Below are 72,089 nucleotides of genomic sequence, written 5' to 3' on the forward strand. Positions count from 1 at the left end.
GAAGCTCCATGACTTTTGCACATTCTTTGGCTCACAACCCCCTTCCATCTTCAATGCCAGTGATGGCTGGTCGAGTCTTTCCAACGATACCATTTCCCCACTTCTGGCTATTCTGCTTCTCTCTCAGACATTTAAAGGATCCTTGTGATCACACTGGGCCAACATAGATAATCCAGGATAACCTTATTTTAAAGCCAAATCATTAGCAATCTTAATTTCACCTGCAACCTTACTCCTCCCCTTGCTGTATAAACTAACAGACTCACAGGTCAGGGAATTAGGGACATGAATATACTTGGGCACCATTATTCTGCCATTATAAAGAGGCAAGGCCAAGGGGTAGTTACTGGAACCTAAATGAGGTAGCTGTATGGAAAGAAAGGGTCACCTGACAGGAAAGTGACCTTTGGTGAGAATAGATCCCCAAATCAGAAGTGGTAGATATCTTCTGGCCACTTTTCTCCATGACCGCAGTGGACCAGGAAGCCAAGGAAGGGCTTATTGTGTTAGTTGGGTGATCAATGAGGAACTAGGGTTGCTTCTATGCAGCGAAGAGAATTTGGGTGTCCCTTAGTATTCTTGTGTCCTGTAATAACCTTGGAAATCACAACTACAATCCACCAAGGGTGAGAAAAACAGGAGTCTGAAGGTTTGGATTACACCACCCAGCAATCAACCTTGACCAGGTTAAATGTAGTCAGGAGATGAGGACATTTAGAACGGATGGCGGAGGAGAGAGGATGATTATCAGTTAGGACCTGGGACCAGCTGCAACAGCAACAGCTCTTGTTTCTGACTCTTGTGTCTGAACTGCAGCTGGCTGCCAACTTTAAGGGACTCTGACTGATTGGACCCCATACCTCCCTATTGGGGAAGGGGTTAGAGCATCTTGTACTCACAAGAAATGGAGTCCCTACAATGTAGTGTGGGAGTCAACAATGGAAACTGGTGAATCCGAGTGGTGCGAGGAGTGGGTTATATTTAACTCAAATCTATGTTCATCCTCAGATTTCCCCGGCCCCGAGAGCCTCCTGGTCTCTACCGACACTACCAGGCGCTGACCACACTTTCTCCGGAAATGTTAAGTCCTTCACCTTGACTGCCCCCAGGTAGCCAGGCTGAATACCCAAGAACCCAGAGTTTCTGGCTCCTCCTACCACATCCAGACTTGGATGAAACGTCACACTGATTCTTACTGCCAAAAGGGCCACCTGACGACACCTAGTGCTGTTGGGGAGTTAGCTTCCTGTGGACTGAATCTTCACTAATGGAAAACGGGAGATGAGAGGGAGATTGGCAGATGAATCCCCCTTCCTCCTCCCTGCCATGGCTATCATGTCTCTCTGCAGCCCTTTCAGAGACGAACCATATGCCAGCCAGACATGCTTGCTGAGTACCCTGCTGTGATCTCTGAGGCTTGGCATAAAGTGTCAGCCAGAAGGACAATGCACCATTTCACACATCCTCATATTTCTTTGCTTTGCTTTTCCTTGTCTCAGCCTTGCTGCCTTTGTTTGCACTTCCTAAATGTAATAGTTAATTTTATGTTTCAACCTGTTTGGGCCGTGGTGCCCAGGCATGGTATCAAACATTTTTCTGTGAAGAGATAAATTTATATATTTGGGAGGCTATTTTGGGGGTGAGATTAACATTTAAATCAATGGACTTTGAGGAAAGCAGACTCCTTCCCATAATATGGGTGGGCTTCATTCAACCAGCTGAAGGTCTGAACAGAATAAAGGGCCGACTTCTTTTGAGCAGGAGAGGGAGGTTTCTGCAGCAGACAGCCTTCAGAGGGAAAGACAGCATCAAGCCTGCCCTGGGCCTCCACCCTGCTGGCCTGCTCTGCGGATTTTGGACTTGTCAGCCCATAATTGCAATCGTCAATTCCTTAGAATAAATCACTTTCTATATAAATCTGGTTCTGTCTCTTTGGAGAACCTCGGCTAATACATTAAGTAAGACTTGAGCTCTCCCCTCCCTGCTTTAGCCTCTGTGTTAGAGGGAATCAGATCAAAATAAAGTCCCTGCTTCTCATGGATCTGAGGCCTTACTTCCCTCCCCACGTGGATATTAAAGCCTCAGACCCTGGACCCTACGGGTCTGTCTGCAGGTCCAACATTCCACAGATAGCCCTAGTTTCTCCTTCCTTACCTGCTAGCTTTGGTTTCCATCTTTCTTTCTGAGAGTTGAAAATTTCCTACTATTTATTTTTATTATTATTTATTTTTTTTAATTTAAAAAACATTTATTTGGTTGAGCCGGGTCTTAGTTGTGACATGTGGGATCTTTAGCTGTGGCTTGTGAACTCTTGTAGCGTATGGGATCTAGTTCCCTGACCAGAGATCAAACCTGTGCTCCATGCATTGGGAGTGCAGATTCTTAACCACTGGACCACCAAGGAAGTCCCTCCTATATTTATTATATTCTTATTGTTTTACCATAAAATTCCTTTTTATTCATTTCCTTCCTCAACTACGTATTTCTAATATTACTATATGTTATTCAATATCCCTCTGTATTTGTCCATAGGAGGGTCACCCTGGCTCTGTCCAGCACATCAATTAGAATTCCTTGTGTAATTTGCAGGTTGTCTTTTACACAGGTATAACAATATAACGTATGTTATTTAATGAAAACAAGCTCCTCATACATGTATGTGTATGTATATGAGCCTCATACTTTCTTTCACATGGGGATTTAATTTTCCTGACCATTACACTAGTGTTAGATATTTAGATTGACTTTTCTTTTTACTATTATGACTCATTTTATGATGAATATATTTATGGGTAAAGCTCTTTTAAGTAGTTAGTATTATGCCCCTAGTATAGATTCCAAAAAGGAGAATCACTGCATCAAAGAATATAAACATTTAAAAATCCAAATCGTTCTCATCAATTATGCCTTCATGTAACTTCACTCTAGACATCTTGATTGAAGTTTGCATCCACTTGTCTTTTCTAACTTTGATCTGTTCTCTAAAGTGAATTCTTTAGCTAGCTACTCTCATCCATTAAAGATTTCTTTTTACTGGTGTAAGTCTCAGAGGGCAGGCATCTACAAGTTTTATCTTTCTGGGTCTAAGGACAGAGTCATGTTAATGAACAAATATCTCACATGCTCTTCTGTAGCTATTGCTTTGGATTATATCTTAATGCCAAGATAATTGTGTGGACATTTACTTCAGCTTGTTAGATAATCACATTGCAGCAAAATGGTTAGGAGTCTGGGGTTGGACATGCCTGGATACAAATTATAGTTCCACTGCTCACTTGCTTTGTCACTTTGACAAATTATTTACACTCACTGAGCTTTAGGTTTTTCATCTGTCAAATGGGAATAAAAATAACACCTAACTCAAAAGGCTGCCATGAGAATTAAATGAGATAATGAACCCAAAACCTTGGATAAGGCACACAACCAGTTCTCACAAGTGTAGCTGTAATTAATAAGCAGACATCAGGTTCTGATGGCCTTTGTCTATGGCCCTCGTGTCCTGACAGCACATCCGAACTCCACCAGGGCACCTTTTGTCATGCCCTCTTTTTTGCTCCTAACAGCGCTTTATAGATTAGCTAAGTGTAACATTATTACCTGTTTTCTTCTATTTTCATTTTAGTCTTTTAAAAATTGTTTGTTTTTTTAAAAAATTAAAATATTACAGATACTGCTAAAGTCCTTAAAAAATTTTTTTTAAATGTTGTTCAATACACATAAAATTTACCATCTTAATCATTTTGAGTATACAATTCGTTGGGATTAAATGCATTCATAATGTGGGACCATTACCACCATCCATGTTCATAGCTCTTTTCATCTTGTAAAACTGAAACTCTATACCTGCTAAACAATTAATCTCCATTTCTCCCTGCCCTCAGCTCCAGGCAACCGCACTTCTACTTTCAGTCTCTATGAATTTGACTCCTCTAAGAACCTCACATAAGCAGAATCTACAGTATTGGTCTTTTTGTGACTGGCTTATTTCACTTAGCATAATGTCCAGAAGGTCTGTCCATATTGTCACATACGTCAGAATTTCCTGCCTTTTTTAGGCTGAATAATATTCCACTGTATGTGTAGACCACATTTTGCCCATCTGTTCACACTAAATTCCCTTTGGCAACACTCCCACCTTTAACCCTTCTTCACACCTGAATTATCCAAACTCAAGAACTTAGTATTTTTTTCTTCCAGACATAAACCTTTTTTTACCCAAATATTTGTATTTGCAGAAAATGCATAGTATTATAACTGTATGACAGTTTGTATAATTAATATCAGACTGCATATAATGTTTTGCATCTTGTACTTTTCACTTAATTTTTAAAAAATTTACTCATGTTGATCTATACAAATCTAGTTCCTCTATTTTAATACTCCATAATTTTTCCATATTACAGGTATATTTCAAATTATATTACCTATTCTCCTATAGATCCCCAGGATTTGAGCCCAGTAACTTTGATAGCTTTCTACTACCTTAAAATACATTAAAAATATTTTGTCTAGTTTTCTTAGTCCTGAGAGAGAGAGCTGATCTTGGCTTTGTTTGCAGCTTTTTATTCTGCAAACCAAATACACAACAATATGCTCCTGGAATTCTTTACAATAAATGTCACAGAAAAGTAAATAAATAAATGCCACCAAAAAATGTCAAAAAATTTTCCACCCAACAGATAGAGAGATTTGAAAGAGAGAGAAAGAGTGAGAGAGATCCAGTTACATTTTTTTCCTTCAATTCAGCAAAATTAGCATGAAAATAGCTAACTCTATTAAGCATTTAATAAGTGCTAGCCATAAATCTTGATGCTTTAAACATTGTTGTTGTTCAGTCACTAGGTTGTGCCCAACTCTTTGTGACCCCATGGACTGCAGCACCCCAGGCTTCTCTGTCCTTCACCATCTCCTGGAGTTTGCTCAAACTCATGTCCATTGAGTCCGTGATACCATCCAACCATCTCATCCTCTGTCATCCCCTTTTCCTCCTGCCTTCAATCTTTCCCAGATTTAGGGTCTTTTCCAGCGAGTCGGCTCTTTGCATCAGGTAGCCAAAGTATTGGAGCTTCAGCTTCAGCATCAGTCCTTCCAATGATTGTTCAGGGTTGATTTCCTTTAGGATGGACTGGTTGGATCTCCTTGCAGAGAGTCTCTTGGACGGCTTTAAACATAGTAAGCCATTAAGTTTCATTTAATCAGCACAATAATCCCTTGAAGTAGGAATACTGTATTATCATATACAAATGAGGAAACTGATGTGAAAATGACAGGAGCAGAGTAAAGGGAGAAAATAGCTGATTAAACAGTTAATACAACTAGGGGATTGTAAGTAAATAAAGAAGGATGGGAGAGACCCCTGTAAGTTAATAATAAGTCAAGAAAGCAGGCCTGCTTAGCAATGAAACCATGCAACAGAAGCATGAACTATGCCCCCAAATAATAAAGCAATAGTAAAGCAGGATGTGACCTGAGACCCACATCCTGCCCAGTAAGCTTAATAAGTTAATGACCCGTAGGACATGCTCTCTGCACCCATAAAAAACAATCATTTATGGAAATGATGATATTTTATTTATTTTTTCTTTTTCCTTTGTCTTTTTTTTAAATTTTATTTTTTAACTTTACAATATTGTATTGGTTTTGCCATATATCAAAATGAATCTGCCACAGGTATACATGTGTTCCCCATCCTGAACCCTGTATAATATCATATATGAAACGAGTCGCCAGTCCAGGTTCGATGCATGTTACTGGATGCTTGGGGCTGGTGCACTGGGATGACCCAGAGGGATGGTATGGAGAGGGAGGAGGGAGGAGGGTTCAGGAAATGATTATATTTTAAAGTGAAAGACCCTCAACATACTGAGACCTGAGATAATTTTTCCATAGTGCATGACAGTCCCAACTTGACCATGTAGGGACAAGAAAACTCCCTTGTCCAACCTGGAGGAGGCACTGGTGATGAAAGTGTGACATCTAATCAAGAATGAAGAAGGTGGTCTTTTCCCCCTCTCCACTTTTCCTTTGATTATAAAACTGTAGCCCACTGAGTTCTTGGGGCCCTGTATCCTCTTGCCCACACACTTGTAAGCCTCACAATAAATCACTATCGTTTTGCCTCTTCTGAATTCTTTCTGTGCTGAGACTTAAAGGACTGGAGTTTCTCAAAGCCCCTCAAAATGGCACCTAGCGATTTCAAAATAACTTGCCCCACTTCTGACAGGGTGTCGTAGGTAGGACAAGGATTCAAAAACAATAGCAATCTGGTTCCATAGCATTTAATCATTTCATTACACTGCCATATTGAAAGTAGAATTAGAAAGCAAGAATGAACACTTGCAAATTAAAAGTCAAAGAGAGACAGTAAAGATGATCCTATGGCGTGTGTGCACGCGCGCACACACACACACACACACACACACACACAGGAAAAAGAAAAGCCTGGAAGGCTCAAAGTATGTTTACTGGAAAACCAGAAGACTGATTACTAAATGAAGGCAAATGGAGAGGGAAGGTATAGGAAGCAAGAAGCAGTGGTAATTATTGAATTCTGTAAAATGTTTTGGTAAATGTATTTTGAATGGACAGTAAATTTCTTGTTAATATACTTATGTTATTTTGAAGGTGAAATAAAATCTCTAAGCAAATGGTATCCAACATGGGGTGCTTGCACACCAGAGGGTTAGCAAAATGATCTCTTGGTGTTCAGAAAAAAAATATTAGAATTTTTACCTTTATATTTTTTTTTATATTTTTAATATTTTATAGTTTGTGTAATATGTTGATGTGATACATGTATATAAACTAAAAATAAATGAAAACACAAACACTACAGCTGTATTCTCAAAGTTTTCTGATTGGGTGTTTGGAATTTTTGAAGACCATTATTCTAGACAAAATAACAAAGAGGATTGGGTAGAGGGTTATTCAGTGATAAATGAAAGTATGCTAATTTGGGGGTCTACTCTGTGGAATGTAAATACTGAAAAATTAGATTTCATTAGAAAATTTTTTGGCTATTTATATGTTAAAATTTAAGGACATTTACCAAAATTAATGTAAAAAGCCATAGCTTCTGAACAGAGGTAAAAAGATGAACCTTTGTCAATATGACATTAGTCAAGAAAGAAGCCAAAAATTTGAAAAGCAAAGAATAAAGAATAAGAATGGGCCTGAATGATAGTCCCCAAAGATGTACCCACATCCTAATCCCTGGAATTTGTGAATGTGACTTATTTGGGAAAAATGTCCTCGAACATGTAATGAAATTAAGGATCCCAGGACTTTCCCTGTGGTCCAGTGATTAAGAATATGCCTTCCAATGCAGGGGGCACAGGTTCAATCCCTGGTCAGGGAAGTAAGATCCCACCTGCTACAGAGCAACTAAGCCCCTGTACCTGCGAGTGCTGAGCCTGTGCTCTCTAGAGCCTGCATGCCACAGCTAGAGAGAAGCCTGCTTACTGCAGCTAAGACCCAATGCAGCCAAAACCCAATGCAGCCAAATAAATGAACAATTATCTAAAAACAATTAAGGATTCCTAAATGAGATCATTCTCAATTGTCTGGGTGTGACCTAAGTCCATTGATAACTGTTCAGCAACACATGGAATAAGGAGTTGATGGTTATATCTACTGAAGACAGAGGCAGGATGGAAGTGATGCAGTGAGAAGCCTATGGATGCCCCTAGCCACCAGAAGCTGGAGGAGGCAAGGGATGGAATCTCCCTGAGAGTTCCTGGAGGGAACTCAGCCATGCCAACTTCCGATTTCAAACTCTGGCCTCCAGAACTGTAAGAAAATAAATGTCTGTTTTTTGAAGTTTGTGGTAATTTGTTAGAGCAGCCCTAAGTAAACATATAGTTGATAAACGGAAAGCACAATAAAATATGGTAAAAGTCCAAGTTTATTGCTAATCACATGTGAGAAGTAGATAAATTGATCTGTTAAACGACTAGCAGATTGGACTTAAAAAGGAATGTAAAATCCAGTTATATGCCGATTACAAGAGGCTGAGTGGAAAAAGTGAGTATAGAGGTTGTAAATATAAGGATGAAAAAGATATACTGGGCCATTACTAATCAAGAGAAAGCTGGAGCAGCAATATTAAATCAGACCATATGAAATTCAAGACAATAAAGAATTAATGAGAATAAAAAAGGATAGCACGTAATTATATAAGGAAGAGTCCATCAAGAGAACTTTATTTATTTGCAAGAAAAGTTAAAATACAAATAACAAGCTAGAGGAAATTATTTGCAGCTCATATTGTAGACGAAGGCCTGAATTTCCTAATGCATAAAGAATCATTAAGAATCAGTAAGAAAAAGACAAGAACTCTTAGAAAAAATGGTCAAGGAAAATGAATGAATGTTCACAGAAAATGTTCAATTTCACTAGTAAATGTTCAATTTCACTAGTATAGAAACAAATGCAGTTTTGTTTTTTAAAAATTTTATTATTATTATTTTGGCTGTGCTACATGGCTTGTGGGATCTTAGTTCCCCAAGCAGGGATTGAACCCATGCTCTTAGCAGTGAAAGCATGGAGTCCTAACCCCTAGATTGCCAGGAAGTCCCAGAAATGCAGTTTTACACTGCAATACCATTTTAAAATGATCAAGTTGGTAATGATTCAATAGATTGATTAAACACCGGGTTAGCCAGTGCTTAGGGGGTGTGAGGTTTGTCTCACACATTGCAAGCAGCAGTGCAAACTGGTATAACATCTATGGAGAATTTGGCAATATCTAATAAAATTACAAAAACATATACCTTTTGACCTGCCAATTTTATTTCTCCTAATTTTGTCTATAGATACAGCAAAATGTTATACGAAAAATGCTATTAATTGCCCTATTTATAAAAGCAAAAGATTTATTACATTATAGCAAACATCCATAAAATACAAATATTATTTGTAAGTATTAGAAAGAATGAGTAATCTCATTTTGTAGTGATTCATCATCTCCAAAATATATTAAGTGAAAACCATAATGGGACAGACAGTGTGCACAATATGCTGCTCTTTTATAAGAAGGAGTTAAAACTACATAAGTGTGATTCATAAATGTATGTAGCTGCTCATACAAGCACAAAATCTTTCTGGAAGGGTACATTAAAAACTGGTGATGTTGGTTGCCACTGGTGAGGGAAATTGAGAGGCTGGTGGAACGGAATGGGAGGGAAAGTGAAAACCAACCATCCAACAAGCCAAACAATTATAACACCAAACCAAACTTCCACCAGCATCCTCCAGTCTTTATAGAAAGAAAAAATTGTAGGGATGATCAGTAAAACTAGGAGTTGATCCTTTAAAAATGACTAATAAAATGGACAAACCTCAGGGGAAACCTGAGGAAGGAAAGAAGAGAAGGGACAAATAATATTTGGTGAGGTGTGTCTGTCCTCGGTACCCGCTTGTCATGTGTGAAGGTTGCAGATGAATTCCGTATCATCTAGAACAGCAGTCTCCAAACCTTTTTGACACCAGGGACTGGTCTTGTGAAAGACAATTTTTCCACAGACTGGTCGGGGGGTTGGAGGGTGGTGATGCTGGGGACAAGGAGTGGTAGATGAAGCTTCCAGCATCACCTGCCACTCACGTCCTGCTGTGTGGCCAGGTTACTAACAGGCTGAGGAGTGGGGTTTGGGGACTCCTGATGTAGACCAGGTTACAGAGTAGACTTCATTGGGAAAGGGATCACTTACAGAGCCAAGTTGTCCAGAAAAGGCGGAAGTCCCCAGCTCCTCTACCATCCTGCAGAGGCTAGTCACGGGTTGCTGCACCCAGAGTGGTCTGCACTGCAGTGAAGGTTTTCTTCCCCATGATACACTCTCAAAGTGCAAGCAAAGAAGCCACCTTATCAGTGGCAGAACAAATAGATTGTTTGGCATCAAGAAAACTTGAAAAGAATTAAAAAATTAGAGAAAAAGAATCAACAGTCAAATTCTATCTCCCTGCTTCCTCTCAGTAAAAACACTACAACAAGATGGTTTTATAGAAGATCAATAGTTAGCCAACTAGAAGTGGATCATTTTTTTTTATATACAAGCTGTTTGGCAGGGTTGAGCTAACATGCATGAGAGAACAATGACACGTGTTTGCATCTCCCAAAGTTTGGTATATTGTGTTTTCATTTTCATTCTACTAAAACATTTCCTAACCTCTCTGGTGATTTTTTGTTGTTGTTCTTGGCCATGTGGCTTGTGAGATCTTCCCTGACCAGGAGTTGAACCCTGGCCCCCTGTGCATAGAATCCTAACCTTCCCTGGGTCTCCAGGGAAGTCCTGCTGATGATTTCTTTTTTTATGTAAGAGTACTTAGCAGTGCATTGTTTAATGTCCAGAAGTTTAAGGGTTTTCTAGGTAGATTTTCTAGATATCTAGAGATTTTCTAGATATCTTTGCTGGTTACTTCCAGTTCAATCCTCTTGAGGCCACAAAATGTACTTGTATGACTTCAATTCTGTTAAATTTATTGGTATTTGTTTCATGGTCCAGAATACAATCTATCAGGATGAGTGCTCCATGTGTGCCTGGAGGGAAAAGCCATGTATTCTGCTCTTGTGTAAGGAGAAGGTTCTATACATGTTAGTGAGGACATATTGGTTAATAGCATTGTTTGGGTCTTCCATTCCTCTTTGATTTTCCATTTACTTGCTTTAGCAGTCACTGAAAGAGGACTGTTGAAGTCTAGAACTATAAATGCAGATTTTCCTATTTCTCCTAATTCTATCAGTTTCTATTTTATTTCGAAGCTCTTTTTAGATGCATACACATCTAGGATAGTTATATCTTCTTGATAATTTGACCCCTTTTAAATAATGTAACATTTATTATTAAATATTAGGTAATACTTATTCAATATTGTCTTTTTTTCCCCCCAGAAAAGTTCAAGGGAAGAAGAGAGGAGAAACTACACATACAGAGAAGTGACTATAATGACAGAATGTGTATTCTAAGCCAGATGAGGTAGGAGGTGAGGACATGAAGGAGTGGGGATGTGAAAATTGGTGGATCGATGGGTAGCAGGTTCCATTAAGGTTGCAGAATTATTGAAGTCGGGCTGTTGGAGAGAGTGCACTGAAAGACAAATAGCGACAGACTAGGATGCTTGTCATCAAGATAATGGAGGGAATGCTAATGGCAAGGTCTGGGGCATGACTGTGGAACAGGCAGCTCGGGGGAGGTGATGAGAAACAAAGAAGATCATCCTTGTGAATTTTGAAATCCCTAATAATTAGGACAAGGCTAGTGCTGGAAAGAGAGACAAGAACCAGATGATAACATTTTCAAGGAATGAGGAGTGATAACCTGATGTCAGATGATTGCAGAAAGTAAGGGGAAAAGAGGATAATCTATCAAAAAGGATGAACATTCAGAATATGCAAATAGCCCTTCAATCAATAAAATACAGACATACAATTCAATAAACGGTGGACAGAGAATGAGCAGGCAATTTACAGAAGAGGAACCCTGAATGGCCATCAAACAAGTAGAGACCCAGCTGCATTGGTAATTAGGAAAACGAGATTCTATTTCACATTTATCTGAATGAACGATGTGGGGGGAACAGGAGCTCTCATATGGCTTCAGAGAACAAATTTAGTAATATATACTAAAGGTCAAGATGTGCGTGCCCTTTGACTCAGCTTCCCTCTTCCAATATAAACTTTACAGAGCGCTCACATGCATATGGTGCAAGGAGATGGCAGCATTATATAAAATACACAAAAATCAAAACAACCCCATGTCTATTGACAGGAAAACAAATAAGTAAACAGTGTCTATTCAAGCAACAAGAATTCTCATTCTATGCAGTGAACATGAATGGACTAGAGATGTATGTCCTGTGCTTGGATTCCCCAAAATACAAAGCTGATGAAAATCGGAAAATGATGAGTACAGTGTGGCAGTATCACTTTTGGTAAAGCATAAAAATAAGCAAAACAATGTATATATTACATAATGAACATATATATACTAAAAATGTAAAAACATGTGCCAGAAAGATGCACATAACTTTAGGACAGTGGCCACCTCTGGGGAGGGGGGTGGAGAGAGGGAGTGGGATCTTGGAGAAGCACAAAAGGGGGTGTCTATTCAATTTGGAATGTTTTAATTTTGAAAAACAGATGAAGCAAAGAGGGCAAAGTGTTGGTATTTGTGAAACGTGGGTGTTGGCTATATTACGCTGTTCTTTTCATTCATTTGAAATATTTCACAACATAAAAACTTCATGGCATATGTAGGATGACAGCAATTTCCCACATCAGATAAACACATTTTTAAAACTCAAGGAAGCCCAGCATTCAGTGTCCGTCTGTCAATTTGCAAGCGTTTCTGGAGCACCTGAAAATCGCCTAACAGTGCTCTCCGTGTCCAAACACCTGCAGAGAATGAGCACAATTTCCAAACAGATGTCAGATATCTGAACTGGCCACTTGTAGAAATATATAATTCATCACAACAAGTGCACATCAAGAGGAGATGGTGCTGGTGACTTGGCCCAGAATGGGTTGAATTTCTCCATGGCCATTGCTCTCCAATTCAATATGTGACTGCGTTCCCCCAGGCTCTCTTTGGGCCATTAAGGGACATTTGGATACATGTCTCTCCTTTTTCTGTGTAATGTGTATATACACAGACATAGGCACATGCACACCCATGACTCATGTATGGTCCACTCCCTTTCCTAGGTCCTCTCCCTCTTATGGTAGCAGTCACCCCATGCCCCTCTGCCTGCCCTCTCCTGGAGATTGAACCCCTGTCTTCCTCCAGAATGTTTTGTTACTAGAAGCCTCACTGGGACAATTTTGGAGGCAGGATGTTGCCTTACAAGGGGTTGTTGTTGTTGTTGTTGTTCAGTCACCCAGGCATGTCTAACTTTTTGCGACCCCATGGACTGCAGCCTGCCAGGCCTCCCTGACCTTCACCGTCTCCTGGAGTTTGCTCAAAGGAAAGTGAAGTCGCTCAGTCATGTCTGACTCTTTGTGACCCCATGGACTGTAGCCTACCAGTCTCCTCTGTCCATGGGATTTTCCAGGCAAGGGTACTGGAGTGGGTTGCCGTTTCCTTCTCCAGAGGATCTTCCTGACCCAGGGATCGAACCCAGGTCTCCCATATTGCAGGCAGACGCTTTACCACCTGAGCCAGCAGGGAAGCCAGGAAGTTTGCTCAAACTCATGTCCATTGCATTGGACAGGAACTGAGTTGTGTTACATATTACATACGGGTTACTCGGTGATACTACAGGTGACTCGAAGGAAATCACATTTTGCTTAGATGTTTTCATGACTCAACAAAGGGCTTGGGAGTGTAGAGGGCAGGGACCAGGTGAACTTCAGGGCAGTGTCCCGAGAGATAAGAGGAAAGGGGACGACTCTCTTATACAGCAGAATACTCTCAGGGTGATCAGCAGAGCTCCACGTCTGCTGCAGCCCAGGCTTCTGTTCCAGGAGCAGACAGAAGAAGTCCATCACTCCCAGGTAGGCATATTTATGTCCTTCAGGAGACCTCCTGGGGACAGAGGACTGTAGACACTGGAGACGCCAGAGTCCTCCAGTGACCCATGCCTCTTCTCAGCAAACTTCCTGCTCTGCAAGGCTTAAGGTTGGCTTTGGGGGCATGGGGGCAGTGGCCAGTGACCTGCACTGGCCACCACCAGAAGGACAAGAGTACGGAGAGGGAAAGTCTTAAGGTGGGGAGCCAAGTTCTCATCAGAGAAGAGTTTACCTCATTTCCTTTGTACCCAGAGAGATCAGGTGAAATCCGCAGTCCTTGCTGTGGTTAAAAGTATCAGCCACTGCTAGAGGACCACCAGCCTCACTGTCCCTACCCTTAGAGACCCAGGCCAGGAGGGCTCCTGCCAGACTAGGCACCGGGGTGGTGAGGGGGCTCCATCTGAGCCTTCTGTTTATTCTGCTGCCCTGGAGGTGTGTCTGGATGTTTCCACAGTGAGACTGGAATGTATTCTTTCAGAAAATTTAAAAACAGCTCAATTCTCACATTACCTAAAACCTTAAATGCACAAAATTCTGAAATTTTAGTAACAGATTTAACTATTCACAACTTTAAGAATTATTGCCAAATTGACATTCAAAATGTAAGAAACAGTCTCTCAAAATCTGCTGAGCTACGTAGAAAAATTAGCCTTTTATTTTGGATTAATTTTAGATTTACTAAAAAGTTGCAAAGATAATACACAGAGTTCCTGTATACTCTTTACCTAGGCTCCCCTAATGTTAACATCTTACATTAAACAATGGCACATTTATCAAAACTAAGAAATTAACACTGGAACAATATTACAGCTAAGCTATCTACTTTATTCCTATCTCATCAAGTTTGGGTTTTTTTTCTTTCCCGTACAAATTTTGGGATCTCAGTTCCCTGACTAGGGATTGAACCTGGGCCTTTGGCAGTGAAAACTCAGAGTACTAATCATCAGAATGCCAGGGAATTCCCCATAAATCACTTTTTATATGTAAAATGTTTTAGGTGGAGGTCAAGATTTGCATAGATTCCCATCAAACAGATTGGGTCATTCCATATCTACTAACATATAACACACAAACACGTCTTATATATAATTCATGTATATTTATGTAAAAAACAATGTGCGTAGCATGGATTAAATATAACACATATTCTCAGAACATGCAAGTCTCTCATTGTTATTATGGTTCTTTTGGATTATATGTCTTTGAAAAGTGATAGTAAATCAACTCCAAAACAGGCATAGTCCAAAACTGGGAATGTATTGCACACTATAGAAATACAATCTATTTCATCTACATCACCATAGGAACGTTTGTTTTCTTCAGATTTGTGAATCTGAAGCTCCTGGCTTCCATTCCATTCTCTTTTTCCTGGGGTTCTTTTTGCCGGTGAGAAACCCTTAGGCATCTTCTCTAGCTAAAGGAAAATTGAGGGAGATTAACTCATTGGAAATGGAGAGGGCAATGGCACCCCACTCCAGTACTCTTGCCTGGAAAATCCCACGGATGGAGGAGCCTGGTGGGCTGCAGTCCATAGGGTCGCTAAGAGTCGGACACGACTGAGCGACTTCACTTTCACTTTTCACTTTCATGCATTGGAGAAGGAAATGGCAACCCACTCCAGTGTTCTTGCCTGGAGAATCCCGGGGACAGGGGAGGCTGGTGGGCTGCCGTCCATGGGGTCGCATAGAGTCAGACACGACTGAAGTGACTTAGCAGCAGCAACAGCAGCAGCAGCAACTCATTGGAAAAGACTCTGATGCTGGGAGGGATTGGGGGCAGGAGGAGACGGGGACGACAGAGGATGAGATGGCTGGATGGCATCACCGACTTGATGGACATGAGTTTGGATGAACTCCGGGAGCTGGTGATGGACAGGGAGGCCTGGTGTGCTGCAATTCATGGGGTTGCAAAGAGGCGGACACGACTGAGCGGCTAAACTGAACTGAACTGAACAGGTAATAATATAAGAGGCTATTTACACATATGACATTAAAAGAATATTATTGAGGTCTTTTCTTTTATTAGTTTGCCAGGCTGCCATAACAAAACACCACTGACTAGGTGGCTTAAATGACAGAAGTTTGTTTCTCACAGTCCTGGATGCTGTTAAGTCCAAGATCAAGGTATTGGCAGATTTGGTTTCTCCTGAGACCTACCTCCTTGGCTTGTGGATGGTCATCTCATTGTGTCCTCATGTGGCCTTTTCTTTGCGTACATGCATTCCAGCTGTGCTTTTTGTTTTTGGCTTGTCACACAGCATGCAGGATCTTAGTTCCGTGACCAAGGATTGAACCTGCATTCCCTGCAGTGGAAGTGCAGAATCTTAACCACTGGACCCAGCTTTTTCTTTTGTGTGTCAAAATTTCCTCTTCTTATAAGGACAGAAGTCTGACTGGATTAAACTCATCCCAATGGCCTTTTTTTTTTCGTTTTCACTTAGTCACCTCTTTAAAGGTCCCATTTCCAAACCCAGTTGGGGGTCCCGGCCTCAACATTTGAGTTTTGGGATAGGTTTTGGGGAGGACACTGTTCAATCTATAACATTCCCTGAGGTCAGCAAGATTGAACTTGCTTTGAAACCCAGAGATTAAGGTAGAAAGTGCATTGTTGTTTAAAGCTTTTATGTTGAAGTACAGATGTGAACTGTCTATTTTCAGAGCCCTATGATTTTGTTCCCAAGGAAGGGTTAGGTTAGCTCTCTATTAAATCCCTACTTGTACGGGGGCTTAATAGTGGTAGAAAGACTGGGATAGACCACTCAGAAAGTGGAATAAGAATTAAGACAAAAAAAAAAGGAATTAAGACAAAAAATGAGTGTTAGAAAAGCAATGATTAGCTATTTTAGTCATTAGGGCCTAGAATGAAGTTCGTGCCTCCCTGAGTGGTCATCATTCTTCTACACAAAAACGATCAATTTCTAAAAACCTCCATGGGCTTTTGTCGTCCATCAGAGAAAGTCTAAAATCACATGGCCTTTCCACACCATCCCACCTTACCAAGCCCCTCTGCTCTTCCTCTGTGTTCTACCTCAGACCCAGTCTTGCTAGACTCTGGGGTGTTCCTCAGCCTTAGCTACCAAAACAGACTCCTCCAGGTTCAAGCTTCATCCCATTTCTCTCACAAACAGATGTTGTCTCACCTCTTCTAGCCCTGGGCCATCACTTTCAATCCTTACAATGATCCTTTGATACCAGAGGTCTCACATCATTTCCTGGGGATGGGACACTTGTTTTTATTGTGATATGTCTCAACAGCCTAGATGTTTCCTAGATTTCCAGCCTAGATTTCCTAGCTCTGTCAAATGCAAAGACTAATGATTAAGGATGTGTCTACATTATTAAGAGTCAGAAGTAAAAATTGCTGAGTAGATGTCTGCTTTAATAAACACTTACTTTAAAGTGACTCTAGAAATATGAAAGGCAATGGCACCCCACTCCAGTACTCTTGCCTGGAAAATCCCATGGGCAGAGGGGCCTGGTAGGCTGCAGTCCATGGGGTCGCTGAGGGTCGGACACGACTGAACGACTTCACTTTCACTTTTCACTTTCCTGCATTGGAGAAGGAAATGGCAACCCACTCCAGTGTTCTTGCCTGGAGAATCCCAGGGATAGGGAAGCCTGGTGGGCTGCCGTCTATGGGGTCGCACAGAGTCGGACATGACTAAAGTGACTTAGCAGCAGCAGCAGAAATATGAAAACAACACTGATTATGAATTTGTTTTATTCTTTTATATATTTCAGCCCAGTTCTATTCTGTTATATTCAAAGCAAAGTGATTTCTTAAAAAACTGTTAAGATTTTATTTTATTGGCCATACCAGGCAGCTTGTGGGATCTTAGTTCCCTAACCAGGAATCAAACCTGTGCCCCTTTCAGTGAAAGTACAGAGTGTTAACCACAGGACCACCAGGTAATAATTACCCCCTTTAAAAAAACTTTTAGTTTGAAATAATTTTAGGTTCAGATGAAGTTGCAAAAGTGTTTCAGTGAGGTCCTGTCTATCCTTCATCCAGTATTTCATATTTCCTACAGGGAAGATGGGAACTTTTCCATAATGCTCTTGGAGTCTGCTCTGCGTACAGGTGATTGGGCTGGAATTACTGCCACTCAGGAGCAGACCTCAGTGACTGACAGGAGCTTGATACATACCTCAGGAGGATAACCACCTGTCCTGGTTTGCCTAGGATGAGCGGTTGCATGGAATGTGGGTCTTTTAGTGATAAACCTGCTGTCCTGGGAAACAGGGGAGTTGGTCACCCTAAGTCCCAAGTACCCTTTTCCTGTGGGTAGTTGACTCTGAAGCTCAAAACTACTTCTCAAAATTCTTCAGCAGGATTGGCCTTCAGTTCCCCTTAGAGGAACTACCCATCCACCTGATAATGGACCTTTGATGGGGTATCTTTCCTTCTGTCTCACTCCCTCCATTCCCCTACCATTGCTTCCCAGGGCCATCTCGGTGAGGAGCATGCTGGGGTCCAGTGAGCAGGTGTGGGACAAGGTGAGGCTCCAGGTAGAATCTTCATACCCTGCATGGCTCTCTGTTCACCATGTTTGCACATATACACTCACACACAGTGCCTAAACCCCCACCTACCCCTGTCACTATTGACTGATGGGTGGGGGTGGCACTCACCAGGGTCAAACTGCCCCTCAGTGAGCTCCTCAGGTTCTGACCATGCCCAGCCTCTGCAAGGTGCCAGCACCTCTGCTTGTGCTGGTCAATACCACAAAGTCCTGAGAGGCCAGAAGCGATTTCTGGTCTGACTGTGGTGAAGGTTTCTGAGGCGTCACAACCTGGGCTCTCTGGCACTCCCTCTGATCCTTTCAGACGGGAGGTCCCATACATCCTCTCTGGGCTTACCCTCAGCTAAACCCAGGCTTTTCCAGTGAAATAAAAAATCGTAGTGTGAACATTTCCTGATACAGACTCAGTGCCATCATGGGTCTCTTTGTCTTCTGGCACCCACTGAGGCAATCACTAGTCACTAATAAGCAAGCGACCCTGAGTGCCCACCCCACCTCGCTTCCCCAGTGTCCTCTCTGGAGGGTGATGTTGTCTGGGGATGGACGGTGGGAGGGTCTTCTGAACCACAGATTATTGATGGCTCCCCCATGACCTGGGCTTCCCCAGAGGCTGAATAGTAAGAAATCTGCCTGCCAATGCAGGAGATGCAAGTTCAATCCCTGGGTTGGGAAGATCCCCTGGAGAAGGAAACAGCAGGCTCACTCTAGTATTCTTGCTTGGCAATCCCATGGACAGAGGAGCTTAGTGGGCTGCAGTCCATGGAGTTGCAAAAGAGTTGGACTTGACTGAGTGACTAAGCAATGAAAACAACAACTGCCATGACCTGGAAGGGCAGGCGCCTGCTCCCTCTCCCGCCCTTGCTCTGGCTTGGTTTCCCTTCCCACCTCCTTGGCATCCTTGAGCTGTTGGCTATTCTCTTACTGGTTTCTTCAGTATCTCCAGTGGCTATATAAAGCTAGAGCAATTGATCCACCACATCTGCCCTGCAGATTCAGCGTCTATGCCGCCATAACAGGGCCTCTTCCTGCTCTTTTGTGTTTGAGACTCTGCTGTGGGCTCTTGCCGGGAGCAGGTGTTCCATGGAATTATTTCCCTTCAGCATCGGGAGAGGATGAAGTCTTACCGACGGCTTCTCCCTCTTAGTGCCTCTATTCCTCTGCTCACTTTGGGGAGAGGGGCTGGTAGGAGGCCAAGTGGGGAGGCTCAGTGACGACTCGCTCACTCCTGGCTTGGGAGGCTGTCGGCAGGGTCATTCCTCTACCTGAGTCAGGAGTGAGAGTTTCTGGGTTCCCAGAACCCTTTTCTGACTTCTTGGCTCCGTCATTTCCAGAACCACTTGTACTTCCCCTCCTTTACAGCTCTGCTTTCATTTTATGTCAGAAAAATAATTTAAAACTTGGCTATAGGCAGAAGAGTTGGCAGAATATTTTCAGTGCCACATTGGGCTTGACTTTCTATCATCTCTAAACACAGATTAACATGCACGTTTTCATCTGTTGGAGATGCAAATAATTTCTGTCTATTAGAACCAATAGTCATGAAGATTATGGTTTATTGTCTTATTGGACGTAAATCAGTTTTTTGTCTAATCCCCAAATCTTATTCTAACATTTCCTATAAATATCTAATTTCTCAATTGTCCTTTGAATTTATTGTAATATCTTATTTGTTCTCTCATTAATTAATGAGTTGAATAAGATTCTGACGCCTATTCATTTTATATTTGCATGAGCGTTATGATATTATTTTTTTGAAAATTATACTTCAAGACTGATTTATTGCACGTGGCGGGTAAACAAAATGGAGAGGTTATTAGACTTTGCAATAGGACTGTTTTTATTAATTATGCTGCTGAATTTCTCTCTTCCTACAATTTGTTTACCTTTCACATGAAAAATGTTTACATTCTCTCTCATTTATAAAAAGAAAGCTTTCCCAGTAATCCTTTATCCTTCTGTGGCTGCCATGTAATACTTACCTTTTCTTTAATCCAGTGGTTTTAAAAAGTTGTCCAAGCTGTTGAAAAAGCTGTCTCAGACCAGATGTCTAAGGCAAAACATGAAGAACATCATTGAACATGGAAAGTTAATGTTAGACGGAAGTGAAACGTTTATGCCTGGGAGTAGTAATTGCAATGACAAGAAATGAGTTCTTTATGCTTTCCTACCGACTCCTTTAGAAAAATTTATTTATTTATTTGGCTGCTCTGGGTCTTAGTTGGGGCATGTGGGATTTTGGTTACAGCATGAGAACTCTTAGCTGGGGCATGTGGGATTTAGTTCCCTGACTAGGAATAGAACTTCAGGCCCCCTACATTGGGAGCTCAGAGTCTTAGCCACTGGACTACCAGAGAAGTCCTGCTTTCCTACCGACTCTTAACTTCGCTGCAAAGTTTTGGCCTCTGCTGGGCCTTTGTAGGATCTCCACTGACCCTTTACCTCAATCAGCTTTAACCGGCTCTTAAAGTGAGTGAAAGGTTGCAACTGGAACATCTTTGTACAGATTTCCTCTTGAATCACCATAGATACAAGACCCTTACTGTGGGGGAAAAAAAATCACATTGTAATGAGGAAGACTGATGTAAAATATGGATTAATTAGTTGAACAGCAAACAGAGCAGGACCTGTAGTAGAAGGAGATGAGTGACAGCAAGGGCAGCTGGAGGAAGGAGACAGGTTTGTGTTTTTTAAAAAATATTTATTTGGCTGTGTGGGATCTTCGTTGTGGTATGCAGACTCTCTAGTCGTGCAGTAGTTGCAGCGTGCTGGCTTAGTTGCTCTGTGACATGTGGGATCTTAGGTCTCCAACCAGGAATGGAACCTGTCCCCTGCATTGTAGGGCAGATTCTTAACCACTGGACCACCAGGGAAGTCCCAGACAGGATGCTTTACTGGCCTCAGAATGGAGAGTTCTTCCAAGAGCCTGAGTTCTTACCACAGTAGCTTGTTGGAGGCTTCCATGGCAGTGATGGAACAGTGATATTGTTCTGCACAATATTCATGACCCTGAGTCATTTCTTCATGTTATTTTGGGAGATCCAGCAAAAATAACAGTGGGATTTTTAAAGGGTTATGGACTGAAAGTTTGCATTCCCCCAAAATTCATATGCTGAGATATAATCTCCAGTGTGACGGTATTTGGAGATGGACTTTGGGAGAAGATTAGGCCTTGAGGGTGGAGCCTCCATGAAGGGATTTGTGCCCTATGAGAAGAGGCCAGTGAACTGGCTTGCTCTCTTCGCACCCTGTGAGGACACAATAAGAAGTGAGCAGACTACAACCCCTGTGTGTTCTCACCAGAACCCAACCATGTTGGCACCCTGATGTCAGACTTGCAGCCTCCAGTACTGTGGGAAATAAATGTCTGTTGTTTATAAGCTACCCAGTCTATGGTACTCGCTGTGAACTAAGACAGTAAGCTTAACAAAAAGACTGAGCAATTAACAGGAAAATACTAATGCCTAAGTAAATAAATGAGCTGCTGCTGCTGCTAAGTCGCTTCAGTCGTGTCCGACTCTGTGTGACCCAATAGACGGCAGCCCACCAGGTTCCCCCGTCCCTGGGATTCTCCAGACAAGAATACTGGAGTGGGTTGCCATTCCCTTCTCCAATGCGTGAAAGTGAAGTCGCTCAGTCGTGTCCGACTCTTAGCGACCCCATGGACTGCAGCCTACCAGGCTCCTCCGTCCATGGGATTTTCCAGGCAAGAGTACTGGAGTGGGGTGCCATCGCCTTATTTAAAAAATTGCACAAGGAAGTCTAACTAGTCAATAAACATTAAAAATTTTCAATGTGATTAGTAATCAAAGAATGGTAAATAAAAACAATAATGCTTTACCATTTTTACCCATCAAGTTGACAAAGATTTTAAAAGGATAGCACTTAATTGTAATGAAGGGTAAGATGAGTACATTTTTGGTGAAAGGGGAAATCCCATACCTTTCTAGGAAAGCAACTTGACATTATGAATTAAGAACCTGACCCGATTAAATCCAGGATTTCCATTTATAGGAGTCTATTAAAGAATTGGTTTATGAAATTTTGAGTGCACAACTATTTATAAAATAAAACTATTGGAAATAGCCTGAATGACCCCAAACAAGGAAATTGTTCATTATTGTATCCTTCCAGTCTCCCCCTTGCTCTCTTCACTTCAATGATATTGTCCTTGCTGCTCTTTCCTGGGCATCCATATTGGTTCCAACATGAGGATGATTTAACTTGCTATTCTCTCTCCTTGGAATACCCTTTCCCCAAATATCTGCATGGTTTGCACCCTATCTCATTGAGGTCTTTATTCAAACCCAGATTCGTAGTGACATCCTTTTAAAAGTGCCCCCCTCTACCCATACTCATTTTTCCCTGGCTTCATTTTTCTCCCTAGCCCTTATCACCATCTAACATTCTACAAAGGACTTTGATTCCAAGTCAGTCTATCTACAAATTTCATCATTGTCTAGTAGCCTTGAAAAAGATTTTAAATTTTAAAGCCCAGTTAAATTCTACATTTCATTGCACTACAACTTATTGCATGTTTCTAAAAATATGACAGAACAAAGAACCTTGAGTCAAATCAAGATTTAAAAGGGTAGAGAGACTCCAAAATGTGAACTTGGCTAAGGGAGAGGCTCTTTCTTTGTAAGGTGATACTGCTGTAACTGGTTAAACTAACCGCAGTTTAACTGTCTTAGACCAAATGACTACTGGAGCTGGAACTTTAGGAAACTTGGTAGAAAAATACCAGGATGCCAGGAAATATTGGCTGTTTTGTATGTCTCTGTTTATTAAGATCTTTCAAAACAGAGAGCTTTATTTTGAGCTGAGAGGGTTGAAAGCAAAAAAGGGGCAGTGCAGAGACCCCTCTGCCAGCATGCTCCTCACAGAATTGCCAAACCCAGGCTCTCTGCCCCTTCTAAAATTAGCATAAAACACAGGGAGGTGGGAAATCAGCCAGGAGATAAAACTGGGACACCTAAGAGGCCAGAAAAATGAAGAAAGCCCGATTTCCTGGACCCTTCCCACATCCGTCCTTCCTTGAACTCTCTGATTTAAGCAATCCTTATAAGGAGCTGGCGTGCACAGGTGCGGTGATTGCCTTACCTATTCTTTCACAGCTGGATTTAAGCAAAGGGGCAAAGGGCAAAGCTCCAAGTCTTATGGCTCAGAGCGAGAACAGCAAGGGTGGTGTCCAGATCTGTGAATACACAGTTCTAAAGCGCAGAGAAGGTTGAGGGAGTTGACTAGCAGTGAAACCTCAAGCCTGGACAACATGGGAGCCTATGTTTCTTTAGCCTCAAAGGTGACCCTAGGCCCCCGCCTCTCATAACCCTGCCAGCAGGATGTGGGCTACTGAAGAAGTTCAGACTCTAATAGGGATCTTTTTGATGACTCTCTTCTATTCCCCTCTCAGCCAGCCATGGAGAACAATGGACAAAAGAGGTCTTTGAGTGGGCGGGACAATGGGCAGTGATACTGGCTGACTAATAAACTCCCCCCATTGCCAAGATAAGACCTCCATCCTACCCCTTCCCAGAAATATATACTTTAAATTGGTTACTACCATTTCCCTTTCTTTTCCAGATTATAGCTTTTTTCTTTATTAATTAATTAAAAATGTTTTCTACTTCCCTCCATCATTTTTTTTTTTTAATCGGTCAGGAGTGGTGAAATGTATCAGTCAAAGTGTGCATAGACAAAAAGAGTAAGATATGAAAGTAAGAGGGATGCACGTACTTCAAGAATCTGGACTAGGAGCTGGATGCAATAACGATATGGCATTCAGTTATTTCTCAACAAATGGTGCATTTTCATTTGTAAAGGAGATAGTTGCATTAAGTGGGGACCTTTTTTATTCTGTACATATAGGAAGAAGGAATGCTAAGCAGCTAAGGTGTGGAATATAGTAGACATATACTTTCTCTACCCAGAATCTCCTCTTTGGGAGAAACACCCTTCCCCTGCATTTAGACTATGCAATTAGAACACTCCATCTGTCTGGCCACAGGGATTGGTTTAGGGATGGGTTCATGATTTAAGATGGTCCAATCAGAATTCTTACTGGACTTACACTGGAGCCAAGATTTTTCCTATTCTTCTGATTTTATAATTCTGAGAGTATTTGAAATGGGGTAGCTGTCTACATGCTTCTTGAAAGAAGTCTATCTGAAGGAACAGGACACACAGATTTAAGCAGAGCTGAGAGAAGGCAAGAGAAGGAAGAAAAAAGAGATATACAGATAGAGATTTGACTGTCTTTTGAAAAGCAATTTCTGAGTGTCCCTGGATCTATGAATAACTAGGACAGAAGCCGATTCTATTCTGTACTTTCCATTGATATGACACAATAAATCCCTTTCTTGTTCAGCAAGTTTGAGTTCTGTCTCTGACACTTGAAACAGAGAGGCTCCCGACTTGTCTAGGAACTAACCATTCAGTTTTGCATATGTGGCAACCTAGCTTCTGTCTCCTGACTCCTCTGTAACTGCTCTTGCCACTCACTGTCAACTTTCTAGTTTCTAAATCTGATGAGCCCTTTTCAATCTTTATCTTATTGGTTTCAAATTTGATGCTGTTTATAATGGCTCTTTTTCTTGAAATTCTCCTCCACTGCCTTTTAAGAGACACAGTTCTTTTTGTTCTTCCTACATTTTTGTTTCTCCTCAATTTATTTTCCAGACTAGTGTTTATCTCTAAAATGACTTGCTCCTCAGTGTTATATTCTTGACCCTCTTATGGTTTCATTATACAACTTCTCCATGGGTAATCCATTTACTTTCAGAGCTTCTATTGATACTTATACACTTCAAGATCCTATATTTAGTCTAGAGTCTCTTATCTCTCCACTCATATAGCCCATGGCCTACCAGGACATCTTTTCTTAGATATGCTTCAGACATCTCAAAAGAAACGTCTTGTGTATCTGTTCTCACCATTCACCTAGGGTTCCAATCACGGTGATTGGGACCACATTTTAGTATTGGCCTCTGTTAGAAATCTGAGCCTCACTGCTGACTCCTCTTCTTTACTCTCTTAGCAAATTCTGTCAATTTTATCTAATGAATTTCACAATTATATTTCTCAAATCTGTGTCTGCATGCTGAACCACCTTTGCCTTCGTTGGGTGCAGTACTCTGTAGGTGCTGCATTGCATGGCTCCAGGAGTAACCACCCCTAGACCTCATGGGTAACGGCCCTGGTGGAGGCCCTCGTACTTTCTCACTTAGCTTACTGCTGCGGCAACTTTCTAGGGTTCTCCTCACATTCAGGCTCATTTCTCTTCAATCTTTCCTCTAAATGTTGCAAAAGATTTCTTCTAAGTACAACTGGGAGCATACCACTTTTCTGCTACAAGTCTCATTGCTTGCCTGACCTTTCCACCTTAATTTTCACCACTTTAGCTCTCTATATTTTTTCCCTACTAAATATTTGGATTTCCCCAAAAGTGCCATGTTTTCTCCTGCCCTCTATATTTGCACATATGCCCCCCTGTGTTTTGAAAATATATTCTTTTTCTTTTTTTCTTTTTGGCTACACTGGATCTTCATTGCAGCCCATAGGCTCAGTAGTTGGGGTGTGTGGGCTTGTTTCCCCATGGCATGTGGGATTTTAATTCCCTAAACAGGAATTGAACCCAATTGGAAGGAGGATTCTTAACCATTGGACTACCAGGGAAGTCCCAAAAATATACCCTTTTTTATCTTGCAAACTTATTTATCCTTCCAGAGGCAATCTAGGGTTAATCTTCTAGAGCACCCCAGTTTGGGCTGGTAATCTTTCCTATGTCTTATAATCACACCTTACATTCATCTCTATCACAGCCCATAGTACACCACATTGAAATATGCATTTACTATCAGTCTTGTCTATCAGATGTGAATTTCTTAGGGGAAGAGACCATGAGTTATTTATCTGTGTATTCTCAGGGCTTGGCATGTCACTGCCTATTAAATGCTCAATAATTTTAAGAAAATGGCAAAAAGAAAAACAATTTTTTAGCATCTGTCAACTGCCTGCCAACCATTCCAGTCACATGTGTCAGAAAGATGGAAGGAAAGGAAAAATATTACTTATTGATTGCCATTCGCTCCCTCAATGTTTGGCGAGCACCTTCCATTTTCAGTCACTATGCTAGGCACTTTCACACGATTAAATCATAGTCATGTGGACACAGTGGGAGAGGGAGAGGGGACGAAAGGAGAAAAGTAGCATCAACATATATACACTATCATGTGTGAAAATGGAGAGCTGGTGAGAAGTTGCTGAATAACACAGGGAGCCCAGTCTGGCACTCCGTGATCACCTAGAGGGGTGCGCTGGGGGGAGAGGAAGGAGGCTCAGGAGGGAGGGCATATATCTATAATTATGGTTGATTTGAGCTGTTGTATGGCAGAAACCAACACAACATTGTAAATATTAAAAAACAAAAAAGAAAAAAAAGCACTTTGTCAGTTCAGTCACACTGTTCAGGAAGCTTTATTTACAGAAATTTTATGCAGAAGCATGGCTTTTGAAGTTAAGCTACTTAAGTTTTAAGTTGGCCATTCAGCTAATGTTGCTGGGCTTACAACTAGGCAACCTCATTTCAAAAACCATGTTGCTATGCAGAGGTTCATATTTTTCCAACTCTGCTTGAAAGACCCTTTTTTTTTCTTTTAATGGCACTTCCTGCTCAAGATGGAGGGCTAAGTACACATGTTTTTCTCCACTGACTCTTGAGACATCATTAAAATGGCAATATAGAAGCACAAAAAGCATCCACATAACAGTGAAGTGAGTAGGAGACAGAGGTCATCAGTCGATTGTGTCAGTTATAAATTCACTGTCTTTCTCCTCCAAACCCACCTATTGTTGCCCTGCCTGTGGGCTAAAACATTGCCCCCTGGCCAGCTGCCATGTTGTTAGACTTTATCACAGGGCACTGGAGTGACCCTGGGGGAGGAAGGGATATTTCCTCCTGAGGCCCAGCACCCCACATACACCTCCCGAGACTCCAAAATGCAGTTTTCCAGTGAGTTCCAACAGTGCGGAACCTCTGTACACATATGGCTTCCACCACCACCTCCCTGATGGCTTTGCAGTGAATTCTGAGACTCAGAAATTTCCTGAGATGGCTTCCCCTGGCACCCTAAAAGGTGACTTTTCAGTAATACTTACTGGTGTGGTACCTCAGCCAATTTCTTCACCATCCATTGGACCAATAGCCATGCTCTCTCCACCCATATTGGGATCACAGTCCTGGGGGAGGGGACCCTTTCCCAGATTTTCCCCTGCCTTCGGGGCTCTGCTTTGGCCCTGGGGTAGTGGCTGCTCCCTGTGTCTCCTATTCTTGTATAACCTCCAAAGACAAGTAAGCGTATCTATTGTGAAGAGCAACAGGGATGTGCCAGTAGTCAGAATGCCTTGGCTCACAGAGGTTTTGGCAGGGGCTAACTGATCACAATGTTTATAGGAACAAAAGAGATGGACAGCTCATTAGAGGATTGTTTGTTCTATATGATAGAAAAAACTCTAGTCTGATAGTCTGATAGTCAAAAATCTGACTTGAGTCACCACAGTGGAGAGTCACAATCCCTTACTTGGTTTCCAGATCTAGGTCAATTTATAGATCCAGAGCCCTTTGATTGAGAGGGGAGGTGGGTCCCCTTGACAAACAGCTCTGCAGGATTTTCAGAAGTACTCACTAGCATTTCCACATATACATACCATAAATCTTCTCCCCTAAAGTACTTGTGCGGAGAAGGCAATGGCACCCGACTCCAGTACTCTTGTTTGGAAAATCCCATGGACGGAGGAGCCTGTTAGGCTGCAATCCATGGGGTCGCTAAGAGTCGGACACGACTGAGCGACTTCACTTTCACTTTTCACTTTCATGCATTGGAGAAGGAAATGGCAGCCTGTTGGGGGCCGGCGTGAGGCACTCCACCCATGGCAAAGGTCATGAGGAAGGAGGCTCGACATACGCAAAGGCGGGATCGAGCCTCAGGAGACCCCTGGAAATCCTCAAGCATCTACCCCCATAACCAGAGCCTGCTTATTTTACTACTTTGTGCTCTCCCCTACACCTCTGACTTTACTGGGGGCTGTCCCCCACCACCTCTTTCGGAGAAGGAGTTAACTTAAAGCTCCAGTTAATAATAATTCCTGGGCGTGATAGGAGTGTTTCAACCTACAAACTCCTCTGAAGGTTCTCTAGCCTGCCTGACAGGCTTGTCCAGCCATATGTGATTGCTCACAGCCTCCCAACTGTGAGAGGCACGAGATGCTTTAAACCTTCTAAAAACAGGTTCCTTAGAAAAGTTAGAAAACCATTAGTATAAGTATAGTGGGCTGATTAGAAATTGTATTGGTGAAGGGTTTTTCATTTGTTGAGCCAATGTTTGCTGCTAAGTCTCCATATCCCCTGCCCTTACACACATTAATGAATATATAGAAGAAATAAGTATTAACCTTTGATATAAATCACATTAGACCTTAAGCTAAGTAAATTCTTTCCTTAACTAAAACCCACTACACCCTCACCCTATAGGAATGTAACTTTATTTGGGTGGCGTCTGTTTTAAGAAAAATCACCCTTGGAGAAAAAAGTGTTCTGGTTGACTGACCGCTGTCACAAGGAGAGGGTCATAAATTGTCAGCAGGCCCCCCTGGCCAGAAGATGATGTAACACCCCTAAGACCTCTGTATACATTTGTATGAAGCACCTGACTTTGATAAAAGTCAGGACTGCTGACCCCGCGTGACTTTTGCATAACATCTCAGTGCATAAAAGTAGACCATGGAAAATAAAGAATTGGGATCAGTTCCTTGAAAGACTGGTCTCCCCATATCTCTCTCTCACTCTGGCTGAGTCTCCATCTGGAGCGCGGAACCCACCATGCTTACTAATTATGCCTGGGCTTCTAAGATCCGACCAGGGAGGCCTCAGTGTCTCCTCTCCTTCGGGAGAACGGAAGGACGCCTGTGGCCTACGTAAGTGGTGCAAACTTCTTCTTTTTTTTTTTTTTTAAATTTTATTTTATTTTTAAACTTTATCTTGAAGTTTTATTGGTCTCCCGCGTAAACCAAGCTACTCAGCCTCTTTTCTCCACTGAATTTTCCTACTGAGCTATCCTCATTCTATTACTCTTTATATCTTTGATGAATAAATAATTAAATAGGTTGCCGACGCCGTCCCCGCTTCGAATACCCTGGATCAGCCGGGGCTGGACCCCGGCAGCAGCCCACTCCAGTATTATTGCCTGGAGAATCCCAGGGATGGGGGAGCCTGGTGGGCTGCCATCTATGGGGTGGCACAGAGTCGGAAACGACTGAAGTGACTTAGCATAGCATAAAGTACTTGTGATCATATTTTAGGTTAGTGTTTATTGGAGAAAGACAATACCCAGACATCTCAAGGGTTACTAGACACTAGCTCTGAACTGATGCTGATTCCTAGGGACCCCAAACACCACTGTGCCTACTAGTTAAAGCAGGGGCTTATGATGGTCAAATGACCAATGGACTTGAACTCATTTGTGTGAGTTCAAGTGTGACTCACTGTAGGTCTAGTTGGTCCACAGACTCACTCTGTTGTTATTTTCCTAGTCCTAAATGTGTAATTGCAATAGACATAACTATTAACCTGCAAAATCTTCACAGTGATTCTCTAATCCATGTGTGGAGGGCTAGTGGGAGATATATATATATATATATATATATATATATATATATATATAATCCCATAAAATCTAAATGTGGGCAAAATCAAAATTTAGAACAATATTTAGGCATAATCTTAGGATATATGAGACATTCTTAAGCATAGCATGAAACCCAGAGCTTATATATGAGAAAGATAAATGGAAAAGATAAATGCATTTGGCTACATAACAATTTAACATTTTTGCCTGGCAAAAGGTACCATAAACAAAGTCAAAGACAAATGCTGTATTGGAGCAAATATGTACAGCATGTAAGATTGATAAAGTACAGAGAATGCCTATAAATTGATTTCTCCCCCAAACCCCAAAGAGTCCAGTAGAATAATAGTAAAAATATGAATAGAAATTTACAGAAGAATATAATCAAATAATCAATAAATGTGAAAAGATATCTAACTTCTAGTAGTAAAGAAAATTCAAATTTAAATAAGTCTGCAATAACATTATTAGTGTTAATAACATTATTAACGTACCTCATAACAGCTTTGGACTTCCTGGTGGTCCAGTGGTTATAACACTGTGCTTCCACCACATGGGGCGTGGGTGGAGGGAGGGTGGTTAGGGGCCACGAGTTCAATCCCTGGTTGGGGAACTAAGATATCACATGTCAAGCAGTGCTGCCAAAAATAGAAAAAAAATTAAAATTGACAGCCTGTTTTTTACATTTTTGTTTTTCTCTAGACTAGAAAATACATACAAAATATGATTACAAATATATACAGTTTTGTTGTTGATGTTTGTTTATATAAAAATGGTATATATTTTTCTATAACTTGCTTTTCTCACTTGTTAATATGTAAGGATCATCCATTCAAGTAGATAATACACACGTGACTCATTCTTGTGAAAAGCTGCATAATAATCTGTTGAATGGATGTGCTATAACTTATCTAACTTTTCATCCATTTTTCATTGCATAGAGAGTAAAGTAGGTAACATAAAAAAAAATAAGGATTTAGATTGGCATCCGATTTCTTGTCAGGAATAGATGACAAGATGATGCTAGAAGACAAAGCATTTAAACAGGGATGTTTCAACTGATAAAGTTTTATATTTCCTAAAGAAGATACAGCAGTCATAAACTTTTATGTTCCAAATACAATGGCAGCTTGATGACTTTTGCCAGGCCACATAACCTAGACATGGCCATACTGGGTTTGCACACTTTCTTTGAATTTCTATACATATTATTACCCAAATAAGAAAAATTTGAATAGCCAGTGTTACAGCGAAGGAAATGGGCTCTTATGCACTGCTGTCTGGAGGGCAAAATGGTACAGACTTTTGAAAAGCAGTTTGAGAGCTGCAGTCTTCAGTCATAAGTTGTGTCCAACTCTCATTCAGAATAAGCAGTCATCCCAGTGAAGGAGTTGAACTATGCAGTGTCAGAAATACAGATAAGGATGTTATCAACTGAAACATACTTTCCAGGTAGCACAGTGGTAAAGAATCTCCTGCCAATGCAGGAAACAAAAGAGATGCAGGTTCGACCCCTGGGTTGGGAAGATCCCCTGGAGTAGGAAATGGCAACCCACTCCAGTATTCTTGCCTGGAAAATTCCATGGACAGAGGAGTCTGGAGGACTATAGTCTGTGGAGTGGCAGAGAGTCAAACACAATTGAGCACACACAGCTAAAACATAGCTACTGTCATTACAAATGTGCATTGGCTAAAATGGGTATTTATGAGTCATTGGTAAAATTGGGTAAAATGAGTCATTTGTGTTGGTGGCTTAAATATCAAATGGCACTCAATGTGGGTCGACATACCTTCTAAAATCTCCCATGGGTGACCCATTCTCCCCCCTAACTTTGCACCCATTCCCTCTTGGGGCTTTCCCACCATCAGTTCAGTCGCTCAGTCGTGTCCAACTCTTTGCGACCCCATGAATCGCAGCACACCAGGCCTCCCTATCACCAACTCCCGGAGTTCACTGAGACTCACGTCCATCGAGTCAGTGATGCCATCCAGCCATCTCATCCTCTGTCGTCCCCTTCTCCTCCTGCCCCCAATCCCTCCCAGCATCAGAGTCTTTTCCAATGAGTCAACTCTTTACATGAGGTGGCCAAAGTACTGGAGTTTCAGCTTTAGCATCATTCCTTCCAAAGGAATCCCAGGGCTGATCTCCTTCAGAATGGACTGGTTGGATCTCCTTGCAGTCCAAGGGACTCTCAAGAGGCTTCTCCAACACCACAGTTCAAAGGCATCAATTCTTTGGCGCTCAGCCGTCTTCACAGTCCAACTCTCACATCCATACATGACCACTGGAAAAACCATAGCCTTGACTAGAAGAACCTTTGTTGGCAAAGTTATGTCTCTGTCTTTGAATATGCTATCTAGGTTGGTCATAACTTTCCTTCCAAGGAGTAAGCGTCTTTTAATTTTATGGCTGCAGTCACCATCTGCAGTGATTTTGGAGCCCCAAAAATAAAGTCTGACACTGTTTCCACTGTTTCCCCATCTATTTCCCATGAAGTGATGGGACCAAATTCCATGATCTTCGTTTTCTGAATGTTGAGCTTTAAGCCAACTTTTTCACTCTCTTCTTTCACTTTCTTCAAGAGGCTTTTGAGTTCCTCTTCACTTTCTGCCATAAGGGTGGTGTCATCTGCATATCTGAGGTTATTGATATTTCTCCCGGCAATCTTGATTCCAGCTTGTGCTTCTTCCAGCCCAGCGTTTCTCATGATGTACTCTGCATATAAGTTAAATAAGCAGGGTGACAATATACAGCCTTGACGTACTCCTTTTCCTATTTGGAACCAGTCTGTTGTTCCATGTCCAGTTCTAACTGTTGCTTCCTGACCTGCATACAAATTTCTCAAGAGGCAGATCAGGTGGTCTGGTATTCCCATCTCTTGAAGAATTTTCCACAGTTCATTGTGATCCACACAGTCAAAGGCTTTGGCATAGTCAATAAAGCAGAAATAGATGTTTTTCTGGAACTCTCTTGCTTTTTCCATGATCCAGCAGATGTTGACAATTTGATCTCTGATTCCTCTGCCTTTTCTAAAACCAGCTTGAACATCAGGAATTTCACGGTTCACATATTGCTGAAGCCTGGCTTGGAGAATTTTGAGCATTACTTTACTAGCGTGTGAGATGAGTGCAATTGTGCAGTAGTTTGAGCATTCTTTGGCATGTCCTTTCTTTGGGATTGGCATGAAAACTGACCTTTTCCAGTCCTGTGGCCACTGCTGAGTTTTCCAAATTTGCTGGCACATTGAGTGCAGCACTTTCACAGCATCATCTTTCAGGATTTGAAATAGCTCAACTGTAATTCCATCACCTCCACTAGCTTTGTTCGTAGTGATGCTTTCTAAGGCCCACTTGACTTCACATTCCAGGATGTCTAGCTCTAGGTCAGTGATCACACCATCGTGATTATCTGGGTCATGAAGATCTTTTTTGCACAGTTTTTCTGTGTATTCTTGCCATCTCTTCTTAATATCTTCTGCTTCTGTTAGGTCCATACCATTTCTGTCCTTTATCGAGCCCATCTTTGCATGAAATATTCCCTTGGTATCTCTAATTTTCTTGAAGACAGTCCGAAATCCAGTACTTGGATGCAATCTCAAAAACGACAGAATGATCTCTGTTCGTTTCCAAGGCAAACCATTCAATATCACAGTAATTCAAGTCTATGCCCCAACCAGTAACGCTGAAGAAGCTAAAGTTGAACGGTTCTATGAAGACCTACAAGACCTTTTAGAACACCCAAAAAAGATGTCCTTTTCATTACAGGGGACTGGAATGCAAAAGTAGGAAGTCAAGAGACACCTGGAGTAACAAGCAAATTTGGCCTTGGAATACGGAATGAAGCAGGACAAAGACTAATGGAGTTTTGCCAAAAAAATGCACTGGTCATAACAAACACCCTCTTCCAACAACACAAGAGAAGACTCTACACATGGACATCACCAGATGGTCAACACCGAAATCAGATTGATTATATTCTTTGCAGCCAAAGATGGAGTCAGCAAAAACAAGACCAGGAGCCGACTGTGGCTCAGACCATGAACTCCTTATTGCCAGATTCAGACTTAAATTGAAGAAAGTAGGGAAAACCACTAGACCATTCAGGTATGACCTAAATCAAATCCCTTATGATTATACAGTGGAAGTGAGAAATAGATTTAAGGGCCTAGATCTGATAGATAGAGTGCCTGATGAACTATGGAATGAGGTTCGTGACATTATACAGGAGACAGGGATCAAGACCATCCCCATGGAAAAGAAATGCAAAAAAGCAAAATGGCTGTCTGGGGAGGCCTTACAAATAGCTGTGAAAAGAAGAGAAGCAAAAAGCAAAGGAGAAAAGGAAAGATATAAGTATCTGAATGCAGAGTTCCAAAGAATAGCAAGAAGAGCTAAGAAAGCCTTCTTCAGCAATCAATGCAAAGAAATAGAGGAAAACAACAGACTGGGAAAGACTAGAGATCTCTTCCTACCATTGTAGGTCATTATTACGCTGTGACCCGCACTTCAACCTCCCTTCCTCATGCCTCCAAAGATGAATGCTCTGAGTGTTGGAGCTAGTAGTAGGCAGATTCAGAAGGCTGACGTTCTTGGGGTCTGGGCTATGTCCCTATGTATGATTTGTGCATGGAGGAAGTCTGTTCTCATGCTCTAATGACTCAAAAAGAAGACCAAGAGGTAGAGGAGTATTCTGAAGGAGGAGGGGAGGGGAAGTGAGAAGAGGGGTTGGGGTTGAAGCTGGCCTTTAAATATCTATGCCTATGGGAGACAGTGCCTGTGAATCTACAGAGAGAAGCTGCTGAGCTAAAAAGCTCCCCATCCATAAATCAGAGAAGGGTCATTAGGACCCACATCTCAGGAGAGGTTCTGGTCTCTTCAGAAAGGCACCTTACCTTCTAGGAGGGTCAGTGGGAATATCCCCCCAGGGCTGGGACTGCAGACAGGAATTTTTCTCTGCTGACTTACTCCATCCTGCAAGATGCTGGGACTGAGCTTTGGGAGCACAGAGGTGAGGGATTTGCCCTGGTCACCACTGTGAATGAGCAGAGTACAGCCAGGGAGGGGGTCCTCATAGTCCACCCAGACTGCAGTTGAGGGGTGGGTGTACGTGTGTGTGTGTGTGTGTGTGTGTGTGTGTGTGTGTATGCCTGTGCCCTTCCAGGGACTCCATTTTGGTCCTGCCTGGTTACCCTCTGGATATTAGGTATCCAAAATATTAGATATTAGGTGTCCAAGGGAATGCTCACTTTCCTCCTTCTTTCCTTCCTCCCTCCCACTTTCTTTCTTCCTTCCTTTCTTTTCTTTCTTTTTTTAATTGACATACAGTTGATTTAAAAACCTCTTTCATTTTTTTTTAATCCCTGAGGATAAAAGGCCAAATCTCCAGTCAGGCTATAGAATCAATAGCCTCTGGTCAAGGAGGCACTACTGTGTCAGCTACCCTTTACTTTCAGAGGCTCCAGACTTTTCTCTCCTCAGAACGCAAGGTCAGGCAGGGGCCTCACAGGATTCTGCTCTGGGGGAGAGGAAGCCTGATCTTAGCCCTTAGGGAACGCCTTCTAGAGCTTTCCTACTGATCCCCATGTCTAAGAAGTGTGGCTGTAGTTTGCAAAGCTGATTAGGACCATGGTAATCATTCCCCAAATCTAAGAACAAACCAGCTTTCATACAATTTAAGTATGCAACTTAGCCAAAGTCATCAAACTTAAAAAGCAGATTTTACTACTGGAACTTTAATGTATTTGCCATTTGAAGATAAATGGTCTTTCAAAATCCCCTGTGGTAAGTGTTACAGGACTTTTTCTTTAAAGAAGGTTTTTGTATTATGAAAGCAATACTTTTCTTAGAAATCTAGCAAAAGAAGTAAAATAGAAAGTAAGGGAAAGAAAATACCTGAAACTCACCCGTCAAAGCTCCATCAGAAGAAAATTCCTTTTGATGTTTTTGGTAAATTTCACTTCAAATTTATTGTTGATTTGCTAATTTCAATCATTTCTGCCTTTAACCTTTTTAATGTCTTTTATATTTTGAGTTTATTTGCTATCCTTTTAGTAGCTTCCTGGGTGGAAAACATACTTTTATAATTTTCAGTCTTTCTTAAATTATTTCTAATTACTGTATCTAAAATTATATATCTATATGTTTTTTCCTGAGTAGTGCTTTAACCATATCCAACACACTTAAAGAAATTTGGCATGTTCTCATTGCTCATTTCTAAATATTTATAACTCATGTTTTAATTTCCTCTTTAAGTGGAGAATTTTTGATAAGTGCATCTTGATAAAATTTGTTGTATTTAATTGTCTAATACAACAGCCACTAGCCACACATGGCTAGTGAGCTCTTAAAATATGGTCAGTCAAAATTGAAAATTTAAGGATAAAATATACACTAGTTTCAAAGATTTAGTGTGAAACTTTAATTATTTTTAAATTGATTACATATTTAAATGGTAATATTTTTATACACTTGACTCAAATGAAAAAAATAAGGTTATAGATTAACACAATTGAATGGAAATATTATATGAGTTACAACTGCAAGCCACGTATGTGATTTAAATTTCATCTGTTTATTTAATGTAGCTACTGGAAAAATTAAAATCACATATGTGGTTTGCAGTTGTAACTTGTAACTTTTCTATTCAACTGTGTTAATCTATAGCCTTATTTTTTTATTTGAACTATTCAGAGGCAGGTGTATTAAATTCATCTGCCAAGATTGGGATTTGACAATCCTGAAGTTACACTCAAATCTCAAAAGATTCATGACATACTATCTTGGTGAAGTGTACCTTTTATCTATATTAAAAACTGTATGCTTATTTGCCCTTTTTAATGTTTTTTGCCTTAAATTCTCTTTTGCTCCAATTTTAACGTTTCTACATTTGTTTTCTTTAGGTTAACATTTTGCGTAGTATCTTTATTTTATTTTCAAATGTCCTGCACCGTTTTGTCTTCGGTGTGTCTTTTGTAAACTGTATACAACTATTTTTCAAAATACAATTTGAAACTCTTTTTAATATATTAATTTAATTCATTCACCTTTGTTGTGATTATTAATATTTCACAAATGGCCCCTGAAAAGTGCTTGTATGTTTCTAATTCCGGGGGCATTATTATCTCTTTGCTGACTTCTGATGTGCAGAATCAATGGCCTTCCATTCTTCTCATCCTTACTCACGGTGGGAGTGAACACCTTTATTCTCAGCTGCCTGACAGAAGGGCCGAGACTGAAGAGGCCTTATCTAGGGCAGCGTCTGCAAAGAGTTATCCCACCACTGTCCCCTCCTGCTGCCTCTCTGCATTCGCTGGCTCACGGCTCAGAGTGCCATTGCCGTTCTCACCTTTTGACACAGTGCCTCTTCCAGGACTGGGGGATATGGTTTCATCTTTTAAGATGACTCCACTCCTTACAAATTCTAGTCCCTCAGGGACACCACTTCATATTTTCATGGGCTGCTATTGATTTGTTTCCTTTTCCTTTTCTTTTTTTCCATTTAATCTTTTTCACAGTGATATAGTATGGAGAAACAGGTAAAAGTATGGCTTCATTTATCATCTTTATCTCATTATGGTATATTCAAGTTCTGCTTTTTTTCTCTATGTATTTCTTATTTTGGTCTAATATTTGCATACTTAATTTTGTGTCCTGATTTTCCAACTAGTATTTTAACTTAAGCAATTGCCCTGCACTATTATAAACTACTTAAAAACTTCATTTTTAATGTCTGTATAATGTCCCATCAAGGAAAGCTTTCTAGCATTTCCCTGTTATTAGGAATTTAGGTTATTTCTATTTCTCTGCTGTTACAAAGCTACTTGTACATATGGCTCTATTTTATATTCTGAATTATAGCCTAGGGTGGGGTATTGTGGTTCTTAAGGATTGTTAGCTTAGGTCATTCCAGGTTTACTCTAGTTTTAGTAGAACAATATATGTGCTTAGCACATACAAATTTTTCTGTGCTATTGCAGTTCTTTGAGATCATATGTCACTGAAAACCAGGAGACTAGGGCAACTCTTCAACAGAATATATATCTGGATTTAGGATATAGTGTCCATATGTGGATGCCCACAGATGCTGGTAGAATGTTCTCTGTTGTTGTCGCTCTCAGAAGGGTGAGTTATAGCAAAGCTGACCACATTTTCTGGGCCACAACAGGAACATCTCATATATTGCCCGAGTCTGACAAATGTTCTACATCTGTACTATTCAATATGATAGTCATTAACCACATGTGGTTACTGAGCACTTGAAATGTGGCCAGTTTGAGTTCAGAACTGCTGTAAGTATAAAGTACACATTGGATTTCAAAGACTTGGTATGAAAGAAAAAGTTGAAATACATCATTAATAACTGTATACATTGATTCCATGTCAAAATGATGATATGTGCCTCGCATTGTACTTCTGTTGGACAGCACTGCTTTATTTCACTGCTCTAAGACCCCTTAGAAGATCAGGGATGTATGGGAGCACAGATATAGCTGATTCTTACCTCCTCTTGCTGTAACACTTTATTATTAATTTCCTGAGACTCCCAGTCCACACTGCAGAGGCACCATCTCTTTTCCCCATTAGCAGCCGCTCCTCTGTTATCCTTTAATTGGAGCATTTGAAAAATTAAGAACCTAAGGATCATGCTTTCCCACCTGTTCTCTACTTCCTAGCACTCCTGCCTGCTGAAGGTCATTGCAGGAGGTTCACAGGAACTAATGTAAGAGCTGAAGAGCATTTCAAGTCTTTCTCCCCAAGCCAAACAAGTTTGGAATAACTTTGAAATCAAGAGCTTTAGCTTAAAACTGTACAATTGTATAAAGCTCTTATGTAGGAACATATAGCTTTGTCCATTTATTTGTTCATTCAACAAATATTTATTAAGTGCTTACTATCACTCAATATTGTCAGTCACTGTTCTGGACTCTTGAGCTACATCAGTGAACAAGACAGATAGAGATCAGTGTTCTCCTGGAGCTTCCAGTCTTGGCGGTAGGTATGGGCAATACACAAGAGACATTATGAATAGTAAATGACATAGTATGTTGGAAGGCATTAGGTATGGTAGAAAAGTCAAGAGGGATCCAAACTGATTAAGTATGGTGGAAAAGTCAAGAGGGATTCAGAGTGCTGAAAGAAGAGGGGAGTAGAGAGTGGTTAGGTTGGGCTTCGTTGAGATCAAGGGATGTATGGGACAATGGACTTGACATTTAAGCAAAGCCTTGAAGAAGAAGGAGGTGATAGATATGTGGCTACCTGAGAGAAACTCATTTTAGCAGAGGGAATAGTCAGTGCAGAAGCCTAAAGCCAGGAGCGTGCTCGGCATGTTTGAAGAACCCAAGAAGACCAGTGTGGCTGGGAAGAGAGCAGTAGTAAGGTCAGAGATGCAAAGGGGCAGCACAAGTCATTTGCAGCCTTCTAGGTCATGGTAGGCTTTCCTGGTGGCTCAGCAGTGAAGAATCTGCTCACCTGCCAATGCAGGAGACTCGGGTTCGATCCCTGGGTCAGGAAGACCCCCTAGAAAAGGAAATGGCAAACCCACTCCAGTATTCTTGCCAGGGAAATCCAATGGGCTGGTAGGTTCATGGGATTGCAAAGAGTCAAACACAACTTAGCAACTAAATAGCAAGGTCATGGTAAAGATTTGGGTTTTGCTATGATCTGAATGTTTATGGCCCCTGCAAATTTCATAGACTGAAATCCTAAACCTCAAGTTGATGGTATTGGGAGGTGGGACGTTGGGATATGCCTAGGTCATGAGGGTGGAGCCTTCATGAATAACAGGATTAGTGCCCTTATAGAAGAGGCCTGAGAAAGCTCCCTCACCCTTTCCACTGAGTGAGGTCAGAGCAAGAAGCTGGCTGCGAACCAGAAAGCAGCCCGTTACCAAAAAACACATTTTCCAATGCCTTGATCTCAGATTTCCCAGTCTCCAGAATGGTGAGAAATTAATTTCTGTTGTTTATACGCTACTAGTCTATGGTCCTTTTGTTATACCAGCCCCAACAGACTAAGACGGGCTTTTACTCTGCATGATATGAGGAGTCACCACAAGTTTTTAAGTAGAGGAGACACCTGCTCTGGTGACATGTTTAAAGGATCACTCAGACTTGTGTGTCAAGGTCAGACTTTAGGCAGGCAAGGACGGAAGCAGGGAGAGAGATCACGGGTCCATCACCAACAGCAGTGCAAGTGGTAACAATGTTACATTCTGGTGTACAGGGAGAGAGAACCGCAGGATTTTCTGAGGGAGCAGCTGTGAGGTCCGACACAGAGGAATCAAGGATGACTCTAAAGCTGAAGTCCAGGCAATATTGCCATCATCTTTCCAAGGTTGAGCTTCTGTCTTAAATGCTCCCATTTCCCAGGGGGCAAAGTGAGAAGACAGAAAGACCAGGTGCTTTGGACTCTGACCTGGATTTGAATCTGGGCTCCAAATGTGTGTCCCTGAGCGATTTGTGACTTTATTTAACCACCTCCGTAGAATATTATAATACTTGGATAGTAATACCTTTGTGATAGATAGATGACGAACGATGGAAGGCTCGGTATATATAGTAGGTGCTCAGAAAAGCTACTATCTCTTTTCTGCTCAGACAGATTTGGAGGCTGGGACGTTGGAGAAGGCATTTTATGTCTTTTGATCAGGATCCCAGGGGGAGGGAAGGATGGGGCTAAAGCTGTCACAGCCATCTCTGCCCACAAGGTCAGATGCACCGTCCCCTGGCATCTGGCCCAGGACACAGTCCTCCTGGTAGGCAGCAGCTGGCAGCAGCAGAAAGTGGACGGGGCAGTGGCAGCACTGTGGGGGGAGGGCCCGAGCATGATGGGCACCATGCGTGCCATGTGGGGGAGGCTGAGGACTGAAGGCGGCTGGTGGCCACGGCGGGGGACCAGGGATGGGGGTGATATGGGTGCAGAGATGAGAACACACATGCCCAGCCTAGGGAAGTCAAAATTCTGCTTTCCTCAACATAATTCAGGTTATTTCCCGTGTGCCAGACATATACCAATGCCCCAGCACATTAGTCTCTGAGGCGCTCAGTGTCTCTGTAACTGCTTCACGGTGGGAAACACACTGTAAGTGTCAGGAATGATACTGAACTGAGGTCTGCCTCACTCCAAAACCCACATTCTTAACCAGGACGGTGGCTCTGTGCCTGGCAGGGCCCTGCAGGGTACAAATGCCTGAAGCCCAGAGAAACTGGGACGATGCCCAGAGCAGGAGCTGCTCTGTGGACTGGAGCAAGAGAGCCGCCAGGCTGGTGAGCCCTCCGTGGTCACTGTGGGAGTGGGTGCTGTTTGTGGGGGCTCACAGGGAAACAGTCATTTTTGAAGAGTTTTGAAAGGGTGTGGGAATCAGCCAGATAAATTTTTCAGAAAAGAGACTCTAGGTATATGGGACTTAAAGAGTGAAGATTTCCAGAAATGAGGGGAAGCTAAGAAGAAGGGTTTGCCTGGGCGTATAAAGGGTGAAAGGAGGGAGTCCAACAGGGCTGGGAGCTGAGTTCAGGTCAAGTGTAGCGTTCTAACTTGGGCACCGTCCAGTTTTCTCCCAGAGGGTCTTCGGGTGAGAGAAACCCAGCATGAGGCCACAGTGAAGCGGGCAGCAAACAGTCAGTGTTCCAGGATCCACTTGCATCGGCCAAGGCCTCCTGGCTAACTAGGGAGGGAGGGAGGAGGTTTCTCTTTCTTTCAATGATTAAAATCAATGATTTTATTGAGGACGATAAGTTAACTGGCATAGGCAAAGGGAAGAAACACGTCAGAAGTCAAGTGTGTTAGTAGAGGAGAGCACTTTCTGTCAAATATTCGGATCCAGGGTTTCCAGATTTCTCCAAGGCTGGATTTCTCATGGGTCACTTTCCCTTCAAAGGATTCTGGAGACCACGTTCAACAGGATTCCTTCACCTGCCAAACAAGAGTCCTTGGGTCTTCTGTTAGCCAAGGCATGCAGTGGAAATATGATCTGTTTTTCAGATTCCTCTGTAGGATTCAGTTCAGTTCAGTTGCTGAGTCATGTCCGACTCTGCGATCCCATGAACTGCAGCACGCCAGGCCTCCTTGTCCATCACCAACTCCCGGAGTTCACTCAGACTCACATCCATCGAGTCGGTGATGCCATCCAGCCATCTCATCCTCTGTTGTCCCCTTCTCTTCCTGCCCCCAATCCCTCCCAGCATCAGAGTCTTTTCCAATGAGTCAACTCTTCACATGAGGTGGCTAAAGTATTGGAGTTTCAGCTTTAGCATCGTTCTTTCCAAAGAACACCCAGGACTGATTTCCTGTAGAATGGACTGATTGGATCTCCTTGCAGTCCAAGGGACTCTCAAGAGTCTTCTCCAACACCACAGTTCAAAAGCATCAATTCTTCGGCGCTCAGCTTTCTTCACAGTACATCCATATATGACATACTCTCACATCCATACATGACCACGGGAAAAACCATAGCCTTGACTAGATGGACCTTTGTTGGCAAAGTAATGTCTCTGCTTTTCAATATGCTATCTAGGTTGGTCATAACTTTCCTTCCAAGGAGTAAGCATCTTTAAATTTCATGGCTGCAATCACCATCTGTAGGATTAAGAAGTTTCTTTTGACTTGTGTTGCCAGACTCCTTGCTCTTGTTCCTCTTGTCCATGTACTCATTCTTCAAGTAATTTCTCATCTCCTGATCAAGATCAAATGACCAGAAATTTTCAGAATGTTGTAATGTTTGTGACATTCCTTAAGCAAGTTGATCAAGATGTTGCACTCTTCAGCGTGTTAGGGGCAGATACATCAGGATGCATCTTTAGGAAAAGGAGATGGTGCACAGCAGAGCAACACAAATCGTGGCCTCACCTGGACAGCAGAATGGTATTCACCAGCAAAGACTGCACCCGAAGGCCAGCGGTCCGGGTGCCAGAGCAGGGCCAGCTCCGGGTGGTGAAGGCTCTGTGCCTGCTCCTCCTGATCCCTCTTGACCAGCCCTGGGAGGGGGTATTTGATCCACAGCTTTGTCTCCTCCTCACCCTCTGTGCTACCCTCTGTCTCCCCCTAGGCCCTAGAGTGCCAGGGGCATCAACTTCCTGGTGTGAGTGCTGTGGGCAGCCCCCTGGTGGGGAGCTCCCTGGAGCAGTGAGCAGGTGGCGGACAAGGTAAGGCTTGGGAAGCACAGAGCTGTGAGGTTCTCCCTGTCTCCCAAATCTACTCACGCTTCTGCACATGTTCCCAGGTGCCCCTGTTTACCTTGGAGCCACAGCCTTCGGTCCCGTTGGGTAGAGAACACCTAGGTTAGTCTGCATGGTGGCCAGATACACTGCAGCACCCCCTACTCCAGCCCTACTCGAAGCCCCAGATGTGAGGGACACACCTCTCAGGGCCTGGTCCTCTCTCTGGCTCAGAAACCTGAGGCTGCTGCACTCAGGACTCACTGGCACCCACTCTGATCCTTCCAGTCTGGCTGTCCCAGGGACGCCTCATGCCTGCATGTGTGCTAAGTCGCTTCAGTCGTGTCCAGCTCCTTGCAACCCCATGGACTGTAGCCCACCAGGTTCCTCTGTCCTTGGGATTCTCCAGGCAAGAATACTGGAGTGGGTTGCCATTTCCTCCTCCAGGGGATCTTCCCAACCCAGCGATCAAGCACACACCTCTTACATCTCCTGCATTAACAGGAGGATTCTTTACCACTAGCACCAACCATGCCTCACCTGTCCCCAGATGGTTGAGCAAAGGAACTCTGCCCACCATCCCAGATGGAATCCACCAAGCACTGCCGGGGCTCCTGCTGCCTCTGCAGAACCCCTGCCCCTGCTGTTCGTAGGGCACGTCCTGACTCCTCCCCCATATGGACAGAGGTGTGTCCTGCGTCAGGGTGGGCCGTTCCCTCTTTGGGGAGTCTTCTTTCACTCACTACCCCTACCCTTCTCTTCTGGCAGACCCTGCCGCACCATCTTTCTCTGGTTCTCACATTGCTGGCCTTCTCAGCCCAGTTCCTCTCCCTCCCTCCTTTGCCCAGCCTCAGGCTTCCCTAGGAAACACAAATTTCAGCATCTGCCCCTGTAACTGTTTACCCTGTGTGAATCCTCACCTCTCCTCATTAACACAGGCACCAACACCGGCTCCCCTAATGTCCTCTCCTGATACTATTCTCACTGAACTGGTTTTCTGGAGGGTTGTGCCCTGAGGAGAGTCTATGGGTGAAGGACAGTGAAGGCTTCATGAGCCAAGTGCTCCCAGTGGGTGGGCAGGCCCCTCGAACCCTCCTCCGCACTCTGGGAGAAGGGCACCCACACCCCCGCTCCCCACCACGGGCCTCCAGCACGCGGAAGTGGCTGCCTCCTCACCCAGTTCTGATGGCAGATCCCGGATGTGAACGTGAGGACCCGGCCGTGCTGACGCTGCCCCACGCGGAGGACGAGGAGGGCAGGGAGGCCGGTGGAGTTGGGGCGACTCTGCCTTGCTCGCCTCCACGCCAAGGGGACACTCGGGGAAGGAGTCCAAAGTGGAATACCCTAAGGAGAGCAGGTAGAAGGAGTGTGATGAGGACGCCAGAATCTGTCCCCGGTCGCCTCCTGAACCACCGCTGCAGGCTGTTTGGTCCCAGGGGAATGTGGCCAACACAGCGAGAGGGACCACTTGGAGGGAATGTGGCCAGCAGACTCCACACCCTCTAGGAGCCCCGATAGCCCCTGATGGGCTCTGTCCTCTGAGCATGGCAGGGTAGGTGCCCCGCACAGGGCCAGGTGGTGTCACCCAGAGAGCCCAACCCCCCCACCAGAGGCCAGAGGCCAGAGTAAGCCTCCTCCCCTACCTGCCTCTGGGGTCTCTTATAGCTGAGCTTTTCCCTCTTTTGCTTTTCATCTCTTCTCATCCGAATCAGAAACAGTTCCAGGTTTGCAGCTCAGGGGACTCTAAATGCATTTCCCTGCTATGGGAGTGGCTGTCCCCAGGCTGCACTTTCTGACTGCTACCTCCAGGCTCCCAAACTGTCCTCCAGAGACCCAGCTGCTAACCGGTCCCATCCTTGTGGCCGGTTCCGGGGAGTCCTGGGCTTTCCCAGCAGGAGAGGCTGTGTCAGCATCCCCAACATCCCCAAAGGTTTTACTGCTCCCCAGAGACTCCCAGCTCCATCCCCACTTTCCCTCTTCTTATAGCTCAGCTCTGTCTCCTCATCAGAAGCCCGAGTTCTGGGAACATCTGGCTTCTCAGTTGTGCTCCCCTTCTACCTCATCGCACCTGTCTGTCTCCTCACAGGGGAGGCTCTGGGGGGCTGATTGCCACTGCTGCCGTCTATGTATCTCACACAGTGAGTGGGGAGCTTTGGAAGAGGGCAGAGGAGTGGATTCCAGGGTGTCAAGGAAGTGGATACTGATCCTGTGTGATTAAAATAAAAAAATTCTTGTGTACAAAACTGAACATCTGTCTGGTCTACAATTAAAATCACACTCATTGCATTTATGTCATTCAATCCCCACGTCCGTAGGGCCACCGTGGATGGTTGTACAGATTGTTCACTGTGCAAAGTCACCAGGTCCAGGGACAATGAGAGCTGAGACCCAGTCCATGCTCTGCCTGCCAAGCCACTGACCCTGGAGAGGCACTCTATTCTCCTAAAGGAAGGGGGCGTCTTGAACATGCATTCACCAAGCCAGAGGGGCTGTACAGGCTCAGAGGAGAGCTCTTTTAAAAATTCACACCAGGGGGCAGTATAGACTATCTGGTGTTCCCTATGTGGCATTCCTGTGACTGTAAAAGGGAGAGCTTATAAACTGAGACCTAGAGATCTTAAGTGACTTTCTCAAGGTCGACCAGGTCATTGTAGAGCAGAGGTCTGGCCTTGGGTTCTTCAGTCCCATTTCCTGACCCTGCACCTAAGTTCTCTCTGGGTCGAGCATAGGCAAACACAACCTCTGCCTCCCTGACTTCTCATTAAGCCTAGGCTTCATTCTGCTCCTGCTCCGATTTTGTCCCTTGGTAATTCCAAGGGATGGAATAGGAGCATGAGCTGGGTCTAAAAGTGAACAGATTCATCCTCCACAGCCCTGGCACCCAGGAGGAGCCCCTGCCCTCACCAAGAGAGTGCATGCATGCGTGACAAGTTGCTTTAGACTCTTTGCGACCCTTCTGACTATAGACTGCCAGGCTCCTCTGTCCATGGAATTCTCCAGGCGAGAATACTGGAGTGAGTTGCCATTCCCTTTCCAGGGAATCTCCTTGACCCAGGGATCAACCGGAGCCTCCTGCAGCTCCTGCATCGCAGGTGGGTTCTTTACTGCTGAGCCACTGGGGAAGCCCCACCAAGAGAATACTTTTTAGTTTCTTTTCCCCTTGGATGCTGGACCTATACCACTAGCAAACTGCCTCGCTGGGACTTACCAAGTCCTTGGCCATGGAGCTGGCATCACAGGACATCTGAGTGCATGGTGTGTCTCCAGGACTCATCAAGACCAGCTTCAGCCAAGTGATGACAATTCAGCAATTGCTAGTGGCTCCCACGTCAACTGCCCTGCACTTTCCCGAGCCCGGCAAGCCCCTCAGGGCTCTGAGACCAGCATCTTCTCACTTCTCTGTAGCAAAATCAGGGCTCTGTCCTCTGTGAGAAGATCCCCAGCCTCAGTCCCAAGCAGAACCATCTTCCCCCAAAGACACACATCTGCGAAGAGCAGCATCTCTTGCCCTTCACAATCCTGTCTAGCACTGACTCTCTGAATTTTTTCAGCGTGAATATAATCTAGCTGTACAAAACTCTAAAAAATTTCTGTGGATGGTAGAGGTGGGTGATCTCCCCAGAACACAGACTGCATCCTGACTTATTGATAATTCTTCTCACCGAGTCTGGGGTCGCGCAGCCCAGGAGCTGGAATCTAGAGGACAGGAGGAGGCTGGGAGGTGGGAACCAGGGATGGAGGTATACTGGGCCCTCCAGCAAGGTCAGCAGGGCCAGAGGTCAGAGTTCATTAGCACATGAAACAGGAGACCACAATTCTGTCCTCCTTTCACACAGGGCAGGGCAGCCAGAGGACTGTGGACACTCTTCTTCCTGTGTTCTCCAGATGCCAGCAACATACATCACTGCGGAGAACGATGTGTTGACTGGCTTTTCCTTGAGGCTCTGATGTCCACCACGAGGACTGGAGGCTGTCGCTCTGGTTATAGATACTGCTGTTCACCCAGGGAACCAGATGATGTTTGGATAGGAGAACGAAGGTCAGGCCTGTTGGAGGTGTTGTAGGTGAGTTCTAAGACAAATCTAGAGTAAGGAGGCGGTGGGATAGAGTTGCTGCTGAGCAATTGCTGAGCTGACGTCTGTTTGATCTTTTTTTTTTTTTTACTGGCAATGAACTTGTTTTGAAACTCCTAACCTTAGCTTCTGTGTGAAGCTGGCAAAGAGGGAAGCTGCTTTGCCTCCAAACGGCATCTCTACATCAGTGGTCCATCTCTTCACCACTGCCTCCTTCCTCAGTAGATGCCCCTCCATATTTGTCACCAACCCTCGAGCATCCTGAGATGCTAGGAAAGACAAAGTCTTTTTCTGGGGAGTTAGGGAAGTGGTATTAAATGTCAGGGCTTCCCTGGTGGCTCAGCAGCAAAAGAATCTGCCTGCCAGTGCAGGAGACATGGCTTTGGTCCTTGGGTTGGGAAGATCACCTGGAGAAGAAAATGGCAAGCTCTTAGAGGTTTAAAGAAAAAACAAAACCATCCAACAAACACAAACTCAAGCTCCTATCTCCAATTATCCCAGATTCATCATATCATTTCACTCCTTCCCATGACAGTCCCCTTCCCTGTTTTCTCTTTAGGTTTCTTCATCACCAGTGCACATGCTGAGGTTTTCTTCTCTTGCCTTTTGGGTTGTTTAGGCATATGACATTCAGACCCTTGCTGCTCTCCACATGTTCATATATGCAGCAAGGTCTTCAGGATTCTTTTCCGGTAACAGAGGTAAGCCTCTAAGTCTGTTCCTATCTTACTTTTTTTATTTTAATTTCTTTTCTGTCTCAGAAATTGTTTGTCTCTGCAACGTGCCTGCTCTTGTGGCCTTCACTGCCTGCGTAATGACCTATTTGGGCATTTCACTAGGTCTCTGGGGGTCGGTGATGGGGGCAGATATCTGCCATGGATTTCCTTTCTGGTTCTGGAAACAAGTTAGTGTCTGCAGGTGTCATCTTCCACATAAGCTTCCTGGACACACTCATGACCTTTCTCAAGAGAGGTGAAAGTGCGCTGCCCCCTTGGACAGCTCGCAGTGGAGCTGGATGGGCTCTCTCTGCTTCACATTTTGGGACTTTGGTGGGCCATCCTCATGCAATGGCAACCCACTCCAGTACTCTTGCCTGGAAAATCCCATGGACAGAGGAGCCTGGTAGGCTACAGTCCATGGGGTTTCGAAGAGTTGGACACAACTGAGCAACTTCACTTTCACTTTTCACTTTCATGCATTGGAGAAGGAAATAGCAACCCACTCCAGTGTTCTTGCCTGGAGAATCCCAGGGACGGAGGAGCCTGAGGGGCTGCAGTCTATGGGGTCACACAGAGTCGGACACGACTCAAGCGACTTAGCAGCAGCAGCAGCCTCATGCTTCAACCAAGCACAGTAGTTTCCTCCACTCTTCCCCTGATTCTCGAAGTGGTGAATCAGGCACAAGTCAGGAAGCATTTGGCCACCATGTACGGAGCTGTGCCTGGATCCAAGTAGTGGAAAGCCCCACACCCATCTGGGGCGTGTGGGAGTTTTCAATATTGGAATCCCTACAGTAGGGCCTCCAAAATGTGGATGGGATTTCCAAGCTATTTATATGTGTGTGTAGAAGAAGGGCCATAACGAGTGTCACAAATCACTATTTCTTTGGCTCCACCCCATCAGCTCCCAAGGAACTCTATAGACTTTTGCTCCAGGAAACTCTCTGCACATTCTTGGTTCTGCTCATAAAAAAAGACACTTTGTACAATAGTTCAGCCCTTTCAAAAGTGTTGCCTTTGCTCTGCATGGTTGCCTTATTCACTTCTCCCTGTCAGCTGAGACTTCCCAGGTGGAGCTAGTGGTAAAGAATCTGCCTGCCAATGCAGGAGACGTGACTTCAATACCCTGGGGGAGAAAATGGCAACCCACTCTAGTATTCTTGCTGAGAGAATCCCATGGACAGAGGAGCCTGGTGGGCTACAGTCCATGGGGTCAAAAAAGAGTTGGACACAACTGAGCTTCTGAGCACAAGGTAAGCTGAGGAGTGGATAAACAGATTGGTCTACTTGGGCCACTGCGCTTGGGTGTGGTGAGCTTAAATGACCTTTCTAGTCTCTAGTATGCAAGGCTTGCTTTTGTCTAACTAAGCCAGGGCTCTGCTCTGAGTTGAAGACGTCTGACCTGAAATTTGCTGGGCACATTGGTTCAGCTCTACGCTGCCTTTCATTTAGAGGGGAGGTAGTGGAAAGGCCCATTCTTCAATTTAGCATTAACAGCATGAAGGTGACGCCGACCGTGACTCCATCTGTCCCCTTCCATGTAATTCTCAGAGCTCGGTAGGGAAGGCGGGGAGTGATAAGCTCCTTCCATGGCTGTCCCGTGACAGGAAACATCTTGTTTCCCTCCGCTTTCTTTTAACGTGGTGAGAACTCTGGCTCTGCCAAGATTGTCCAAAGGACGAAACCCCCGCTGGTGCCACCACCGCCTGCCCCCACAGATGCCTGCACAGATGCGGAGTATGCATGTCTGTGCTGTGTGTGCATGTGTGCTCAGTCGCTTCAGTCATACCCGACTCTGTGCGACCCTTTGGACTGCAGCCCGCCAGGCTCCTCTGTCCGTGAGATTCTCCAGGCAAAAGTATTGGAGTGGGTTGCCATGCCCTCCTCCAGGGGATCTTCCTGACCCAGGAATTGAACCTGCATCTCTTATGTCTCCCGCATTGGCAGGCAGGCTCTTTACCACCAGCATCATAAGTGCACTACATCGCATTCGCTGCCAGACTGTCTCAGGCTATTTCATATTTCTGCAGAAGTCTAAGGTCTTGACTGCTGTTGCCATGCACCCACTCTTGGGAGGGTCTGTGTTCTCAGAGATATAGCACTTCAGTTGTTTGTTTCTTTATTTCTTATCACATAAAAAATTTTTACAACCTCGCATACATCAACTATACCTCAATAATAAATAAATATTTTATAACTTCAGTTTTTGTAATCCCCTGTTAAGTAGTCAGGAGTCCTTGAGATTGACTTGGAGGAAAGCTAATGACTGTGCCAGGCAGGATCTCTGGGAAGTCAGGATTCTTCTAAGACTGGTTGGGCATAATCATGGTGTTTTCGATAATGATGGGTGGGTCTGCTCCTTTCAGGCTGGACTCCTTGCTTTCCCAGAATTATTAAGAAATGCCTGAATATATCATTGCTTTTAACAGTAAGATGTCCCAGCTCCATCTTGATTTTCTTGCTCTGTGAGGCAGCACTTAGAGAAGCTGAGGCTCCTGTGGTGAACGAAATACAGTGAAATGCAATGTCATAAGACATACACACAGCCACGTGTAAACACATGGTGCTGAGTACAGTAAAGTCTACATCACAATGCCATTTGTGTTAATTTAAAAAGTATGCACACAAAATGACAGTGCATATGACACACATAAATCACGTGTGCATACCTGTGAGGGGAGGGAAATTGGAGAGGAGGTTGGGGATAAAAAGAGTACATAAGTAAATCAATAAAATAAGACTGGAGGCTTGGGCACACCAGTGGTAAGAATACACAATGAAGAGAGGAAAATAAACTGAAGCTGCTGTTCCCATGATTTAAAGAAGCTAGAACGCTGCTTACATCTGGGAAGTGGCGAGTTTAGCTTAAGGAAGCTGAACTAATTGTTCCAATGGGTGATGGAAAGCATGACAAGATAGCAAGAAATTTAAAGCGATATGGGTGAAGTCTTCCTTGGCATCCTGTGGTACACTGCCAAATGTGATTTTAAATCTCAAATATGATATTTAAGTGGAGAATAAGTGAGTGCTTCCTTTCTATTTAATTAAATAAAAATAGAAAAATAAATAAGCTAGAATGATAGAATGATGGTTCTGGGATGAATGTTACAGCCAGGTCAGGTTCCGAAGAGTGGAACCAAAGAACTTGTAACTCATTCCCTCTCTCTCTTTAGAAGGAAGGATCTATGAAGCACCACTATCCTGTGAGGGTAAAGGGTGGAGATGCAGAACGATTAAACAAGCCAAGCAGACAGACTTCTTCAGAAGAGAGCGATAGGAAGGAAAAAAGCAAGACCTAGGAGTTGAGAATGTGACAGAGAGGGAGAGAAAAGAGAGAGAGAGTCCATAGGTTATATACATGTGAGAAAGTGCTGACATGTGGAAACAGAAGGTTGCTGGGGCCCAGACAGTGAGCAAATTTGCATAAGAAGCCCAAGGAGCATTCTGGGAGGAAATCATTAAGACCCATATCCCTTCTTGGGGCTTCCCTTTTGGCTCAGCTGGTAAAGAATCCACCTGCAATTCAAGAGACCTGGGTTCGATCCCTGGGTTGGGAAGATCCCCTGGAGAAGGGAAAAGCTACTCACTCCAGTATTCTGGCCTGGAGAATTCCATGGACTGTATAGTCTATGGGGTCGCAAAGAGTTGGATATGATTGAGGGAAATCAGATATCCCTTCTTGATGGGTTTAAATATCAGGATTACTGGGGACAACTTGACTAATAAAACTACTAACATAGACTATAGGAGAATATGTTTGGGATTTCCAAGTAGGGAAAGATTTCTTTAACAAGATCAAGAATACCAGCCATACAGAAAAGAGTAATACATTTGACTACATTAAAATTAAGAATTTATTTTTAGCAAAAGACACTGTTAAGAAGATAAAAAAGTAAGATCATAGTGTGGGAGAAAACACAGCTAACAAAAGAAAATGGGAGACTCCAACAGACATTTACAAAACAGGTTTTCCAAATGACCCATAAACATGTAGAAAAGGTGTTCAACCACATTAGTAATCAGGGAAATTAGAAACAAAAAGTGATGAGATACACCAGAAAAAACCCAACAATATCAAATGTTGGTGAAGATGTGGAGCAAGAGGAGTGCAAACACACTTCCACTGTTGGTGGACATACAATGGCATGCTCTGCAGAACTGAAAATATATATAATAACACAGACTGTATAAAGTCAAGCACAATATTAAATGGAATTAGCCAGTCACAAAACAGTCCACACTGTATGATTCCTTTTATGTGAAGTTAAAGGGCTTCCCTGGTGGCTCAGACAGTAAAGCATCTATCTGCAATGCAGGAGACCTGGGTTCGATCCCTGGATTGGGAAGATCCCCTGGAGAAGACAGTGGCACTCTACTCCAGTACTCTTGCCTGGAAAATCCCATGGACAGAGAAGTCTGGTGGGCTACAGTCCATGGGGTCGCAAAGAGTCAGACATGACTGAGCAACTTCATTTCCACTTTCAAAGGAAAAAATGCAAAAATAAACCATAGCATTTAGGGGTATACTGAGTACTTAAGTGGTAAAAATACAAAGAGAAGCAGATGGTGATTTCCATGAACAGAATGTTGGGGGAAGGGAGTGGAGAGAAGTGTTGCATGGTGTTGGGAGAGGAGATCTTTGGGGTGCTGGCAATGACTGTTTATTGGCCTGAGTGATGGCTGTGTGGGTATTGATCCTGGGAGGACCATTGTGCTTGCTGTACATTTTGTTTTGGTCTCTCCATTGTATGTGTGCTCGATGCCACAATTTAAGTTTAAAAAGTGATGCTACTCATAAAACAAAGGAAATACAGGCGTTTGAAGTGAAACTGTTTGCAAAAACTAGGTAGTTTTTTTTTTTTTTTCCCTTGCAATTGATGGAGGAATTGGTGACATTTTATTCTCCAGTATTGAAGTTGGAGCCACTTTTCCTTCCTTCATCTTTCTCTTAGGGCTTTTTTCACACCCATCTGTCAACTGACACTGGAAAATCTGGCTCCAAAGATAATTCAAGGACCTGGATATCCATCTAAGGAAAATCATTGAGTCTGATCAAGTTTAGAGTATACATTAAGGATTCAAGTTCTCTAGAAGTGACATTACAGTCCATAAATGCTGCACCAAAGAGCCTGTAAAGACACCAAAGCCATCTTCCCAGAACTCAAGAATAGCAGTGTGTGGGTACAGAAGTTTTCCGTCTTAGAGCAGGCTGCAAATGTTGATTTGTTTGGTACAGACTGGATCTCAGGTCCAGTGCTCTAGGGCAATAAGGAATCGAAACTGCTCAAGATGAAGATCGTAAACCATTTTTAAAGGTTGAATGGTCTAAGATTCTTGGAAGTATGGGCTAATTTTTCATGTTTGTCCAACACGATAAATTGTAGAACCCAGATATGGAAAGAAGGGAATTGATTAGGTATAACACTTACCATACATCATTAGGAACCATTGACCAGAAAAAAAATTCCTTTGTGTATTTATTCTGGTCATATCATGTTTATATAGTATTTAGGGGAAACTCTGTAAGAGAGGATTGTGATCAATTGTTTATACATTTTAACTAATGATCCAGAGTACTTGTATTTCAGTTTGGGAGAAAGTGATAAATAATAACTGTGAGTCCATGGGGGCAGATTAGCTCAAGCCAGTTTATAAACCATAGTTTATGAGCTATTTTACAAAACCCTAAGACATACTTATGGATTAAGACAAAATTTCTCATCTGTACCTAAGTGGTGCATACAGTTTCACATAGTTCAATCTCTGACAGTTCTGTTCTGCTGGGGGTTTTACTGTAATTGTTGAGGTGGGAGCAGGTTAGGAATAGGAACTGTGGCATGAGTTGGCTGTCACCCAGGCTGATACTGCTCCCAGAGACGTGTGCACTTCTCGTTCTTTTGTCCTTGATCTCCCTCAGACCATCCTTTCCTTGTAGAAAGAGGCACACATGTGCCCCAAATAACTGATATATTGTTAAAATAAATATGGTAATTGGCCTGTACATTCCTAAGTCACCACCTCTATCACTAACTGCTTTTTATATCTACCTACGTGTATATATCGCTGTCCATCAGTCATATCTAAATGTCTATCTTTTTATTTGTCTTAGATAACTGGCCAGTTTCCTATGGTTCAACTGTGTCCCTTCATCCATCCTGCAATCTGTTCAGTAAGGATCTGTCCTCTTTAGAACCCACCTGCTCCAAAGAGTCATCTCTCCCGCTCCTAAAGGGGGTTATGGAGGTGGGTGGTGAAGGGCCACCGGAGTTGAACTCCAGGGCTGCTCCATCTGTGCATCTTGCATCACACCCTGCCAAGCATATGTCTGGTATCGAGGGTGACAAGGGCTGGACCAGGAGTGCTCAGAACACCCAGGGGTTCACAGGCTGGTGGTTCTGGGAAGAGGAAGCGAGAGTATGTGTGAAATGAACAGGGGTGGATAGGACCATCTCCAGACTTCAGTTGTTCTTTTGTTTTTGTTGTAGCAGTGCTGCATGGCTTGCAGGATCTCGGTTCCCAGACCAGGGACTGAACTCATATGGTAGTGAAAGCTCTGAGTCTTAACCACTGGACCACCAGAGAACTCTCTTCCAAACCTTAGTCTGTCCCTGAGGGGTTTCCCTCCAGATCCAGATCCTTATCAAAGGCCATCTTTACTTCCTTCTCTTCTGTTTTTGGCTATTCTAGGGGCAAGCAGCAATCAGTCAAACAAACAAGAGCTACCATCTCTTCCCCTCACAATAGTCCAGGTCTTCCTCTCCCCTGGTGACAAGTCAGGCTGCCCTGGGGCTTCCACCAGGTAAACACTGGAAACACAATGGTTGCTTTTGGGCTGGGAATACCTCAGTCTTAAAGCCTGCTTCTAGCCTTCTTGCTAGATGTGAGGTCAAAGATTCCATTATGATTTTGAGTCAGAGGCAAAAGACTAGCCAACTGGCCAAAAGGCAGAGCTGCTTCAAAAGCCCCCAGATTTAAGGAACACATTTTTCTCAGCTTTACTAGAATAATGTTCACAATTGTCGCCAAGTTTTACGTGGAGTGGAGTGGAGATACATATTTTAAAAAATTTAGGTGCTGTGACATTTCTAAATTTTTTTTCAATAGGAGTAAATTCAAAAAACCTTTTTAGATGAGATGCTTTGTTAAATATAAGGCTGTTTATCATGAACTTAACACGTCATTCAGGGCTAGAATTGAGTATTTAGCAGCAGTCGCACTTCCTTAAACAAAACAGAGACATACGGCTTGAAAATATATGCTTATTTGTGGGGAAAATGGAGCAAACACTTGAAAGTGGGACCTTCCTGGAAAATCTGGGTCATAGACTTGTGTCATTTTAAGAGGATCCATGTGCCATCAGCAGAACCCAAACTGTTTAAGAATTTAGCCTTTCCACGTTGTTCTGTGTTGAACAATCTTGGGTACCTTGGTTGTCCTGGGCTCAGGTACAACCAATGTTTGACTGCAGAGGCAAAAAGAATGGATATTCTTTACCAGCTCCTGGAAATGAAACTCCAGTATAAGTTATTATGATACACATGACAAGTCAATTTTAGTTGGTAGTGATTTGAACCTAATATCTGTAAATGCCCAGAGTAAAACAACTCTTCAATATATGTAGTTATTGCTGTATTCATTAAGCTGTGTGTATGCTCAGTTGCTCAATCACGTCTGATTCTTTGTGATCCCATGGACGGTAGCCCACCACGCTCCTATGTTCATGGGATTTCCCAGGCAAGGATACTGGGGTAGATTGCCATGCCCTCCTCCAGGGGATCTTCCCAACCCAAGGATTGACCCACATCTCCTGCATTTGCAGGTGGATTCTTTACCACTGTGCCATCTGGGATGCCCCATTAAGTCTTCCATTCACATTAATTCACAGCTTCTACTCAGAGCCAAATAAATGCCAAGTATGCCATAGGGTTTGAGGGTAGAGAAAACAAACTGTTCTCTGACCTCAGGACACACCCAGCTGGATAGGCAGACAAATATATTGACACATCAGAACACGACAAATGCTGTAACTGGGAAATGAGCTGGGTTTATGGCCACATGGAGGATAAACACATCAAGGAGTATCACCTCCTAGTCTAAAAGGGACAAGAGGAGATGGAAAGAGTTAAGCCGGGAAAACAAGAGGGAGAATAATATTCCTGACCAAGGAAATGACCTGTGTAAAATTGAGACAGACATTCTATGGTCTAAGTTTCAACACAAGTTTAAAAAATAAGTGTATAATCTGGGAAGGACTGGAGACAGTTTGTACAGTACAAAGATTGTCGTTCTAAACTCAACACAGAGACCTTGGGAAAGTCATTGAACTTCTTTATGCTTCATTCTTTTAATCTATCAAATGAGAGACTGGGTAAGTTTCTAAGCTCCTAAGCACAGAAAGAAACAGAGATGTATTTGCAAAAACAGTTTCAAGTCAACCAGAACTTGAGGACAAGCTTTGAGCTTGGGGAGTTGCCCTGTGGGCATATGCTTAGATAGAGACAACTTCTATTAAAGAGCTGTCTAGGGACTTCCCTGGTGGTCCAGTGGGTAAGATTTTGCCTTCCAATGCAGGGTATGCAGGTTCGATCCCTGGTTGGGGAGCTAAGATCCACATGCCTCTTGGCCAAAAAACAAAACTTAAAACAGAAGCAATATTATAACAAATTCAATAAAGACTTAAAAAAAAAAAGCAGTCCAGTCTCAGACTATCCCTCAGAACATTCACTGAAGTCCAACTTGCACTTGGTGAGCCCTGGGTATGCCCCTGCTGCGCTCTCTTCATTTACTGCTGGTGAAGACCGTGGTGGCTAATAGCTGAAAACAGGAGCAAACTGAGGCTTGCGGGCGTGGTCTGTTCCTGATCCACCTCCGCCCCACCTTCCAGTTTCCTCCACTCTCACTCTCCAGAAGATCTTTGTTCCTTCAGGTAATTTCAGCTGTTGAGTGCCTGAAATCCAGACTTACATGACATGGTCAACTTTGAAGATTATCTTTAAGCCCCAAAGCAGAATTCCTCAAAAGGGAATTGGTGTACAATGATAAGACACCAGTGACCTTAGTCTTAACTATGGTTAGAGGAAGTTTACAGTTCTGATTAAGGATAAAATGTCAAAATAATTTCTCCTATCTAATCAGTTACCTGATTAGATCAGTTATCGGAGAAGGCAATGGCACCCCACTCCAGTACTCTTGCCTGGAAAATCCCATGGGCGGAGGAGCCTGATAGGCTGCAGTCCATGGGGTCGCTAAGAGTCAGACACGACTGAGCGACTTCACTTTCACTTTTCACTTTCATGCATTGGAGAAGGAAATGGCAACCCACTCCAGTATTCTTTTCCGGAGAATCCCAGGGACGGAGGAACCTGGTGGGCTGCCGTCTATGGGGTCGCACAGAGTTGCACTCGACTGAAGTGACCTAGCAGTAGCAATCAGTTACCTACCTGTTGTGGAAAGCAGCAGAAAAGTAACAACAGGATGTTAGAAAAGTGGAAGTCTATTTTAAAATGAGTGAACTTTAGTAACTTAGTGGCAAGTGAGGAACTTAGAATTCTAAGTATATGGAGATGAACTCCATGCAAACTGTTTTCCTCGATGGAAATAACTTTACTTATGTTCAAAATGTTTTGAAGGAGTGGGAATGCAGCAACACCTTCCAACATCCTGTGCAGAGGAGTTGTGGAGACTAGAAATCCAAAGCTACATAATTTATTGGGCTTCAAAGGAGAGAATCTTTGATAAGAAAGCAGAGCCTAGTAGAATCGGGATTTGTAAAGAATGAACAAATGTATGTGTTGGGAGCCCCAGTAAATGCAAGATAAACAGGACTGTTTTGGGGGCTGGTACTCCCTTTGAAGTCACACTTTTCTTTGAAAGAATTTATTGTGTGACTCGAACAAGTGGAGAGAGATATATCATTGATGAAGTCCTCAAGAAGATCACTACACCAAATACAGTATCTGGTTTCATAATCTCCAGTCTAATCATATAAGGGCCAGATCTGAAACCTAGACACAGAAAAGACCTGTGATTACTGGAAGGCATTTGTCAAACAACTCTGATAGAGAGATAAAATGAGGAAAATAGATCCTTCCATACTCATAAACGTGGCCATTGTGCTCCCAAAGACGTCTGTGACTCAGCTTCTGATGGCCAGGGCCACTGACGTGCCACCTACAATCTTAGCCCAACCCCTGTTTCTATTTCAGTCGCCACTGAGGCAAGTACAGCATTAGTGATCTCAGTCTTGATTCATCCTCAGGCCTGAGCATGACCACTCCTTCCTACTTCCCACATCTCTGCCCCTGCCGATCCGCAGGAACATGGGGCCAGCCCTCCTAACACCTCCTTTCTTGCAGGCTGACACAGCCCATCAGCCAGGGCCTCTGTTAGCTTCCAGGCCTGGACTCTGAAAAATCACATGTCCAGGATCTAGGTCAGAGCTCAAATAGGTAGAGATCGTGCTGACTGTGGATGGATATCTTAGTCACATATCTGCCCCAGGGACTCTCTGGTCCTCACACAACCAGGATCATGCTCTCCCTTTCCCCAGATGCTGTTGTGAGGCTTGGTGTGACTTGTTTCTTTGTTCATTATGTTCCTCACACACTTGACTTCCCAGTCTAAGCTGAATGTCCGGAGCCCTCATGTCTCCTCATGTCAATTTACCGCTATTGTCTTTTAATGGTATCTGACATATTTGGCAGATTACGTGAAGAACTCCTCAGCCTGTAGAAAAGAGGGCTCTCTGACAGATTCTCCTGCTTTATGTTTAACTACAGTTGCTACCACATTCACCAAAAGAGGAACCTGTAAATTCTCTACTCTGTTTGAAAATGGACAAGATGGCCCAGCTGCTGTCCATGTCATTCAACCAAACAGGTGTCAACTGGTCTTATTAAAATAAGACCTCCCTGTTTGACAATTGCCATTGTGCATGGTTTTTAATAAAAACATTAAAAAGAAACGGCTCATCCCCTCCTTATTCATAATTTTAGTATTTAGAATTTAAAAAGAGTTAAAAAAAAAAGGAAGAAAATAATTCAATAGAAGTTGTTAAATTTGGAGATCTGATTTCCAAATTAAAAGGGTTTCCAAAGGTGAAAAAACAAACAAACAAAAGGATCAAAATCAATACTCAGAGAAAACATTATATTTGAAAAAAGATTACAGTGAATACGTCCAAAGTTCCAGGCAAAATCAATAACAAAAGCAACACCATGACATAGTTTCATAAAATTTTTAAGCTATAAGGGAAAAAAAGAGAATTCTGCAAGTTTCCAAGTAGAAAAAGTAGGTCATTTTCAAAGAGCAAAATATCAGACTAGCTTTGGCTTTTTCTGCTGCTATGAGCAATGCCTGATGACACTATGCTGACATCTTCTATGGAAGGGATAAGCTGCGACTCAGGAGTAATGGACCACATCAAGCCATTTGTATAGGGAGGCAACAGAGAGACATTCTCAGACCAACCCAACTTAAAAAAAAACATGTGGCAGCCAGAAACCTCTTTTGAAAAGTGCTCAAAACCACAATATACAGTATGCAAGGCTAAAATTAGAGACAGAAATTTGAATGGCTAATGGCTAAAAATGAACCTCCGATAATTATTGACACCAACTATTATTAAAGAAATAAGGATAACTCTGAAAGGGTTATTTATGACACTAGCTTAATTATCTGAGGCAAAGAAACCATAAAAGAAACATGAAAGAGAAAAAAAGTGAGAAATAATTATGAATTAGAAATCAGTATAGGGAACAAGAAGCACAGACAAAAAGAACAGTAGCCTTGTCTTCCTTGAAGGGGAGTGGAACATACTTTTGATTAGGGAAAGAGGTCATTAGAATGGTCATAGAATGGTTTAAGATATTCATGTATGTCTTTAAAACAGGGCTTTTTGTCTCCCAAAACTTTTTCAAAGATAAAGGGGATAATATAGTTCATAGAATCAAAGAGACAAATCCTAAACATTGAAAGAATTAAAACCAAATGTACCAAATAGATTTAATGTAAATCATCTAAACCCACCCTTAAAAGGCTTTTTCTGCCTAAATCAATAAGCAAAATTAATAGTCCAAAAGGTTAAATTCAGTAAGGTGGGCCAAGATAGGTAATTTAAAAATAGTAAAAACAAATTAAAACAGAAAAAGGGAATTAAAATTGATAAAAATTAATATCAGATAATAGAGTTAGAAATAAAATTGATTAAGAATAATACAAAGTCTCAATAATAAAAAACAGCTAATGTTCAATTAAATGGAACTGTGAAACAATAAACACTAAGAATATAAGAAATTTTCCATTGCTATATTTTCTTGCATCTTAGAAGAGAACAGAACCAAGCCCAATAGAAACTATTTTTCACTCTCATTGATCTGACATAGATCTTTTTTTCATGATTCTATGGACAACAGCTGGTTATATAATAAGATGTATATTCTTGACTACTAATATTTCTGCAAACTTGTATGCTAACAATATTACTGTGAGGGTCATGAGGTGAACATACATAAAGCCTACAATTGGGTAACATTGACCAGAGAAGGTTAAACTTGATTTAAACTATTAAAACATCATTGGATAATGTTCACTCGGCCTTTGGTGAACTTTTGAGCATTTCAACAAACTCTGGTTCTTTTAGTGTAATGGTGAATGTGAATATTAATGCTGAAAATAGATCTTTCTTATGCATCATTATATGGGAAGTAATGTTTCATTTGGATTAATATTAAGGCAACAGTATTTTTGTACAGGAGAATAATATATTCTCAGGAGACCCTGATGCTGGGAAAGATTGAAGGCAGGAGGAGAAGGGGACAACAGAGGATGAGATGGTTGGATGCCATCACTGACTTGATGGACATGAATTTTAGTAGGCTCCAGGAATTGGTGATGGACAGGGAAGCCTTGCGTGCTGCAGTCCATGGGGTTGCAAAGAGTCAGACATGACTGAGCTACTGAACTGAACTGAACTGTTGAGATATCAGGCAGGCACCATCTTAGCCAAGTGATCTTAGCCAACATCACCAGTAATAAGACACATTAACATCATGAACCCTCTGCTAAGCTGCACTGTGGTGGGCACAGCATCCTATCTGTGGGATACTTGCTATAATGCACAACCTCAATCTAATCAAGAGAAAACATCAGGCAAACCTGATAGACATTCTACAAAATCACTGAACAGAACTCTTCACAAGTATCAAGGTCATGAGAGATCAAGGAAAACTGAGGAGTTATTACAGCCTGCAGGACATTAAAGAGAAGATCAGTTAAATGCAATATGGGATCCTGTGCCATGAAAAACCAGTGAAATTGGAATAAGGTGTGTAGATTAGTTAATAGTATTGATTTAATGCCAGTACTTTGGTGTTGATCATCATACTTTGGTTGTGTAAGAAGATATCCTGGAAAGCTAGGTGGAAGGCATATGTAAACTCTGTGGGTACTAGCCTTGCAATTTTTCTGAAAGTCTGGAATAATTTAAAAATAAAAATCTAAAAGAAATCTAAAGTAATAAACATCTCTTCTAATTGGCTTTTAAAAACTGTTAATAAATGGAAAGAAATAAGAAATTCGAAGATGTCTAAAAATATTTTCCTACTTCTAGTTCTTTAGGTAGTCACTTTCAGTTATTAGTGGATAGTCTTATTTTCTAGGTATTAACAAATTTAGTCCAATTTCATATTAAAGCTTTAATCTCATGCAATTTACACCTTCTCTGCAACCTCTGGCTCAGTCCTGACTCAGGCTTAGAGACTTGAAGCCTGGAAAGGGGGTCTTGGTTGGCTTTTCATTCTCGTACCGTGTTCTTTTCCCTCCATTTCTCCATGACCCTGTGACCTCCAGCTCCCCGAGGGTTGGCATCAGGGAAAGAGGGCACACAGGGTGGAAAAGGTCTTTGGTGAATGGGACAGTTGTAATCTGGCTTTGGTGCCCTCTGTGTATGATTGAGTGCCCACATGCTTATCTTTTATGGAACAATTTTGGGGTTCACTGGAGATCTTCACCTGAGCAGTGCTGACCCCAACAACACACTCATCTGCTGATGGTCATGGCTCCCACGTTCAGACCTTGGCACCCTGTCTGTTTCCCCAACCCAGCACTGCAGCCTGTTTTTGGTGGGATCCTTTTCAATTCCAGCTCCCTTCCACAAGGAGCACAGCAGGCCCCAGGAAACACACACCTTTGCCCCACTGTCGGGGTGGATACTGCTGCTCCGGTGACAGCCTCCTCTCACTCTGCCACAGGTGGTGGTCTTCACACACTTTCCCCAGAGTGACTCATGTACTAGACCCCACGTCCCCCAAATTCCATGGGACATGTGACAAGCTCTCTGAGCCGCTCTTATGAACCCGCCTTAGCAACTTGCCTTAAACTAAGAGGGAAACTTAGGAAAGGAGAAACAGCACTCTGCTCTAATTACTCTCCAGTTTCTCACTCTCTAAAGAAATCCTCTCTTCTAATATCCACTGTGCCTCTCAATGAATTCCTAGGTTTCTCTCTTACATGACCCCGAGGCAGAGGTGAGGCTAAGGGTGGAAAGAAAACACATATTACCATCTCTTCACAGGTCCTGAAGAGGTGGTTTGTGACTTAGTTTGGTCTTTGGGGCCATTGTTGAAAATCTAAGACAACAGGAAAAGTCAGGTCTAACTCCGTCAAAATTTAAAATGTATGTTTCCTAGGGAACCCTCCTACATTGTTAGTGGGAATGTAAATTTATGCAGCCACTATGGAAAACGGTATCGAGATTCCTTAAAGAACTAAAAATAGAGCTACCATATGATCTAGCAATCCCACTCCTCGGTATATATCTGGAGAAGACAAAAACTCTAATTCCAAAAGATGCATGTACCTCTATGTTCATAGCAGCACTACTTACAATAGCCAAGACATGAAAACAAGCTAAGCGACTGTCAACAGGTGACTAGCTTAATGAGATGCAAATATATGCAGTGGAATATTACCCAGCCATAAAAAAGAATGAAACACTACCATTTGTGGCAACATGGATGGACCTAGAGAATATCATACTAACAGAAGTAAGTCACACAGAGAAAGACAAATATTCTATGACATCATTTACATGTGGAATCGAAAATATGATACGTATGAATTTATATACAAAACAGAAACAGACTCATAGATATAGAAAACAAGCTTATGGTTACCAAAGGGAAAAGGGAGGAAGAGAGAGGGATAAATTAGGAGTAGGGATTAACAGACACAAACTACTATACATAAAATAGATAAGCAAGGATTTACTGTATAGCATAGGGAACTATATTCAATATCTTGTAATAGCCAATAATGGAAAATAATCATATATATGATAAATTATTATTAATCATATATATTATATATATCTCATTTTCCTGTACACCTAAAACTAACATGATATTGTAAATCAATTATACTCCAAATAAATAAATGAATAAATAAATTTTAAAAACCTCACATTTCTTCCTACACAGTAGTTCTACCTCTATGTATTTCTTCCATATGTACATGTATAGAGAGACATATATACAAAGATATTCATTGCAGCTCCATTTGTAAAACTGAAAGTTTGGAAATAATATGAGTGCCTATTGAGCGAGGATATATTACAGAGCATCCATTCAATAGAATACTATGTAGACTTTGAAAAGAAAGGCAGCTTCCTAAGATACAGTTTTAAGTGGAAAAAGCAAGACACTAACATGCAAAATTTGATGCAATGTATACCCTGTGTATATGCATATGTTAGCAAATGTACAGAATATTGTTGGAAAGATAAAGAATTTGATAACAGAGTCTCTCACTGAGAGGGGAAACTAGGGAGCTGGTGGAAAGGTGGTTTATTTTTCACTGGGCATTGTGTGCATATTTTGACTTTTTTTTTTTTACCATGTACAGATCTTCCAATATAGGAATCAATAACTTCTTTTCTCCCCCTTGCTAAGCTATACCTTATAAGACCCTGAACTCTATGCAGGAGCAGAGCTTTGTGTTCATGATCCCCGTCTGTTTTCCTGCCCTTTAGACCTGGGTCAAGATATGGAGAAAGTGGCCCTAACCTTCACGTCTCCCTTCTGCCTAGAAGCCCAGGTTCTTGGACAATTATAAACATCCCAGCTGTTTGGTTCCTAGTGCCTGCTGTAGTCTTTCAGAGCCGTGCATCCCTAAATTGTCCCCATGTCCCCCATCATACCTTATCACACCTTGTCCTCTCAAACCCTATTGCTCCAGAAGTTAAAGAGAAGGAAAGAAAGTGGAGAAGATCCTTATAATCCCTCACTCTGACGATTTCCCACCCTCCTCTCTCCAGGTCTGGGTCATTGTCCACTGGTGACTTTTCTGTAGGTTCTTGCTGCCAGAATAATCCTTTCCTCTTTTCCCTGGCAGGAACCTGAAGGATGCAGAAACAGAATATTAAGTTAACCCTTGGCTCCAGGCCCGGGCTCTGCCTTGAGTTAGCCATGAGACCTCATTACTAGTAGAAGTAATACTACGTTGTCATGGAACCTCACTGCAGACCAGGCTATGTGCCAGGACTCTTATATACTGTGCTCTTCAAATCTTCACAGTTACCCCATGAAATAGGTGGGCTTCCCTGGTGGCTCAGATGGTGAAGAATCTGCCTACAATGCAGGAAACTCAGGTTCGATCTCTGGGTTGGGAAGATCCTCTGGAGAAGACCCTCTGGCAACCCACCCCAGTCTTCTTGCCTGGGAAATCCCATAGACAGGAGCCTGGCAGACTTCAGTCCACGGGGTCGCAAAGAGCTGGACACAACTGAGCAACTAACATTTATTGATTCCGTTTCATAGATAAGTTGATAACCTTGCCCAAAGTCACATGGCAGAGTTAGGGCTCCAAAACCTGCTGAGCATCTGAAACTGTTTACTCAAGCTTTTCTGTACTCTCGTCCCTCATTTACATGATGCAGGAAGACAAAACGAGGTTTTTATGGTCCCTCCCAGCCCCAGTGATGCTCACACTTTAATGCTGTGACCCTCTAGAACCTGAGCCTTGCCCCCTTCTCTGTCCCCAGGGACCTCCCTTGTGTTAGACCAGGCACTTTACTGGGCAGCCCAGAAACCTTAGCGGCTCCTCCAGACCTGGCGTCTCTGACACTTGCTTCTATGCTTCTAACTCCGTTACCTCTGAACCCCAACTCAGCCTCTGTGTTAAGTGTGTCTTGATAAAGGTTCTCCCCTTTCCCACAAGGTCTGAGGCAGAGCATCACACTCTCCTCAAGTCCACTTGCCCCTGCACACGGAGTGCCCATTCCTCCTCCCCGGACCTCCTCTGTGAATGTCTCTGATTCCCAAGGCAGAATTCAGGGCTTCTTCCTCTGACACTAGGCACCTCTACACTCAGTAAGGAGGACCCTAGAGATCATACCTTACGTTACAGTGAATTCGAACTGTTTGTCTTTGTCTTCATCAGATTATGAGATAATTGAGGGCAGAGTTAAGGCCGCGTTTATCATTGTCTTACCAGCAAGTTAGCACAGAGCCTGACACACAGCACAGCCTCCATAGACGCAGTGAGGTTTTAAGCAAGGTAAAAGCTCAGCAATGTGCTGTTTGGTTTTTTTTTTTTTTTTTCATACATGATATTTTACATGTTTCAATGCCATTCTCCCAAATCTTCCCACCCTCTCCCTCTCCCACAGAGTCCATAAGACTGTTCTATACATCAGTGTCTCTTTTGCTGTCTCGTACACAGGGTTATTGTTACCATCTTTCTAAATTCCATATATATGCATTAGTACTCTTGCCTGGAAAATCCCATGGACAGAGGAGGCTGGTAGGCTGCAGTCCATGGGGTTGCAAAGAGTCGGACACAACTGAGCGACTTCATTTTCACTTTTCACTTTCATGCATTGGAGAAGGCAATGGCAACCCACTCCAGTGTTCTTGCCTGGAGAATCCCTGGACGGGGGAGCCTCAGTCGGACATGACTGAGGCGACTTAGCAGCAGCAGCAACCTAGAGAGTGAAATGAGAGGAATGAGATGAGAATAAAGAAGCGTTAAAGGCAATGAAGATGAAGAGCCACAGAGAATTGTGTAAACTGAGTTCCTGGAACTCCAGTGACGCTGAGGATGAGGGAGGCGGAGCTTTCTGTCCTGACTTTGTGGTCCCTGTTGAGGCATTGGCAGATGTCACTGTCATTGATTGAAACTGGAAAAAGTAAATTTACCAAAAATATTAAATTCAGTTTTAGTCAGGTTGATTTTTGAAGTAAACTTTCCAGCAGAAAATTAGCTATTTGGATTTAAAACATAGAAGAGAGTTTGGGTGAAAGATATTTGAAAGTCACCAGTATCTGCAAAAATAATCATATCAGTTAGAAATTCAAGCAGAAGAAAGCAAAATCATGAAGTGAGAAATGTCAGTATTTGATGGGGAAAAAAATGTAGGTTCTTAGGAAGAAGAGTCTTCTGAGTTTATTGGATGTTCTTCCATTTCTACAAAGCTACGGCATAAGCTCTCTATTGATAGAAACTACTGGAAACTATACCTCCCATATGAAAGAGTTTTTCAGGGAGCCACAGTGCCATTTTCTTAGCTGGACAGTAACCTGGGCCTTCAATGAACAAGGCACTCGTTACCAGAAGCTCAAAGACTCACTTACAAAAGGTAGGAAGCCAGCTTCTGATAGGAAGCTAAAATACTGTCCATAAATGCAAAGGGAGGATATTTTAAATAAATCCTGGCATTCAGAGTGCTTGCTTTACAATAATAACACAATACAGCAGCCAGTGGGTTGTCGCAGATGCTTTGTGTACGCTAGATGGCTGCAAGCTTGCTGCTGCTGCTGCTAAGTCTCTTCAGTCGTGTCCGACTCTGTGCGACCCCATAGATGGCAGCCCACCAGGCTCCTCCGTCCATGGGATTTTCCAGGCAAGAGTACTGGAGTGGGGTGCTACTGCCTTCTCCGGGCTGCAAGCTTAATTTCCTGAACTTAAATTCCAGTCTTAGCAAGTCTATCTAAAATCAGGTTCATCATTTAGAAGTTGCTGGGAATGGATGTTTTCATCAGTGTTATCTTGGTTCTGGTGCGGCAAAGGCTCAGTGAGGATTTGGCTTTGGCCAAAAGGACCAGTGAAGAAAATATCCATGACATTTTTTGGTGTGTGCAGGCCAGACCCCTGGATTTCCAGAATCTGAAAATCAAGAAGGAGAATAGCTGTGGAAAAACCTCAACACACGCAATTGTTTCCGTTTCTATACTGATAGTTTTTGATCTCTCTGTCCTCAACAAACGGAACTCATCAGTCAAGAGGAAATGATACAAACGAACTTATTTACAAAGCAGAAATAGACTCACAGAAATTAAACTTATTGTTACCAAAGGGGATAATGGGAGAAGGGGAGAAAAATTAAGAGTCTGAGATTAACATATACATACCACTATATATAAAATAGGTAAACAACAAGGACCTACTGTATAGCACAGGCAACTATATTTAATACCTTGTAATAACCTATAATGGAAAAGAATCTGAAAAAGAATACATACACACAGACATATATATATATATATATAAGTTTATATAACTGAATCACTTGCTGTACATTTGAAACTAACACAACATTGTAAATTAGCTATAATAAAGAAAAAGAAAAAGGAGGAAAGGATCCTGACCGGCTAAGAAAACTGATAAAACTGCAGAATTCTGATGAGCAAAAAATGATGTGATTATGGACCCTCTTGAATCATGGTGGTGGTTTAGTCGCTAAGTCGTGTCTTACTCTTGCGACCCCATAGACTGTAGCCCACTAGGCTCCTCTGTCCATGGGATTCTCCGAGCAAGAATACTGGAGTGGGTTGCTATTTCCTTCTCTAGGACATCTTCCTGACCCAGGGATCAAACCTGGGTCTCCTCCACTGCAGGCAGATTTTTTACTGACTGAGCTACCAGGGAAGCCCAATGATGAATAAACTGCTAAAAGCCAAATCATGAATCAAGACAAACTGCTAAAAACCAAATCATCTCTTGGCGTTATCTGTAAAAAGCTGGGGACAGAGGCTCATTAAAGAGAAAGTATTTAGAAACTTTACACAGTTAGCCAGCATGTAAGACCTTGTGCTTAGTCACTCAGTCGTGTCCGACTCTGTGAGACCCCCCTGGATTGTAGCCCGCCAGGCTCCTCTGTCCATGGGGATTCTACAGCAAGAATACTGGAGTGGGTTCCCATGCCCTCTTCCAGGGGATCTTCCCAACCCAGGGATCGAACCCAGGTCTCCCTAATTGCAGGTGGATTCTTTACCATCTGAGCCACCAGGGAAGCCGCTTGCATGACCTTAACTGTTTTATTATAATGTCAGTCTACTAAGCAGCAAAACTTGGAAAAATGAGAATGTGATGCATCAGTAGATGAGGATTTTGGTGGAAAGCAAAACGTGACAACAAATGGATATTGTTCAATTATTGTGAGAAGAAATTTCAGAAGCAGATCACTTCAACTTGTGTTTCAGAACAGAATAAACAGTGCCTGGAAAGAAATGGCAATTATTGTTCTATAGACAAATGTTGAAATTGCTCCAAGGAACAAAGGCTCTAGGAGAACTTCTATTTCTTTAAAATCACAAATTTCTTGTAAAGTCTCACGCAAAGCAGTTCAAGACCTATTGGTGCAGGCCAGCAGCCAAACCACACAGAGACATACCCAGCTTGAGTTGCTGATATTTTACTACAAAAAAGTTTCTCCATCTAAAAGACCAAACTGGCCTCCATCTTTTTACATTCTGTATACACATACAGTGTTGTACAGGGTGTTGGCTTAAATTTACCAAAAAAGGGGATAAAGGCAAATGTATTATTTTACAACTCACTTATAAAATATTTAGTTATATGGATACTATGAGTTACTAAACCTTTCTCCTATTATTAAATTTCCATGTTACTTCTATTTTCTAGTGCAACAATGCTACAGTGAAAATTCCTGTACCTTTTGCGTTACTGAAGGATGAATTCTGAGAGACCACTGAATCATATGTTAGTCTTATAAATTCTGACACAAAATAATTGAGTAATATTTGCTTTAAATCCTTTAGCTAAGGATTTTTGCATTCCTTTTGCTTTGTTTGTATGAGAACCGTGCTATTCTAATGGTTTTATTTCACTTCCACACTCTGGTTTTGATTAATAAAGAATTATATAAACTTTCTAATTGCATGCTCAGAAATATATAAAATGTAAATTTTTATTTCATTTTTCTTTCAGAAGTATTTAAAACACAAAGCTATTAAAATAATGACAGAGATATGATCTATCATTTGGGATTAATTTTAGTCTGTTGTGTTTCGTGTTTAAATGGGGAAGAGAGAAATAACAGCTTTCGTTACAGATGCATTAATTAAATCATTCTCCAATAAGGAGTTATAACAAACTCTAATACTCAAACATTTTTCTCTAGCTTTAATTTGCCAAAGCTGTACACAGGTGATTTAAAAATAAATAAATAAATTCAGAGGAAATATGAGTATTTAGGCTGTAAACAGAAGTTAACACTATACAAATATTGTTGACTGTTCCTATCAATAATAATTAATTACTTTCAAAAAAGTATATTATCCTGTAATAAAATTGAAAAATAACTCTATTGATATTTACAAAAAGATGACTTTTCTAATAGTACCTTTGAAAGGTGATCCTGAAGAGATCACGTAAGCTGATAGGCATGTGAACATTACAGTGTAAAAATATTCAGTTGCCTAAATTCATCTGTCCTTGTAAATGCATATGTGAAATTATGTTATTTCATACTTAACTTTCAATAAAATGGAGGGGCTACACTTTTAAATGGAAGAAATCACGTGGTAAAATTTTGTTTTAAAATATTCAAAACTTTGTATGTCAAAAATCATAAATAATAAAATAGTCTGATATTGAAAAGTAGAACTATCAAAACAGAGAGTCAAGAAACAGCTTCAAGTGTGTATGGGGATCTAATAAATGATTAAGGCGGCATTCTAAATCAGTGAGGAATGAATAGATTCTTTATTTGGGGAAACTGACTACTAAATGGGAAAATCAATAAAGTTAGATCCTTGCCTGACGTCAGTGGTACAAATATATCCAAATGGATTGAATATTTAAATGTGAAAAATAAAATGATTGAAGTGCTGGGTCAAAATATAGGAAAATGTTGTTTATAATCTTGAAATGGTCCAGGAATGTCTAGCTTGAACCCCCAAAACTACAGAAGATCTATGGGTTTGATTATAATAAAATTGAACACTTCTGCCCAGGAGAAAATAAACAGGCAGAGCAAAAAGACACGACCAATATGTAACACATGTTGAGTGTCAGTTGATATTACTGTCTAAGGAAGTCAGTCTCTTCAGGGCTCACAGCATTTAAAAGGAGGCATGCAAGTTCATTCCAGTTTCCATGCACAGATATGTACAGGGTGTATGCTGGATGCCAGCCATGGGCCAAGGCACTGGTGATACACACCTGAACTTCATTGTCAGGGCAGGAAGCTATCACCGAAGTGTTTTAAAAGTTCAGGGAGGTTCATGCTGAGATCTGAATTTTAGAACAGTTGTTCTGGCTATGGTGCAGAGAACCAGTTGGCGGGTATTTAGGTACATAGATTTCAAGGTAAGAAAAACAACTGGGAGGCTGGTGTGGCAGTCACCCAGGTGGAGATGCTGCTGGCTTGTATGGGGGCTAAGAAGGATGTGAGATAATGAGAGAGAAAAATGGTGAATGAGCTACTTAGATGGTAAACTGGACAAGATATCATCGATCACATATGTGAGTTTAAGTAGATATAGGAATAAAACATGTGAAAGTTTCTGCCTGAGTAATGGGGAGAAAATGGCACCAATTTACTAAGATAAGGAAACCAGTGAGGGAGAAGAGAGTGGATGGAACAGAGTTCAATTATTGGCATGTGGAGTTTTAGGTAACATGGTACATCCAAGTGAGATATGCAGAGCACAGCCTAGCAGAGAAATCTGAGCTGAAGGGTTATGTATCCCAGGTGTCTCAGGTTTCAGCATCCAGGGACAATAGATTTAGTTCCATTATTATTATTTCCCAAGTTTCCTGTGTTCAGATCTACCATTATACGACTAGGAATTCTAGTCTCCTATATCTGCTCTTTCTCCAAGAATTTCCAAGAGTTCTCATGAGATGCATACAAGTGTCCAGGAATTTCACCCATCATTATTTTCCAGGATTAGAATTTCCCATCACCCCTGTCTCACTTATGTTTGGCTGAGATTGGAATTCAGGACACACAAGGCTGGAGAAACTGATAACACCGAAGGCCAGGGCATCCCACCAGTCACACTCAGGTTTTGATGAAGTATTAGAATGAGTCTATTTCACAGAGTCCACATACACTCTAAGGAGTTTATCAGGTCCCAGGGAGCCCAGCCCCAGCCTCTCCCTCTGATCTGAGGCATGACTACTGATCCTGGTTCTTTTAGCCTAACTTTGTCCCATACAGTGAATTCTCTTCTAGGTTCCTTGATGTCTATTCCTGCAACCCACCTCCTTGGACATCCCCCCAGTCACTGAACATTTTTCCATAAGTCTGAAACTTAGGGACCCTTCAGCCCTTATGGAAATAAATAGCTACAGATAGGGGGAGAAGTGTCATTCACTCTTCCTCACTTGCAACATCTGAGCTCCACTTGTTGCCAGTACAGTATTCTATTATATATTCAACATGACAATGCATTTTTTTTTTAAGCTGAAGCCCTGTTTAAAAACTTAGGAACCTCCGAAAAGTATCATTTGAGACCCTCCACATTCTGGCAGGGGCCTGTCTATCTTTATAACCTTCCATCCATTTCATACTACTTGTTGTCCATTGACACCAAATCATGTCTCACACTCTGCTGACCCCTCCTGGGTCAGGGACAGCATCGTCCTCCCATGTCCATCCCTCTGAGTCCCATCTGCCTCCCAGGGACTGAAGGCATCTGAAAGGCTACAGCAGACAGTTGTCCGTGGAATACAGCTATCTCATCTGATAGGCCTGTAGCAGTCTGCTTGAACTTCAGTATAAACCTCATTGTTTTTTCTTGTCACAAATATTCTTTGGAAAAAATTATTAAAAGACAATATATAGAGCATAGTAGTAAAGAAAACTAGAATCACATTGACTGGGACCACAGCCTGGATTTGCCACTTACTAGCTGTATAATCTCTGGCAGGTGACTCCATCTCTCAGTGCCTCAGTTACTTGCTATGTAAAAATGGGGATAATTGAAACACCCCTTCCTTAGGGTTCTTATGATAATTAAATCAGTGCACTCATGCCAAAGGTCTTCCCTGGTGGTTCAGTGGTAAAGAATCTGCCTGCCAATGCAGGGAACGAGGGTTTGATCCCTGGGTCAGGAAGATACTCTGGAGAAGGAAATGGCCACCCACTCCAGTATTCTCGCCTGGGAAATCCCATGGACAGAGGAGCCTGGCGGACTAT

General features: G+C 42.5%; 1 long non-coding RNA gene and 1 pseudogene across 2 annotated transcripts; both read right to left on the bottom strand.

Annotated features, from left to right (window-relative positions):
• Positions 1-5,101: 5,101 nt before the first annotated feature.
• On the bottom strand, positions 5,102-48,030 carry LOC123464704. Of its 2 annotated transcripts, none has more exons than XR_006639748.1 (4): positions 46,061-48,030; positions 44,029-44,196; positions 30,196-30,339; positions 5,102-5,161 (listed from the first exon to the last, which is right to left on the bottom strand). It is a non-coding gene; the product is annotated as an uncharacterized LOC123464704 (long non-coding RNA). The 2 variants fall into 2 exon arrangements; XR_006639747.1 differs by lacking the exon at positions 5,102-5,161 and adding an exon at positions 20,309-21,268.
• On the bottom strand, positions 42,188-43,256 carry LOC123464703 (annotated as a pseudogene).
• Positions 48,031-72,089: the final 24,059 nt, after the last annotated feature.

Source organism: Bubalus bubalis, chromosome 11 (genome assembly GCF_019923935.1).
Source record: "Bubalus bubalis isolate 160015118507 breed Murrah chromosome 11, NDDB_SH_1, whole genome shotgun sequence".
Lineage (NCBI taxonomy): Eukaryota > Metazoa > Chordata > Mammalia > Artiodactyla > Bovidae > Bubalus > Bubalus bubalis.